The sequence below is a fragment of the Xenia sp. Carnegie-2017 genome, unplaced genomic scaffold (assembly GCF_021976095.1).
Source record: "Xenia sp. Carnegie-2017 unplaced genomic scaffold, XeniaSp_v1 HiC_scaffold_23, whole genome shotgun sequence".
Lineage (NCBI taxonomy): Eukaryota > Metazoa > Cnidaria > Anthozoa > Malacalcyonacea > Xeniidae > Xenia > Xenia sp. Carnegie-2017.
The window spans coordinates 8,299,730-8,371,818 of NW_025813486.1; the positions used below are offsets into that span (position 1 = coordinate 8,299,730).

Genomic DNA, 72,089 nt, shown 5'->3' on the forward strand with positions numbered 1-72,089 from the left:
AGAAATAGAAATATGTGGAATATCGGAAAGGTAACGATGTTGATCCGTGGAAGGGATGGAGTTGTGAGAGGAGTCAAGCTTCAGTGGGGAAAAATATCTCTTGAGAGGCCAATCCAACTGATCTATCCTTTAGAATTACAATGTGACGTCAGCAACCATCAAAAGAAGTTGCGAGTGAACGCCAAAGAATTCAGACCAAGACGACAAGCTGCTGTGGTTGCGGAGGCGATAAATCAGGAGCTAATGGAACAGGAATGAAATAAACTTCGAGACAAAGTGATATAACATGTGACTCATTCGTAGTCACATGTAGGGGAGGGTGTTGCAAATTATGTTAAAGTTGTGTTGGTTTTCAATTGTACATTGGAGTACGTCGGGTACGATGGGGAACAATGCGGACAACATGAGTGGAACGGAAGTAGAGAGAGCAGAGAACGGAACTGAGAGGGGAGAGACAAGCGAGAGAAGCGAGATACTTTTAGGAGTAGGAATAAAATTGTTTAAGAAACATAGGTTGTTATTGGGATTATTCTACGTGTTCCAAAGACATTGGGACGGATGTCAATTTTCGGAATATGCTTGCCATAGATTCATCTTGATTATAAACCTTCATATCCATAATGTAGTAGAGTGGGCTTTAAAAGAATCGTGCATGAACCTTTTGAACTCCGAGAGAAAACGATTTTTGGTCAACCCGTTTTACATTTCCTACATGACTGTAAGAGCATAATTTACTTTATATCCATTTCTCATGTTGTGTTAAACATTTGCATGCATGCATAATAACCTATGTAAAAATGAGAAATGCTCTAAATATATTGATATGTACATTACATGGTCGCGCATCGCTAATCGAATTTGAAGCCGGAAGAGCGCCATTTGGAACCGTACCACTTCACGAGGTTGACGTACAAAGTATATTAGTTTATGCTAAGAAAATTTGCCAGAAGCGTCCCTTATGATGTTTTGATAATAATGCTACTTATTGGCTTTAACAAGATTAAGTGCAGGAAGCGCTTGTATTTAAAACCTCGTGTATATAAATTAACTCAAATAATCTGAAGATGTCTTAAGTTAAAGACGAAACGTTATTAATAAATCTTTCTCTATTTTATTATTGTGATGGCTTTTTAAAAGTCTTATGTTGGACTATTATGTTCATATTGTAAATTCGCTTTCCGCCTGGCAAATCTCTGGCCACGATTCTAGATAGATACCACATATATCACCGTATACTATAAGTAGATATCAAATAAATCACTGTATACTATAGATAGATATCACATATACCACCAGATCTTACTATCAAACCGTCCACTGACTCCCAAAGTGAAGCAAAGGCGACAAGGTAGTTTTGAGCACGGCTATCCAGCGGTCAGACTTTGCAATATTGAGTGATGTTCTTGAAAAACATCCATTGCGGAAGGCGATTCGTATTGGGTCGTGGGTAAAATGATTTATTGGTAATACTCGACAAAACAGCAATGAGATAAGGCACGGGCCACTGACATCTGAAGAAGTGGAAGAGCAACACATGTCATGGATGAAAATGGTACAAGCCGGAGTGGAAGAAAACCCAAAGTCTCACACGGATCTGATTCAGTTAAATGTACGACCCGACGATGACAAGATTTTAAGATGTCACGGTCGGATACAAGGAGAGTTACCTATTTACTTGCCTGATTTACTTGCCTGATTCACCGTGAAGTTAGTGGGAGATGCACACTTGGAAACACTCCATGGAGGAGTTATACTTACGATGGCAAAGGTCCGTGAAAGGTATTGGGTTCCTCGGCTTTGTCGACTAGTCAAAAAGCAAAGGAAAATGTACAGTTTTGAGAGACTTTGTCGATAAATTTTTTCAAGCTTCAGTAAAATGTTCCTTGACGTACCAAAGAATCGAATAAAAGAATAATACCGCATGAATATCATTGTGTGTAAATCTCGCCGTGTACACCAAGAGAAATGTCCAATATATAATTAACAAACAGTGTTTTAACTGACTTATCTGTTCATTTCTCTTTGCACAAAATAAAATTTTCCCCAGAGTCTATCTTGAATTGTTGAAAACAGTCATATAGACATCTTCGTTCCTGATTTTCTTTGAAATCAATTGTTGTTAATGACTGTCAAATATCTTCCTCTTCAAATATCGACTTTCGAGATTCTCTGCTTGTGGCAATCAATGCAAAATTGATAAACATTTTTATCTAACACGCAAGAGTGGAAATTCATAACAACTACAAAATGAAAACTAATAAAACGAAAACTGTACCTCAAAAAACCATCAATTAAGATTTCTTACATTTGACGGCGAGTAACGCATCCATCCGGGAAGTCTTAAAAATCTGTTTTCTAACGTTATTGCCATAATCATTTTTGTTTTTGAGGTAAATGAGAACAAAAAATTTGCCATAGGAGAGAAAAACTACTTAGATATGCTTATTTGCTATGTTTAAGGCGAATTTACCGAGATATGTTAATACATTTCGACAATAACACACAAACAACTACATTAATTGAAGAAAACCGTATTTGAACACCATACAGACCTTTATAAGAAAAATCAATACATTTTTGACAACCGCATTGAGCTTCTTTTTTCATTAACTCTTGTTGTAGCTAAACGAAAATTAGTAATTTGTACGGCAATGTTTAATACTGTGCATTTGACACATACCTATGGCCTTGACATGGGATGTGTGCAATGTTGCGTCCAACCATTTCCTGCAAATGTTGTTGAACTCCATTAAAAGTCCCAGACATTGAAGCTATGTAGTCGTAAGACTGATACACTAACTCATCGTGACAAATAGGTAATCGTGATTTAATTGAATCAAGAATCTCTTTTGCGTGGCCTTCACCTGTTTTATTCCTTGTTTCTTTCATCTCCAGTATTCTATCATTGGGCAGGTTGTTTTCTTTAACGTAGCGCACTGCCACTACGAGGCGTCCGTATTTAAAGTATAAGGAGACGTGTCAGCCATGAGTGAGTATATTTCAGATGAAACGATATCTTTTACGATGCGATTCTTTACATCTTCAGTCAAAAGGCTAATAAACTCATTTTGTGAAATAGGTGATAGGTATTTTACTGAATAAGGTTTCATGTTCTTGTCTGACAGCCATGACTGAAGTCTAGGGTTATGCCTTGTAACAAGGTTTGTTAGTTGGATAAAGTTTCACTCGTGCTTTTCATCATGCCCTCTGAAAACTAGCTGTTGTCGTGCCAATGTTATTGTGATGTATAAAAGGATCTTTATGGCTTCTTGGTTTCGCAAATTGTTTTCTTCTTCTTGTATTCTTACTTCTCTTAACTTCTTTTCCAACATTACATCGACGTTTTTCATATTGCAGGCAAAATGTGCCAAATCACTCAAAGCAATTTTGTGGGACTCGGAAAAGAAATGCTGTTGCATCTTTCCTTTTTTATTTTTACTCACGCTTCTCATCTTATCCCATGATCGAACTCCAGTAACCCAGGCATCTGACGCTTTCTTTCTTCCTGGTCCACTCGGAAAAAGAGCACAAACAAAACAATATGCATAGTCGACCTTAATACTGCACTCTAAATGGGGATATTCTTTGTACCAAATTGATGAAAACATACGTTGTTTGTGTTGCGCAATGGTACTGTTCTCAGGGTAACGATTGAGCTTTGGTTGGTATGGGCCATTCTCAATTATTTTTTTCTTCTGAAAATCAGTCGACAGTTTTGGACGGTAGGCGGGATCAAGCAGCAGGCCAAGATCATTTTCTTCTTCCAAAACACCAATTTGCGATTTCTCAGTGCAAATAGCTTGGAGAATATCCCCACAATTGCTTTGTAAACGTATGGCCATGTTACTAATCTTCTTTACGTATTCAAGGACATGCATTACAATTTCTTGAGTAAACACTATTTCTGAGGACAACGTTTCAGTGACAGTTTTTTTGCAGTGGTTAACATTTTCAGCCAATATGTTTAATTCAGCTACGCAGGTTTCCCATGACAGGTGAGATTTCTCTCCCTCTTCTTGTTCGTTAACAGATTCTTCCTCATCAATCTAAAATAGACTAAAATTTAATTATTTTAGAAATAACATTTTAAAAAATTAATTTAATTATTTCAACGCCATACTCAGATATTACAAACCACATCCATATTTTCCTCTTCTTCTGAATCATCTTCATTTATATTTTTATCTATTTCAAATCATTCCTGGCATACATTTTGTACTTCTAATGCTACTTCAAGGTTTTCCTGCAAGGTAGCATTTTTAACAAACAGTATTTAAAGTTAGAAAAGGTTACATTGCCTGAAGATTGCTTTGGCATGAAACCAAAACTCTCCGAGTAGCAACATTTTAAGAAATGTAATTTATTAAATTATACATATATATATATATATAAAATAGACAATAGCTGTAATTTTTTAGGAGTTTCACGCAGTAGGGCGGTCTTCAGGCAACTGACAGATTATTTATTATTCACTGTGTATACAATTCGTTACGAGGAGTTAAATTAACGAAGGCATGCACTAAAAAGTTCAGAGCGTTTATTTAAATTTTCTTTTTATGTCCTTTTAGGATTAGTAGTCTTTTTTCAAAAAAAATATAGCAGGTTTTTCGGTTTTTGTTAGGAGGTGGAATTTGTTTGATGAGGTCCCTCTAGATGCTGTAGTTTTGTTTGTTTTTTATCTGTATCCACGTGTTCTTTTAAATCATATATGAACAAGTTATGTACTGTTAAGTACCGCTGTTAAGTACCGCTGTGTTATATGTCGTAAAAGACAAGCAAAAACCGAAGAGCAATATATGGCCGATATTCCTATTAAACGTCTGAAGACACATTCACCACCATTTTACCACACGTCGTGTGACTGTTTTGGTCCTTATCACGTCAAGTCTAGTGCAAACAAGAAGTCAAAGATTTACGGAGTTTTCTTCACTTGCTTAAACACCCGAAACACCCAGAAATGGCACTTACTATTCTACAATGGAATTTTTAAAAACGTTGCAACGATTTTTCTCCCTTCGTGGGCAACCCAGTCTTATAATGAGTGATAATGGTTCTCAACTCGTCGGTGCTGAATTAAAGGCAATGATTGAAGGGCGAGATCAGATAAAATTAGAAGAATATGGTGCAGAGAAGGGTATGACCTGGAAATTCACCACACCAACAGCACCTCATCACAACGGCTGCGTGGAGTCGTTAGTCAAAAGTGCAAAAAGAGCGCTGAAGTTAGCAATCGGTGAACCGCGTTCGAGTTCTATACGTGTTTGTTGGAGTCAGCAAATTCATTGAATTCACGACCCATCGGAAGACTCCCAAATGATCCCGACGACGGAGCGTATTTGGGTCCAAATGACATCCTTCTCGGTAGATCATCGTCATCAATACCACAGGGTCCGTTCTTAGAAACTAAAAACCCTCGACATAGAGTGGAATTTGTCCAGAAGATTATAGATAGTTTCTGGAAAGGTTCGTCAAGGGATGTCTTTCCGTCACTGATACCTAGAAAAAAATGGACTACGGAGAAAAGAAACGTTTGGGTAGACGATATAGTTATTGTGCAAGAAATAAATGCTGTTCGTGGAAAATGGGTCATTGGACGGATAGTGAACGTTTTTCCAGGAAAAGATGGCAGAATTCGCAATGTCAAAATCAAAATGAATTCTTCAACATACGAAAGGCCTATCACGAAGATGGTGGTACTTTTACCATCAGAGGGTTACGAGGAAAATTAAAGATTACCTTTCAAACATTTAAAGGAACACAAACTTGGTGGTGGGGGAGGGTATTTACATAGCTTCACGTAATATTACGTAACATATCTATTTGACAGATGTATTTTAGTTGATGTTATGTTTTTGGCGCAAAAGCCACATTAAGGAAAGTTTTTATGAGTGATATTATTGTTTTTCGATGTAAATTACAAAGCTCGCCACAGAAGTAAGTAAATTAAGCGTATTTCGCTTAAAGTTTGTTGTTAACTTATTATGTAATCAAGTTTAATTACAGATCAAATAAAATTACTTTGAATTATACGATTTGCGAGCTTCATGAATCTGATTGATAAAACAGTTAGTGGAAGGAAGACAGAAATGTAACACGCACAATAACAACACACACAGCTGCATTAATTAAAGCGATATTTACTTGAACACTATACAGACCTTTATAAGAAAATTCAGTACAATTCTGACAATCGCATTCACTCTTTTTTTTCATCAACTCTTGTCATAGTAAAATGGATACATTCTTTATCTTTAAATCGTCCACCATTTTCAATAACTTTATCACATTGCTCCTGTCATCCTCAACACTCCAAGAACGAAGAACGGTTAGAAGTTTTTGATGCCTGTTGAAAACAAGCCATTCCTAAGGTTTTAGAGTTCGCTACTCCAGCGAAGTTCATATATGCCATTTTAACATGTACTTCGTTGTTGCCTATGATTTTTTATCGTATGTAATGGAAGCTAGATACATGCTTTCATATCAACAAACATTGGCTTATCTAACAGACAGTCTAACATATTAATGAGAACTGTCTGCAATGAAAAGATCTAACATTAATCTAACATAAAACGACATTGAGCGTAGCAGACATTGACAAATTTGATTTTTTGACCATTTTAAAAGAAAACTAATAAAAAATTTTCAATGAACATTTGTAGTGTATTTTTGGAAAAAATGTTAATATTGATGTAATATTGCAGATATTGTAAGTTTTTTTTATTTGAGAATTCAAATTTTGAAGCAAGAAATTTGAGCTAGTTCCAATCTTTATAAGCATGGCCCAAAACGTTTTTCTACAACAGTAAATCAAAAGACGTTATTTTACCCACAGAGAAGCGGTTAAAATCTGGCTTCATGCAGGTTCAAGCATGTTTATCCAAAAGTAACCCTTCCAGTTACATATTTAATTTAATGGTGCTAATGCACAATAGAGAAACTTGCTACACCGCCGATATCAACATCAATATTAACGATAACAGTGTAAGAAACACGTACATTTCTTATGGAGATGCCTCTGGCAACTACGTTGTCAATCTGCGCGGACACATAAATCTCAATTAAAAGCATGGATTTATATAAACAGAATCCATATACACCAGCAAAAATTTCCCATAATTACTACAATTTGACATCACAATTTAATTAGAAAAACACCTACGTCAAGTGTCATAGCCAAACAACAATTTCTGTTCCACTTTCTCCATTTTGTCCTATTGTATCTACTGTATGTGCAAATTTATTTTCAACTCTCAATTTTTAATTGTTTTCTCAGGCATTGCAATTCTATTGAATGATGTCGTGTGTACAAATTATGGTATTTGCAACTTTTTTGAAACACCCCGTATATTACTTTGAATTCTGATCTCAAATTATGGTTGAATATGGACATGACATCAGATAATACGTTATGATTTTATAAAGCAGTATATTATTGCAATTAACGAATATTATATTATCGAATACGTTATGATTTTATAAAGCAGTATATTATTGCAATTAACGAATATTATATTATATTATATTATATTATCGAATATTATTGCAAATAACAAGAGTTATAGTCATGTATGACAAAATTTAGGTTTAATATGTCTCATGCATGCATTGATTATAAAAGACTATATGAACGAGGCATGTAAATTTGATATTCATTATGTATAAAGCTCATACTAAACGCACCGTGGTTAGTCATGCAAGCCCACAATAAATAAAAAATGTACTCGTTTACAATGTTTTCAAGCCATTTATATCATATCACTAAAACGAAGAAACATGAATAGATTAAATTATGCTTCTTGTTTTATAATAACTGGATTATTTGTCGAGTTATTTCATTGCAAGCACAAACCTATGCACTCGAAATTCATAAATGATTATCAACCTCATGAGGTTGTCCGAAAAGAGCCCAAATGTTGCTAGTGAACGGCAGAAATTTGTTCTTCAGACATAAGTTTTATCGTAGGATTAAATGGTTTGTGGTAGCTTGAACACGAGATCATTAATTATAATCTGATCTACATTACGTCATTACAAACTTCATGTTAATTGTATTAAATGTTTTAGATGAAATTGCCTTTGCGTTCGTTCCAAACTACGCAGTAGTTTTATGTGTTAGCGATATACAATGGTTAAAATATTTCCGAGTATATTAGAGAGTATACAAACACACCACCGGAAATCATTTTGAACGTCACATTTACAGCCCAGACGCAAAAGAAGAGATTCGTCTTTTCGTTATACATGATTGAAAAAACAAGAAAGAAATTTAGACTTACGGGAGTAAAGTTAGAAAACAGGAATCGATGACTAAATACACAGAAAAGGTAAACATATCGATCGAAGACGACAAAGACAAAGCAACGTAAATTGTACACAGCGGTGGTCTAAACTCAAAATACAAGGTGTATGAAAATGGAAGACCTTTAGAAATTGACGTATTGTGATAATTTTAATTACTATATGTTAAGCCCACGGATGCATAAAGTATTGTCAGCTACATGCATATATTACATACATATCTTATTACAGACGCAAAAGCTTTTCTGCTCCCAGAGTCGTAGTAAATAAAAATAATATCTAACAGCGAAATCTGCAAAATAATACATTCTTGGGCTTAGGTTAGCATAGTGATCAGGGATTGACATTTTAACTAACGACCAATTTCTGCTTTTATTAGCATATTTCTACAGAATTTATAAAGACTGCAATCGCTTGAAATCAACCAACGTTACAATTTACATGTTTGTAAATGTAGATCTTCCATGTACAAACGATACTCCCGGTTTCAAACCATTTACTTTGTTACAATTTACGTGAATTAGCAGTAATTGATCCGCAAAGAACCGTCAGCGCAAATAAATACAATAATACATATATAAAAGAAATACATACAATACATACATACGTATTGTGCCCGCTGCAAATTCCAAATCCAAGGCAGCTACGACTTTATTTATCAATGATAATATCAATGACTTGGTAATACTAATTTGTTGAGAATGTATAGAGACTCTATGAGACTCATCAGAGAAAATTTTTATTATTTTACATTTTATGTGCTATATATTTTTGCATTTTTATTGTTGGTTTACACTTCGAAAAATTGTTTCTTCAAAGTCAAAGATGATTACTGAAGATGACTACCGCTAAGGTTGTCGAAACGTCAGTCAACAACAACAAAAACAGTCTTTCTCAGGACTATACCAACCTCGACGATCTACATTTACAAACATGTAACGATACTCCCGGATTCAAACCATTTACTTTATTACGAAGACAACTATCTCAAACGTGTTTTTGACAAAAACAGCTATAACTCTGAATTTATCAAATGCAACATTTACAAACACAATAATCCCAACGAAACGAACAACTTAACGACAAGGGCAACGGCATCTTATATCAAAGGAACGTCTGAGACTATCTCGGATATCTTACGACCATACAACATACGTGTCGCACATAAACCAATCACAAAATAAACTGCTCCGACTGCCACGCCTCCAATATCGGGGAAACTGGCAGGAACTTAAACATAAGACTTACTGAACACAAACGAGCTTAAAAGAAACAAGACAAAACTAATCACATTGCCAAACATCACCGAATGACAAAACGCAACATTTACTGCGACTCGGCAAAATGTATTACTTACAGCACTGACTATAGACGACGGCTTACATTAGAAAGTTGGTAAACCAACTTGGAACAACCCCCCCAAAAGTCTTATTCACAATACAAAAAAACGAGCAACTAAAAACATTACACTTCACACTTATCCACGATAACAATACACAATTGACATCCACACAATTCCTGTACACACAATACAATGACGTAAGAATCGTTTACTCCTCATTTGACTTTGAAGATGACTACCGCTAAGGTTGTCGAAACGTCAGTCAGAAACAACAAAAACAGTCCTTCTCAGGACTCTACTAACCTAGAAAATCTACATCTACAAACATGTAACGGTACTACAGAGTTCAAAGCATTTACTTTATCAATAACATTATTGTCTTCTCTTTCATCTCAGATATCGAGCTAAGATACATATTATATTCGGAATTTATTTTACTTTACATATCAAATTGTCGGCTGGAAGTGGATACTGTCTTATTAAAATCCTTTGAAATCAATTGTTGTATGCAAATTATAGTAAAGTACGTATGACTTTCTCCCCTCGCCATTATCGAAGCTAGCTTAGCTACACCACTCTTACAACGTATCGAACTTGGAAGTAAAGTTTTTAATTTACATTCATACAAATACTGTTCATTGTCTTTCCTTCAAACAGGTTCTTTTCTCTTTAAACTGTTCATTAACGTGGTTCGCTTTCATTAAAAAAGTTCTTGAGTTCTGCATTGTTTTTAAATTCTTCATTTGACCTCACAGCAGCATGAACCCAAACAGGGAGATTGGGGAATGTCTTGAGAAAAAAAGCCTTGTGATTGCCAAATTTATAAAATAGCTCTGGTTGAGGTAGAGGTCCATCGCACCAATGTTGGCCAATATTTCGAATTAGTCTAAGGCATTCTGTCAATGAAGGCCCATACTCATACATTTTTCCATTTACCTTGTCTGTTCTAAAAAAATCATATACATCAGTGGCCATAAAACTTTTCCAATTTGAATACTTGCTATTTAATTTTTTGACTACACTTGACTCGGTGTCGCTCGTCTTTATTGGCTGTTGGTTTCCAACTTTACATAAAAAGTCAAACTTATCGTCATCCGACATAAGAAATGGGTGTTTCAACGCCTCAATGGCAGATGGCCGATCTTCAGGTTTTAGATTTAACATCCAAGATAGAAGATCTTTCAGTGTCTCATCCTTGATTTCGTCCAAGCCAACAGGGCTTCCATTCAACATGTTGTTCAATCTATGCCGTTTAGTTCCAAAAGGATGTTTTCCTTTTCTTGCAGTATAATAAGCCACCATTCCTGCATTCTAAGATAATAAAAAATGTAGCGTTAACAGCAAAATTAAAATCTCACAAAATTAAATTTCGCTGTGAGTTTTGTAAATGTTAACATTTTTACACTTACATATACATCAGACTCTTTTTTGTAACGTCCTTCATTTAATTCTTCATTACGTGCTTCATTTGATTCTTCGTCTTCACAATATGATTCAGGAGGAATCCAATATTCAGTTCCCCTATTAAACTTGCTTTTGTATGCTTTAGATCCATTCTTCAACATTCGACTAATGCCAAAGTCAGCTATCAGAAATTTGCCGTATACGTCACGGAGAACATTGGAAGGCTTCAAATCCCGATGAAGAATAGGATCTGGGCCACTATGAAGATCAGCTAATCCATTCAAAATATTTCTAAGAAGATCTGGAAGAGCTTTTTGAAGATCACTTAAAGAAGAATATTTCACAAACTTCTCCAGTGATTCCTCACATAAGTCTGTAATTAAATAAACATAATCTGTTCCAGTATCTCTCTCAAAGAAGTAATAATTCACAACATAATTCGACTTTTTTGCATTGAATTCATTTAAAATTTTCTTTTCATGCTGTACAGGCTGGAGGTAGTTATCTCTACGCATTTGTTTCACTGCTTTACCGTAACCATCGTTTGTCAGTCCAAGATAAACACGGGTTTCATTACTTCCTTCGCCGAGACTAAACATCTCCGAGAAAATTACACGAACATTGCCCACATGTTTAAGGTCGGCTACGGGATAACACAATTTTGACAACAGACTTCTATGCTGAACTGAATGACCAACATATTCCAACTCTTGTAACTGCCATTCTTCAAATGACATAAAAGTATTACATTCAGAGGTGAGTGCAACAAAACTAATCAAATTCATAAGAATAGATAGCTCAAATTTACTCAAATACGACTAAAATTTGGATAACGACTTTAAATTTTTGTAAAATCTTAGCACCAATCATTAAAGTTGTCAAAATTTAATCAATCATGCAAACATATATGTGTTAAGATTAAAGGCAAGCGATACAGAAAAATGTTGTTTTTAATTTAATGTAGCACTTTCGTTTAAACAGCGCAATGCTTACAAAGTTATTTTTAGTGTAGAAAAATTAAAGTTTTTGAAGCATGTAGCTATTTCTTATACTTAAGTTTATATTTTATAGTGGAAGATATAAAAAACGGCTTTGTTTCAACAAACGATTTTTTCACTCTTTTGCCTTTTAGATAAAGTCTCTAATCTTTGCTACTAAACTTTTAATGAAATGACCGATTAAAGAGTTTTTACTTGATCAACCTCCATGCTCCGCCATCTGTCTTATTCCCATTGCCACTATCTCAAAACCATACAACAATGTTGGATTTGTACTGTCTTAAAGACCTTTCTTTTCATATTAGTTTAAATTATTTTGTCCTTTAACACAAAGGACTCTTTTCTCCACCCCCTCCACATACACTCTACATCAATCTGAACTTCTCCTTCGTGTAACCTCATTACTCATTCCTCTACATTCTATAGCATGATTCCTCTTCTCCGTTGCATGGAAACGTTTGGCTTATGGTTAATTTACAATAACAAAAACCGTATGAATAGATAATGTTTGTAAGAAAATTGCTAAAAATGAGCACTTTCCTAACTAAAGCTAAGCTTCGTCATTCATGATGATAATAAAGTAGAGGTTCCCTTGTCTTCCTTCAGTGTATTCATACACCTCCTATTCGTTGGTTTTTCTCTACGCTTCTTACTGTGTACATAACTGATAGTTGCCTTCACCCTATCTACGTAGACCCTCTTTACATGAGACCGGGACGAAGTCAAACCGGAATAAAAATCAGAATTTGTTGCATGTTTACATGGGACCGGCACGAAATCACGAAAAATCCTCATTCACGAAATGCCTCCTTTGCAGGCTACTTTTACGCTAGCCAGCCATTTTGCTTTTGTAATTTGCTTTTGTGCTCGTTCGTTGATGCCATTTCAGACCGGTCTGAACAGTAATTTAAGTTTACATTGATGCCGGTTCCCTTCATACCGTTCTGAACTCAGTCGGATCGGTTCAGAAGGCGGTACGACTTCAGTTCGCTTTGAGTCATTTTCGCAACGGTCCGATGGAAACATGTACTGTAAATAATATTATGACCGACACAAGCTGGTAGCGCGGTTTGACTTCGTTCCGGTCTCATGTAAACACGGCCATACTCTACTCTATGTCTACCTCTTATTCTTGAAACTTGCTCAACAACATGTAAGACAATCTTGCTGCAAGGAAGTTCTGCTTAGAAAATTGAGTAATATTTCGCATGTCAGCTGGTACCTAGAAACTCTGAACATTGCGTACATAGTCACACCCACAGTGTAGTGAATATACAGTAGAGCCACTCCATTGACTTTTTTCGTGCAACGCATATCTTATTATGCTTGTGATTACCGTACTGGCAGCCACTCAATTGCATTTTTAGACCAATAGGAATGATAAAATAGCTAACGGAAGCCAATAATCTAATTATAAATACAGCAGCGAGTTGCACACGATATGGACCTACTGTATATTCCCTATACTGTTCACAGTTCTATCATATATTTTCATACGGCAATGTCTGTTTTCAATTCAGAAATTTTCAAATATTCATGTGTTCTTAGGGCAGTTTCGTCACACAACTATCTTTTTAACAGACAATAGGTAAATGATTAAAGTTGCTTCTGGTTAATGATCTTGGGGTCACATAAAAAGAATTGGGTTAGCTATGTGACGAGGTAGCTAATTTAAATCAGACATAAAGTTAAATATGGTGCAAAATTTCACTTTTATGGTGCATAACTTTAAAAAATATACTTTCTTACCAGTTATATTATTTTTCATCAATTTTGTATGGCGAGAATCGTTGTTAGAAATACACAAAGGACATAACATTCTAAAGATCGTTTCCATCCACACTATTCAGTATTCACATTTTCTAAAGTCGATTATGATTGACTATAGAAGCTAGCAGCCATACAACTAACAGAACCACTGCCATTTATAACAAAATTAAAAAAGATATTTGTATCACAAAATTGCCAAAAGAATACTTGAAATTTTTAAAGCAAAAACAGTCAACGCTATATAAGAATATGTGATAGAGCTGTGACAATGTACGCAATGTTTACAATTTGTACCACGTGACATACGAAATTATAAGTGGCGAAAGTGGTGGATTCCAATCAAACCCATAAAAACCATGTAATATAGATTGCAAAAATACGCTTTGACTTATTTCTCGATTGTGATTAGTCGATTGCAGTGCAGTTTATCTGTAAAAATAAAATAACAGATAGGATTTTTAGATTTGTCTACATGTAAATAATACTACACATCGATCAATTTGTGATCAAGCTGAGACGACACACAGAAAATTGTAGTTTTGTAGATCAATTTTCAGAGCATAGTCGAGACCAAGTAATTCATAAATGTCAGTCGTCTGAATTAAGAATAAAGTTGCTCGAAAGGAGTTAGATTCAAAACTAGAGGATGTAAAACAGATCGCTACATGTAATGGAAGCTACCGACTTTTAAGATAAAACCAATAAAAAGCCTTTTAATTACATCACATTCCCATTCAGTGTAAACAATTTATTCATATCGTATCTTCCTATACTTTATCATATTTCGTAGCACTAATCATTTCGTACAGAAGATGGCATTTTCTTAATGTTGAAACATGTTTGCTTATAAAAAATCATCCTTTTTTAAATATTTTTTAAACTTGCTGCTACTCAGAAACTATGGTAAAAGTTTCATACTTATGCCATTGCATACATTTCGTACACAAACAGTTTAAAATTCGATATTTCATTATTGACATTATTGTCTGACATCTGGGTGATGTTTGCTCATTACTCACGTCATTTTCAAATTTGAAAACTACGTGTAAAATGTATATAATATGAAACGAAATTTCTTTCTAGTGTTGAAACATTGCTTCTATAACAAGCAATAAATACAAATACTTTATTTCTCAAATCATGCATTTTTTTAGTCCGATTATTCATAAGCCTATCGTCATATAGCCATATCTATATTTTATAAAAATGCAGGACTTATGACTTCCTCGCACACAAGCGTAAATTTCAACAGTAAATGATTACATGTTTCTCTTTCTGTTGCTTTGCCATATATCATCTAGAGAAAACAGGCAATAACAAATCAAAGCATTAAGGTTCCACTTGTCCTCTTTCAGTGCACCTCCTTGGTTTTCCTCTGTACACATCACTCTCTGACACCTCCCTCTGCCCTCAATTAATATACTCTGCTTTACCTTTACCTATGCATCGGTATATTGTGTTTTGTCATATCACTTAAACACTAGTCATTTTGCTGATGTTGACTAGTTTACCCGAGGTTTCCATTCAATTAATTGTGATTGAAGAGTAACAAGGCATGAGTTTTACTTGCCGTCAATACAAGGGTTGCAAAGCTTTCTCTTGGCTTCACTTGTGTGCAAGTTATTTCAACAAAGATTAAACAAGCTAAAACATAAAGCTTCCACTAGTCCATGCCGATCGTCAACTTGTTTTCCTATTTACCTTAAAACATGTGTATGTTGTTTTTATATATCAAAACAAGACAAGAAGTGAACTGTAAATTTTCGACGTATTTCAAAGTCATCCTCACACAGAATGACAAATTTTTCGGAATTTGCTTTATATTATATTTCTTTAAATTGTCGGCTGGTCATGGCTTTTGGTCTAAACTCCGAAACACCGACTCTGATTTACACAAACTATGCATACGCTATCAAAGATCACAACAACTTTATGAGAAAGCTCTGCTTGATTTGAAATTCTTAATCAATTGTAAGAATAATCAAGTCTAACCTAAATTTGTTTTTATATTATTTCCTAAAGTTGAGATTTGCTACGTATATCAATTTCGCGAAATTTCTAACGCTCAAAGCTTCAAAAAACTCCAAAACAGTCTTAAAATGCTAAAATCACTACATTAGATTATGTTTACACCAGTGAACTCTATTTTGAATAATGGTTTGCAGAAGTTTTACTTTAAAATTGTAGGCAAACGCCGCCGTGGACGCCCGTATGACATGGACTTTTGAAATCAGAGCCTCCAAATCGACTAAAATAAGTTGGTCTCATAAATTTCCCTGTTGGGTTATCTTTACCCTCTTCTCCTCCAGGTCTACATGTAACTTAGCTCATTTGTTTGCACTGACGACGGCATAAATTTGCCGAATCACGTTTGCAACAAAAAAGTTTGTTTTATACATTCAGTATAAAATCAGTAAATCTGTAAATTAAATATCATTTTTGGGGTTGGGATAAAATGCAGATGCAAACAGACGGACGGACGCGCAAAAAAATACAGACTACCGACAAAAATAATAAAATGCAAATTGAGGACAAAAAGAATAAAATACAGATTGTGCGACAAAAAGAACAATCCAACACTTCGCCAAAAGGAAGCAAGTGTAGTAATTTCGCATGTCACGTGGTAGAAAATGTAAACGTTGCGTACATTGTCACAGCTCTATTATATATTCTTATACGGCCGTTGAATGTTTTAACTTGAAAAATTTCGAGAACTAACGTGCTCTTTTGGCTGTTTTATGATGCAAATATGATTTTCAATTATTTATAAACAACAACTGTTCTGCTAGCAATATGGGTAGCTCTTACAGTCAATTATAATTAATAGACGCAGGAAAATGTGAATATCGAATCAGTAGTGTCACTAATGAGGACTAGTAGAAAACAAAGGCATAAATGTGATGCGCTTGTTGAGCTTGTAACAACGATTGTCGCTATCCAAACTAGATGAAAAAGAATGAAAATGGTGATCAAGTTTATTTCCATCGGTTCTCAGCGCCAAAAAATATTTGCGATGGATTATAGTGTGTGCGTGTTATTATGGGATAAATTTATATGCTGAAGACAGCTATATTCGCCATTTGCATTTGGAGTCAATTTATTACAAACTTTCTTTGGCAAGCTCTTTGTCGTTGTAAAATAATATAAATATACTGAATCAATATTTTAATAGTATTTCTTAAAGTTTGGATAGCAAGAATAATTTTTAAAAATACCCCAAGCGCATTGCTTTTTTGTCACCCTTTCGCCAGTTTATTATTTGATTCATGTGAGGCGGGCTTGCCCGACAAGTACAAAAATATTTAATCACGCACGCAGCATAAAAATATAAATCCCGATATTTCATGTTTCTTTTATAATATAAGCTGAAAGAAACTCAATGATGTCATGCACTAGTTTATGGTCCACCGAAAGTTGTTCTTTTGCTTGCCCTCTATTTTGCATCAAATTGAATTTCATGAGCATGCGCACTAGTATAAATCTTGGCCCAGCATGCCGGGCTAGCCCGCCTAGTGCATTCACATGAGCCCGTTTATGCCGAGGTCTCGCCTCGCTCAAGCGAGATCCCGGCAAGACGGGCCGGCCTGCCTCTCATATGAATCAAATTTGAAATAATATGTTAATACTAAAAGAGGCGAGATCTCGCTACAGCGGGCCAGCCCGGCTCATATGAACAGGCCCTAAGTTGCCCTTCAACTTGAGTATCATATTTATAATACAGATAACTATTTTCCTAACCCTCTTCAATAACATAACTTCCGACGAGCCAGAAGAGTATCATATTTATAATACAGATAACTATTTTCCATGCGTCAAAATACGTATGATAAATCCTAGACATTACAGTCATGATGTTAGACGAAGTGAAAGAATAAACTGCTAACCATCCAATTCTACCCCTACTAGCTAACTATCCTGCTTTACGATATACTGCACGCAACTGGCATTTAGATGCGTGCAAAATTTAACCAACTATATTTGTATTATAACTAGTGAAGCATAAGATGAACTCCTAAACCTGTTCATAAAAAGTTAACATTCTCATATTGCTATATAGTTACTGATTATTATTATTATCTGAAACAACACTAAAGTAAAAACTTTAAAAACTAAAATGAAAAGTTCGAATGCAAGCTACCGTGAGTTTCCTCAGCTTCCATAAAAAACAAAGTATATGATCAAGCACTACAAATATAGCTAAACTATGGAACTGGACAGGGTTATAAACATGTCAACTAACATGGTTAGATCATGCGCACCAGTGGGAACATTTGTTGCTCAGTCTCAAAATACGCCCTGGCTTTAAACAGAATGTCATTGGTTTCCGAAGAAAATGCGAGTGTTTTGTTTTTAGCTAGTTTGACGCGAAAAGGTGAAATTTACGTTTTCCTGAAAAGGTTTGTCAAATTCTAAAATTTTCACATGCAAGAAATCATTAGGCATATCAATCTAAGAAAAAACTTTACCTGGCAGATCCAGTTCAGGTTTTGTTTGCAAGTCTTTCAACATTCCTCTGTAATAGGCCTCATGAGTAGTGAGTGGAGCATACTTTAATTCAATGATTTCAATTTTTTGAATACCCAGACCAACCAATGCTTCTGATATTTCTTGCCACATATGTTCAAACTTGCTGTCATCAAGACTAGTTGTAATTATGTGACCCATCACTTTGTTTCTGTAATACCTTATTCTTGCAATATTTGATGAGATTGAAGAATCTGAAGGGGGAGGAAGACCATACCATCCATTAGCTGGTTGATTCAGACCACATATGTTTTGTAATAAGGTAAACAATAATGTGATAGAAAAGTTTTCAACGTCCGGAAAACTAAATGCTGGGTAAAGAAGATCCCAATTCTCTTCAGAGATGATTTTCAACGTTTTTAGTGTTTGCAATTTAGTAATGGTAAAAGGATTATTAAGTTTAGCAGCTAAATTTGATGGTTTTATAAGAGATTGCAATGTTTCTCTGAAGGCTTGTGTTCCTTTATCTATTAAAAGCTTTCTCAAACGAGATCCATTTTCCTCCATTTTTAAAGCGTATAGGTGTGAAGCCATTTTCAAACTAAAAATAAAGAACAAAATTTTGGCAAAAGTAAGTTGAAAGTTAAAACCTCATACGTACGACGAAGTTCATTAGTCTTGTATACTCTAGCGACTCTAAGTACACTTTGTTTTCCTCCTCGTGTTTATTCGTGTACACATTTTACTTTTATTCCAGAAGATTAAGTAAACTGATATTGCCAAAAGTCAATCAAATTATGTAGATGGGGTCTCAGATATACAAGACTACAGACTAGCGTTGAGAGAAGAAATACCATGATCAAAACTCAATTTTAATAACATGACGCCAAATCATGGTAACGCTATATGATATAAACGCCGACCAAAAATGAGGAATGCAAAAGACAAGTATGGAAAAAACCCGAATCTCTGAAACAAGAAACGGAAACAACGAATATTCCACGAAAAATTCATGCGACGGTGTAATATGTATTTTAAAAACTTTTGCTAAACCTTTGAAGTCTCGAACCTCGTTGATTCTACGTTGTAGACGTATTTAACTTAAAACTCTACCCTCTTGTTATTACTTTATTAAGCAATCACTTAATGGTTTCCATACTTGGGTGAATGGTGTGATCCAAACACGAGGAAAAAAGCAAGAGTTGAGAAAAGCACACAAAACACGAACCGAAGGCAAGTCAATTTACAATTTTTCAAACCTTGGACAGATTCTCTCTGGAGGAGGGGGTGTCCAGGATGATGCCACAACCCAATTATTAAATTTCAACCCCCTCCCACAAGCCTAACTAAACTGTTTAAACTCTGAAGTTATATTTTAACACATCCACAATTTCTAGCAAAACCAATCAGTATTACAGTTAAACTTAACTTTTCTGGGTATTGTTTCAAAAATTAGAGAAAAGAGAAAGTTTTGTGCGGTACTTAAGTTTTAATTAAGGAGTTTAAATAGCCACTTGACAATAGATATTTTAAATATAATTAAATATAAGTTCCGGCACCATAATGTAGCTTACATTTCAAAAACGAGACATTTTGTCTTTTTAGTTTTCCTTCGAATGCGCAGCATTAAAACTAACCATACGAAATGAAAACAGCAGCAATGGTCTATGCAAAAACTTAAACACGTGCATTAACGTTTGAGAAGTTGGCAGTTGCAATAACAAATCAAAACAGCAAAACGTACTCCAAAAAAAAATATATCTGAGTAAGCCTCACATTTCTCTTTGGCAACGAATTTTTTTTTTCATACGTTTATCATAGATAGCTATGGAATACTTAATTTCGTGTTTTCGTGTCTCTTTTGAATTTTGCTGTTGAGAAAATTTGACATAAAGTTGAATCCTTATCCGCCATTTTGGAAAAAAAGCCTTATGCTAAATTATGCCGGAATACATTACTGACGTCATTGGCTGGTATCCACTGAATGACACAATATAAAATAATAGCATTATAATAATATATAGCACATTTGTTCACTGGAATTTTAAAACAAAAACAACAGTCGGCGGTTGTTAAGATTAACAAAAGTTGTGTAGTTTATCACGCTTATATACTTTTCCAATATTTAGTCGTTATAAGACGTAGAAACGTTTATTTTAGCAGATCTTACAACTAGGCTTTGCCGACATAGCTACCAAGTGTAAGCCCAGACAACAACAAGCGCGTTTTATACACTGCACATTTCGTGCAATAGAAATATTTCATTTTCCCATATTACAAACCTGTGACCAATAAATGAGTTATACGTTTAATTTATTATTTGTATACATAAGAGTCTTTGAAAGATTATGTAGTTTTATATAGGTGATAAGCTTTAAGCCGCTATGTTTTGTTCTTGACTGTAGAGTTTCGTTTATCCAGAATGTTTTACTTCGTGTTTGCGTGCACAATGTACAAGTAAACTTTTCGATTAACTTTATAACTTATGAATGAATACAAGTTTTGGATGGATCACTCATGCATTTTGCTTTGGCGCAGTTCGTGACAATCCTTTGACAATGATATAGCATCGCAATTGCAGATCATAACAAAGAACATCAAAGAGCGTCTGTCTAAGACTAAATTTACGGTCTTTCGTGATAACATGCGTATTTAAAATGTGTACAAAGTCCGTCTGGTGACGCAAAGCGTTTTCGTATGCTAGCATAAACACAAGCAGGAAATGGTCTTCGATGTTTCCTCTCCAAAATTTGAAAAATCCACCTAGAACATCTTTGATAGGCAACTAATCGATACAGCTCGTGTATTCTCTCTAGATCCTCATCAGACAGGGGCCAGTTTTCTTCAAGATGCCGACACACGTCTATCTTTAACACACTTTCTGAGAGCATATTGTCCCTAAATTCTTGGTGTGTTGTCAAGCAATTTACTCCTTGAGTTTGTGTTTGGCCTAGCAAAGCCTCATACTCATCGTATTCAAGCGCTTTTTCGTGGCAACAAAGACACTCGATTGCCTTTTTCGACAAAGTACAATGTCCACACTTACACCAACTAAGAGTTTGAAGGCGCCAAGCATTTGCTTTCTCAAATTCAGCATGTATTTCATCCTCCGACGAGGACAAGTCGCTCTGCTCACTCTCTTGTTCGGAACCGCTTTCTTCACTAGTTTCGGCCTTCACTTCAGGTTCATATTGATAGGGCAGAACCTCACCTGGTTGATTTTCGTGTATGTCATCCATTACAGCAAAAAAAACCGTAAAATACGCTTTAAATGTGTTGTAATGCAGTCAATCACAAAGTATATTGTATTATTGTTTTGACTGCTCACCAGCCAATGACGTCACTACCGCTCGAGATAATTTTATCAAAATTTTATCAAAATAAGATGGCGCAATTTATAAAACTTTTGCTGCAAATATTTCAGCAACAAAATATTTTTGAGAAAAATTTTTTCTATTTTAGTTGTTAGACATCACAAAGGTTCAAAAATATGCCATAAAAATTTTCGTTGCCAATGTCCTTTAAAGTATACAGTTGCATGTATTTTTTCCAATTCACTAACATGTTTGCGAAATTTAGACTTTATCCTCAAGATTAGGCACTTGTCTTGTTAACTTAAGCAAAAGATTTGAAACTTTTAATTTTATTACTTATGCACAGGTCCAAAGCGCAATTTGGGGTGTGGAGGGTGGGTGGATGAATATTTATATATTTAGCTCTGCGCGCAATGTTAGTTTTTTGTAATTTCAAAAGAAATTAGTTGGACAATGTTGAATATATGCTTTTGCCCTTACACTGTACAGTTACCATTCAATAGTTCATACTTAAAATGCCGATGTCAGGGAAATAACTTTTTCAAATAATTAAATAGAATTTACAACATTTACAACATATTTCATGGGACGAAGATTTCATTTTCATGAGCTTTTTAAGGCTAGAAGTAGTTGACTCCTCACCTGATGTGACGTAAAAAGGAGAATATGGGAATTCAGTTATTGCAAATCTTCTCAAAAAAAAGCACTGCAAATTTAAGATGCCGCATTGTTGTATAGTTTGACTACATCGTTTGAGAGATTAATCAAAGAAAAAAGTAGAAATGCGTTTTCTCCTTTTTACGTCACTTTCGGCGAAGAGTCACCTTCTACGCCAAAAAAAAACACCATGAAGATAAAATTTCCGAATCATCAAATGTTCTTAAAATTGATATAATTATCAAATGAAGTCCTTTTCCAGACCCTGATATGGGCATTTAAAATAAATAATTTTTTTTTTATACTTTATTCATACTACACTGAATGACAACGTAGCTATGCAATAAAAACGAAACAAGCGTAATGTTTGTTCGTAAAATTTTTTTGCGTGAACTGTGTCGTGATAGCTTGTTTTCAACTCTCTACACTACCTTCGCTGACTGCACTATTCGAATGTCACGTCCCTGAAATCTAGACTCTTTGTCTTACGTCACTTCCTTACCAACTCACCCCTAAATTTGTCAGCACCAATGCTATAAAAAAATATGAAAATCCGTCCATGTTTCACATTATCCAAAGTGACAAGAACAAAAGAACATGATTACACTAAAACAGACTTGATCTTCAGCCTACCATATACTGAAATAGTATTGGTTTGCGATATTTTGACGTGTTAAAATGGCCAATAATTTAAGACCCCAAGACTAATCCATTCGGTGACTACTCATGCACAAGTACAACCAACATTCATTTCCATTCACAGAAAGTGATGTAAGCTGAAATTGAACTAATGCAACAGCATAAAGGTGAATATCTTTGTTTCAAGAAGTTGAAATTAAAGATAGCCTTTTTGCCAAACTTGTTAGTCAGGGGACATATGTAATAACCATGGACATGTAACTAAGGTGATTTGCCATAGGTGGCATTGAATATTCTGAAAACCTGCTCTGAAGTTGAAAGCAGGCATAATATTCTCAAAGATAGAATCAATACATCAAAGACAGCAGTCAAATCAGGTAACATGTATGACGCACATTCATGTTCATCAAGCACACATTTTCTCAACATGCAAAGTATTCAACATAACAAAGTCAACCAGACTAACTAGAAATGGTAGCAATCAATAGAAACTCCAAGCTGATTGACTTGTGTCCAAAAGCCTCTGAAATGAAATGATCTGCTTTAGCAGGAAAACTCAATTAATGTATTACTGCCTTGATATTCACCATTTCTATTGTTGTACTGGTAGGTTTCGGCTTGCATAATTTCCCATGCAAAAATACAGTCATCGGGCAAATTAATTTTGCACAAATACTCAGGATCTAATGATTATTTGTCATTTCAACCCCAAGTTGAAATAATTCAAACAATTGAATACAATAGATTGAAAATAAACTCTGCATGTTTTAAGACACCAACTACTTTTGTTCTACTTTGGATAGTATAGCAAAATGAGATTTCTGGTCCTTCAGGATTTTACATTTACCGGAATAGAAACAATTCTGAAAAACATTGATTTTTACAACACAACATTTATGCATTTTTAAGGAAGATAATTAAATTTAAAACTGATGATTTGCATATCCCAAGGCTAGAGTACAAGAAACATTATATATACTGTCTATAATTCTATAGCTCTAAATCCTACGGTTTTACAGTTCTTGAGCTCTATGTTCTAAAGTTCTACAATTTCTAGTTCAATGTTGGTTCCATAGTTCTAAGAGTACAAACAAACAAAACAAACAACATTTGTATACCGGCCAGTATTAATCCCCGCCAGGGGGGTTGACCGGTCCATGAACTTTTCTACGCCATAGTTCTAAGAGTACTGTTTAATATTCCAAGGTTCTATAGTTCTACAATTTCATAGCTTTAGCTCCTGTAGTTCTACAGTTTTAAGTTCTATGTTTTAGAGTTCGACAAAGTTTCTACTTCTTATTTCTATGTAGGTCTGGGTTCTAAGTTCTAGGTTTACTATAGTTTCACACTCTACAGTAGTACAAGTCCAAATTCTGTCGTTCTATAGCTCTAAGTTCGTTTGTTTTACAGTTCTGTTCTTTTGCCTGCTTAAGTTTTAATGCTACGATAAAATTAAAAGAATCATAACACAATAAAAGTCATATAAACCATAAATAACGTAAAATAAACATTAATTACATAACGAAATAACTACAGAATAAATAACGATTGCCGTAGTTTGAGATGCACGAAAGAATTACGCCATAAACGTATCGTTTGATAACTAACATATTATAGTTACGTAGTAATTTTTTGTATGGCTTACCTTAATCAGAGAAATTCAATAAATTCGTATTTTATAATTTAGTAATTTAGCAAACACTACATTTCGTCAAGTTTTCGTGAAAATGGCGTGGCAATTTGACCTCCACACCGGTGCTGCCATTCTGTGTAAGCACATTTCACCTACCAAAACTTTATTTTCCCCTTACCTCCCACAACGATGATTTTTCTTGTTTTCCCCAAATTTTCCCCTACACAACAACATATCCCCCTATTATATACCTACGTCGGGTCAGACCATTGAATTTTTAGTCTGTTTCAAAAAATGCATACAAAAAAAGGTTTATCGAAAACTAAGAATATCTAGACGTCAAAGTTAGAATTTCGCGTAGGAAGTAATGGCATGCAGGTGGCGCAAATGACACACTGAGTTTTTGCTAAGTTGCTGATCTTCTATTGCCATATATGGTCACAAATTTTGCCAAAAGTAAGATTCTGTTACAATCACTTGCTAAATGGTGAGAACACTGAAAGAAAAGAGTATTTTGAGCAAAAATGAGGCTCATGTTTAAATGATTTTCTTTTCTCCCTACAACCCCCTTTCAATTTATAGTTTTCCCCGTAGGTTTCCCCTACCACGTACAAGCCACAAAATTCCCCAACTACGCGTTCTGGAGGTTAAAATTCTCAATCATAACAATCGATCATATAAAGAGAATTTGCAAATCGATCATGAACACATTTTTGCAAAAAAATTAAAATGTTTGCCTGTTTCGCATCGCTGTTATTTTATTAAAAAAATAAAAGATGTTTTTCGTGTTTGCAATGTCTTATGCAAGCCTCGGAGACTTTTGTGAGAACTCTCGAGAAGGTGCAACCCTCGACAGTTGGTATCGGGCTTGCACTAGTCTGTTCTCGATTTTTTTCAAAGATCTCCTCGGTTTGCATAAACCCGTGCTCAGTAAACATCTTTTATTTCTTAAACAACCAAAAGAATGTGAGCATTTTCATTGGTCCAGAGCCGTGATCTATAAGAGGACATACACACATAATTGACGTCACAGAAAATTTCATGTTTATAAAAACAGACAAACGTCGGATATATTTGAAAATTTATCGCAATACCTCTCTGAATGGGAAAAGAAAGATATTTACAAAGACCTAGTTGAGGTAGTTAACGCATTTGAACAAAAAGAAAAGAAAAAACCCGGTTTTCAAACAATGATTTGTACTGCGTCCTCGATAACAAAATTTCACCAAAATTGATAACCCATTGCTTGTTTATTTTGTTAGCGAATCACATTTTATCACGTGATTAAGCTAGCCAATAGCGATTCTTCAATCCTATATACACGTAAGCGTGATATTTGCAAAATCAAGACTTTTCTATGTTCCAAGTGTTGGGGAACAAAGAAAACAAACAACAAACTGTTTGACCGTTTGATTTGAGATTTTTTTAAATCTAATGGCGGCTCGTGGCAACTTTTTTAGTTTTTATCACAATTGACGTCATACCTGTGTATCTATAATTGTATAGTCAACGTTTAAATTTTATTTATTTGTTAATCATATAATAACCAGAAGAATTTTAGCAATTTCATTGGTCAAAAGCTATGATCTATATAAGGACAGACGCACAGAATTGACGTCCCAGAAAATTTCTTGTTTTAAATGGCAACCGAACGCGAATTTATTTGTTTATTTACATGAATTCATCGCTGAATGGGGAAATAAAGAAATTAAGAAACTTAGTTGAAGCAGTGCATGGACGTATTTAAGCAAAAAGAAACGGATAAATCCGGTTTTTAAACAGTGATTTGTACTTCGTCTTCGATAACAAAATTTCAACAAAATAGATTAGCCATTGCTTGTTTATTTTGTTAGCCAATCACATTTTATCACGTGAACAAGCCAGCCAATAGCATTTCTTCAATCCTATAGATACTCACAAGCAAGTGCAATCCTCGGTTTTCCGTCTCGGGTTCGCACTGATCTGCTCTTGAGTTGTCCCAAATGAAAGGTCTCTAATCTTTGCACAAAGCTAAATTGACAGAAATTTATAAAATGGGTAAAATTATTCGATACCTATTATATGAAAAGATTGATGATGCTTTCCTTTGCTAGTGAATCAATTGTATGTAACATGTGACGGGTATTATCTAATTTATCTTTTAAAACAAATATCATCTAAGTTTTAAATAAAAATAGTGTTTTTGAGTAAATTTGTACGTCCACAGGAGGTACACTAAGAGTAATTGCTTTGGGTAAAAATACATTTCCAACATTAATGTTTATTGAAAACTTTGAGCAAACAAAAATTAAAGCTTTCAAAATATATTTTTAGCGTATAAAATTCATCTTTTGTAAGGCAAGATATAACTGACCGACTTTATTTCAACAACAGAACTTTTTTTCACTCTGTGACCCTTTATCACCAAATATTGATATGTGACTTTAGTTGTCCTTTGTTGAAATGGGACTGTTGATAAAACACCATGCACATGATGAAAAATAACATAATGTCAATTTTACAGAATCGGAACAAAAATAATGTTCAAGTTAAAAATCAGATAGTTTCTGCAGTTTAATTTTGTTGCCCAATAATAACTAAGTACTAAATTGTATTTCTGGAATCTTCACTTTTTCCAGCTTGTTTATAGCTGATTTGCAAATTTGCTAAGGTTTAATATTAAAAAATATTCATTAGTAAAACATAAGGTAAAAAGAATATAATGTCACAAATTTGACTATATGTATAATATGCAAATGTTAACATTCCTACACCTACATATACATCAGATTCTTTTTTGTAGCGTGCTGTATCAATTGAATCGTTACCTTCACAATATGTCCCGGGTGCAACCCAATACTCAGTTCCTCAGTCGAAACGTCAGTCAAGAACAACAAAAACAGTCCTTCTCAGGACAATTTGCAACTGCAATTAATTATAAAAATCAATACTTTGTATGTTCAACATATAATTATCAATACTTTGTATGAAAATTCAAACTCCAACATGAGGGGGCAAACTTTTGCAAATTCATGGTGCAAAAAAAATGCGTTATAGTTTATACATAAATAATGTATGTTACAGGTAGAATTCAGAAATACATTTTTAATAATATTATTCTACGAGAATTCCAAAGTTTCCAGATCATTATTTCAAAACAAACACAGGCTCTTCATGATTCCTTGACTTTTTGTCCGAATGGCTATTAAAATATTGTAGAACCGTAAAGTTGTAAGAACTAGTTTTTTTCGTTAATCGTCTTTTTTTTGCTATTGAGAACGAAGGTGTTTTAAGTAAAATTAACAGCAAATATGATTAATAAAACAATTTTCTAATGCTTCAGTGATAAAATTTTTCAATGTAATAAAGTTGTCTTTTTATAACTGCGATTTAAATTTCGCTTTCAAAAGATCTTGTCCTTCGTGACATAAAAGCTGCGTCGAGCCACATTCTGATGTCATTCAAACTAGGTGGCGTATATGGGTTTCTTGAATGACGTAACAAAAATAACTCGTTTCACTCTTTCTTGAGACAGAAAAGGTCTATCAAAAAAGGCATTTTCAGTCACTTTTAAACCACAATAAACATGAAAAAATTTGACCATACTGAAAATTTTTTTCCATGGATATGCTAAAAATTACACCTACTTTTATGAACTCCTTAAATTCATTCCGAACTCTGGAAATTCTCGCAGCAGAACCGAAAAGAATAGGGATCAAGTAAGGATACTCATCTCCATCATAACAGCTACTATGATTTCTCCCTCAATATTTTTCAGCGTCAAGCGTTTCTGATGTAATGTTTTTTGATTAAGCCGTGTGACATGGGAATTGGAGAGATATAAGGATGTCCAAGAAGCTGCTGTGCTAAGCATTGGTTACCGTTCTCCAGATATAGACATCTATCTATAGAAACTACATGACATTAAAAAACATAAGCTATAAATTTTTCGTCACTTTAATGCTTGTTTTTTTTCACGATCTTTATTTTTTCAAGTGAAAGCTTTGAGTGGAAATGTTCAAGCATGGCTATCATTGTATTGACAAATACTTATTCCGAGAAAGGTAACTTTCTTTACGAAACTACGATTCAATAAAAAGGTACTTACAAGTCAAAATCGAGCTTTTCAATGTATCTAAAGACCAAACTCTTTTTCCTTATATATTTCTTTATATTTACTGAGCTAAAAGAAAATTGTACACATGTTTTTCTACTATGAATGAAAGTGAACTAATCCTTCAACAATCTCACGAAGAAGCCTCCACATTCTCTGTTGGTCCTTGTACTATTCCTCCTCGATAGCATTCCCTAGAGTACTCTTTTCACAACACTCCATCTGTGTATACAAAGTTTGCAGAATACACTTTAAATCAGATTTCTCGTCCTAAAGGAAAGACACTTCTAGTTATTTTTACACATTTTCAACAACGTCATGAACAATTATCACTAATATATACCACGTGAGACAACAAGCTTCCAAACTGTATATGTGATACTGCAATATTTCTTTTCAAAATGTCTTCAGTAGACTCGGTGTGATAATTGAATTGTTTCTGTGTTGGAACCTCGTCCTCGCTAGAGCTTGTATCGTCGTTAAGATTGTGTTTGAATCATTCGTGTTTCCATTGGTCGATTAGCCCTCATCCAAAACTTTCGAGCGTACGCTGGGAGCTTTATTGTCAAATGTGGTTCTAGGAACAAGACGCCATGCTGAGTAGAATCATTTGGTCATCAATGTTCTGTGACAAAATTCGTGAGCGTGCTCTGTGGTACAATTCTATACCTGCGCACAAATCGAATTCATCATAGAAAAATTAGATCAAAAGTAGTCTCTCGAATTACAATTCCCACAAAAAGAACTTATTGATAACATTACTTTATTAGTTATTTTTGGCTAAATAAAACACTTTCTCAGTTATTTTTGGCTAACTAGATAACAAAAAAATTAGAGCTCTATCGTAAAAAACGCAATGCTTTGTCGCTCTTTGATTCTTATTTTTAAGTCATACACAGAGTTGTCAAAAAAATACATTTTTTGTCAGAAAAATGTATTAAGTGTGGAGTGACACAATTAAGATTCTATTTTTAGGGCCATTGACTTTTTGCCATACATGAACGATTTGTCTCAATGCCTATTAAAAACAAAAATTCGATTTTTTTGCAGATATTGGTACTGACGACTCCATACTCGTCTGGCAATTTCCGTGCAATCTGATTTCGAAAACCTTAGAAAATGGCTGATTTCTCATAAGCTTAGTCTTAACGTCACTTAAGATGAGTTTATTTAATTGACTGAAAAGAAATGTAATAATATATTTCGAATCTTAAAGTAAATGTTAAATTATTGAACACCATCGTGTCAAAAGAATACGTGAGTCTAAAACTTTGGGGTTTCCACTTGACAAAAATTTATTGTGGAAATGCATAACACTGACAATATTTGCAAAAAAGTCACATCAACGATTTTTGTTATAAAGAGGTTACAAGGTTTTGATGATAAACAATTCTGTCTAAACTCTATAAACAATTCAGTCTATACAACGCTATAGTTTGCCCTTACTTTTGATTGCTGTAAAGAATTATGGGATGTGTTCATTAAAACACAATCGTCCAGACTTAAAAAATTAAAAAATAAATGTGTCGAATTATCATGAATATGAGCAAGGCTAAATTTATGTACAAGTTGCTGAATTATACGGCACTCAGCCACTCTAATTTTTTACTTTTAAAGATGAGACAACTACCTATATAATCTATGGAATATTGCAGCTGTCTTTGTCTACCACAAGTACGATATAAAAAAGTCCTATGTATGATGATCTCTACTCAATAAAGTCAGAGAGAGAAATCTCTTACTTTCTGTGGCTAATAATGGATTTCTTTCTAACGTAAAGTTGTCCGGATAAATTTTGTAGTGGTAGCTTCTCCCATCTTCTCGTATTACTCTTGTAATCCTATGACCCTAAACCTTGGCTGGATGCATTTTTTGTAATTACAAGAGAAACCTTGCTCCCTTACCAATTTACTTTCTTGCAAGAAAATCGTGTCTATTTATCAATACCTTGCTTATATTAGAATTCACACAGTACTGGAATTCGCAAACTACTAAAGGCACCGTATTTAATACAGCACCAAATAATTTCCTGGCAAAAAGGTTTCAGTGTAATGATTTACGATAATGTGCTGTAATATGCTACTACAAATGATGCGCATACTTTAATTGTTATGTTAGTTTTTCTGTATTGATAAACGTAGTACTTTTCTTTATCTCAAACACAGGAAACTTAAATGTATACGTAAACACCTTTATTAATTAATCTTTATTCTAAGGTATAACTAAGAATTAAAAATTAAATAATCAGTTTATTGCAATATTAATTAAATTCACCATAAAAGTGAGTATGTATAATACAACTGGATCAGGAAAAATATTTTTAATTGCATTCAAATAAAAGAAGATTTTTAAAAACGATAGCTTTGATTTCTTCCGGGCTACTAACATTTTACTGACTGTTTTTGCAGTTAAAAACTGTTTATTGATTTGGCTTTCTTTCACTGAAATTGAAGAAGCTCTTGAGTTTGGGAATGTTTTTATTTCGTCATTTGATCTGACAGCAGCATTCACCCGAACAGGGAGATTGTGGAATGTTTTGAGGAAATACGCCTTGTGATCACCAATCTTATAAAATGGTTCTGGTTGTCGCCTTGGCCGTGGTTGATCGTACCAATGTTGGCCAATATTTCGAGTAAGCCTCAAGCATTCTGTCCATGAAGGCTTATAACTATAAACCTTTTCATTTACCAAATAATCATATATATCACTATCCATTTGACTTTTCCAATCTGAGGAATAACAATTTAATTGTTCAACGACATTTGAATGGAATCATTTATCTTAATCGACTGACAGTTACCTACTTTACAAAACATTTTAAACTTCTCATCATTCGACATAAGAAACGGTTGTTTCATCGTCTCTTTGGCATATGGTCCATCTAAGGGTCGTAGATTTGAAATCCACGACAAAAGCTCCTTCAATGCCTCATTTTTGATGTCGTTCAAGCCTACAGGTTTTCCATTCAACGTGTTGATTTGTCTATGTAGTGTAGTTCGAAAGGGATGTTTCCTTTTGTTGCAACATAATACATTACCATTCCTGAATTCTAAAAAACAAACGTGATAACAACAACATAATTTCATATGTCTTAGAACCATTCTTCAATTTTCGACTAATGCCAAAGTCATCAATCAGAAATTTGCCTTGGTAACCTCTGTGCAATATTTCTCTGTAAAGACCTCACTCTCGGTTATTAAGATCTTGATAATTTAGTTATTACGTGTTTACGTATTTCAGTGTTTTATAAATTACTTTAATGTACTTTATACTTTTTCTGCAAATTTTATTTCACATGCCCTTGGTGAAAATTAACATAACTCGATGTGGTAAACGTGTTCAATGAATATTTCATTCTATGTAAATTTACAGAATTTAAAGAAAAGAAGTCCAGTATTCCAAGCCAACCGCGTGGTATAATTATAATGAATCAACCAAAAATGCTCTGGTATACGAATAATTGTCAATTGAAGCTAGTTATCGAATTTACTCAAGTGTTATGAATTAGCCAACATAGATTCAAGTGCACATGTTTACGAGATATAACCAATAGAAGTCCAGTTTTTAAACATTACTGCTGTGATAGAACGCCCAACGGACGATAGTTATTAAATGTCTTTCTCAAGTACAGTAAGAATAAATATACTTCAACTCTTTTTTTAAACAAGAAGGTATGTTGAGTTTCTCAACGTTATTATAAGAGACAAACGCTTTGATTTTGAGTAAGCACAATGTTTGTAAATCGTAGACAACAGGTAACTTCCAGAAAAAAACGCGAGAATGAACACCTGTGACTGAAGCAACTTGACACAAATTACCAAAGAACGAGGTCAGACATTCAACGTTCGGACACTGTCGATCAGGTTCATCAACGCAATCCAACGTATAACAAATTTCACCAGAACGTGAGCCAATAATGAATGTCTTAACAATGTAATCAATCGGACAAGCTATGGTAACAGCAATACGTTTTCCGTCAGGAGAATAACTGATATCATTAAGCAAAGCAAAGTAATTGTGATGTTTTGGGTGAACAGCCAACCTTTTTCGGTGGGCTAATTGGAAATTTTCAGAATTGTCAGAAAGATTTAAAACGCGCCACACACAAAACAGCCCGTAACGATCACATATTGCAAATTCCCAACGGCCAAATGCAGGATTGTAGCAGCATTTTTTAACTGCTGTATAATAATCGTAAACACGAACGCGTTGTAGTAGTTTTAAACTGTCCGCATCAAAATAGAACAGTTCACCATCAGTGCTTCCTGCCAAAAGACGGCTGCCATCAGGAGACAGAGCCAAGCAATTAAAGCCATCAGCACGATACTGCGCCCGCAAATCTAAATAATCTTCAACACCACTTTCATTCCCACTTTCACGTCTTTCTTTTGACACTTGCTCGTCACGCTCATTTGCCTCAAGATCCGCATTAAGAATAGGGCAACCTATTTGAATGCAATCAACTCCATTAATTTCAACTTTAAGATCAATCCATTGGTCGGGTCCGTCTTTTATAGATTCTTCTAAGTTCCACAAACCGTCTGGCAGTTTATAAACACGGCACCAAAAACGATCCAAGTCATGGGGAAAACCAGGATTCAAAAGAATAGTGACGGCAATTCTCTTTCCATCTGGGAAGAACTTAATTTGAGAAGTGTGAGCATGAAAACAGTTTATGCAATATACCGGTTTAGGTAACTTGCCGACCTCAATATCTGGGATGGCAAAAATAATCAAAACAAAATTGATAATATTATATCTGTGACGATGATTGAGTGTTGCACTTGCAGCGATTAAAGAACCGTCCCAAGATACGGCCCATTTTGTATCTGGGTTAAAAGCCAACAAACAATTTTTCGAGTTCTTTTCAAATTTTATATCCATGAATTTCTTCACATCAGATTTAAAATCTTCACTTATAAGTCCTAGTGCATCGCTCCTGTAACTGTACAAGAAACTTTTCAAGGATGAAAAATAACACAAACAGCGTATAGCCATATTTGTTTCAATGTTGACGACATGCGATGGCAAAATACCGTCTAATTTCTAAATAAAAAAAGAGATTTTTTAATCTTAATGGGAAAAGCTCACCAGAAGATCAATATTTCAAATATTTCATAGTTTATACCTCGCTCATACATATCTCATATTCAGGAAAGTTCGGAGCTGACGAACGTTCAGATTCATCATCAGTGGAATCGGAAGACATCTAACAACTCTCTTTGCTTCCTCGAACAAGCCCTTTTATAAGAAAACCTAAAAAAATCGATTATATTTCGAAGTTGCTTTCATTCGCCTCTGGGAAGCATGATTTTGTTTGTATCCCTTGTATTGCTTGTAAAATAACATCTTTAGGGGTAATGCATTCATGTGTATCTCGACTCTATAGATTCGATCTGCATAAGATATTCCTATAGACTAACATACGAAAGAGTTGTGGCAGAGGAAGTATAATTGCCTAGTGTCCACTATTTTTGTTTTGAAACCAGCAAATGTCTGGCAAATATAGAGAATTGAATGGTGAAAAAACAAATTTTCCGTTTTGTTTTCTTATTCATGAATAAACGGCAATATGGCTTACTTCAAACTCGGAAAATCATCAAGCAATGTTCTTAGATATCTGACGCTCGACATTTTAATCTCAACCATTTAACTGAAGCTAATTTTCTAGTGTTGTGGAGATGAAAGAAATCTATAAGCGAAAACTTTTATTGCAAATTGTTCCTCCGTTCAACGATACGCAAGTCGGTCATTACACATTAAAATAAAAGCGTTTGAAATGGCAAATACTTTAAAATCCCATTGGTAAAATATTCTATGGAAATTTCCAACGAAGAAGCGTTGTTTTTAAGTTATCCTGAAAATAAATAAGCTATTGTGATGTATTGATTGTTTTGGCTTTGCTACTTCCCTTTAACATGATAAAAACAGCTAAAATTCACACTTACCGGAACAAAAATTGTCAGAACACATTTCAGTGAAGACGACATTAAACCACAATAACAGACTTTAACGACCATGAGGTGGAAAAGGTCTGACGTCTGAGTTTGTTCTATCCACTTACATGTATCCTAGAAGTAAGCATTAATATTTAACAAGTCAATTTCCGGTGTAATCAAAGAAAATACTTTGTTATAATTTCAGTATTTTCTTATATTTCTTTAAAATACGCAGTAAGATTTAAAATATATCTTATTTTTAGTAAAACCTCTCTGTATTATCTTCTCAAAATAAATCTAAATGAAACCATATTACTGTAAACGCATGTCCATTTCCGCAGAAACAAATTTTAAAAAGTTAGGGGGGTGGACGGTGTATTCAACGATAAGTTGACCCATTGTTTACATAATTTATGCAGGCTGTCACGTGTAGTAAAACAGACTTGTTGTTACTTGGTATGCAATAAAATTCAAGTGTCTTTGTTAGTCCTGAATTACACCCATTTCCCCCTCACTTTCTACGCCTATGTGAACGTTAACACTTCAATGACTTTGTCAGCTGTAACGTCAGTGACAATCTTCAGCAGAGTGACACATTTCCATTGTTTTTTTACTGGAATATGCCAAAGTCAAGACATTTTTTGTTGCTTAAAGTAAAAGTTCTCGTAAACTGCAATGGACTTTCTTTTCATTATCAATGTTTACATGCTTACTTCTGGAACTGATATGTAAATTAGGGTGCGTATGTTTCTTTGTTTCCTAATTAACATATCTTAGCAGCCTGTTTTATTTCGTTAATCCACTACAAACAGCTTGGGTTTTGTCATAACGTTTTATTGTTATGTGGACTGATGAACAGTGGCGTGTTTGCAGGGGCCATGGCCCTCCCAGGAAGGATTATATAGGGGCGACAAACGGCAAATTGGGCGCAAAATGTTTGGTTTATCCTGCATTTATAAACAGCAAAAAATAATAGAATTACGTGGAACAGACCAAACGACCATTCCGCAAATCATAGTGAACGCATCTTTTATGTAATCATGTAGTGAAGTACATAACGTTCGTATATTATTTATCTAGATTTATGTAATAGCATTAGAGAAAATAGCAAATCCTACTTTTACACAAACCAGCTACTTAAACTTAAACTCCAACTCTTGGATACTAATTTTTTTCTTCTATATACTGCCTTTTTCCATCTCTTCAGATTTTTAAAAGGCGAGATTGCTTACCAAACAATACACTTTAGTGCTATATTTTTGCATGCAATTCCCTTTGTCATTTAAGACTTCTATTGACTAAGGCGTGATGAGTTACAATTTGAGCATTGTTTGAACATAAAAAAAGTCTGCAATCAAGTGAAGTTTCTTTTAAACATATCCGGTGAATTACAATGCACTTATTTTGGCAAAAAATTGGTTCAGGATCCTCTGTTCTGACTTTATCAGTGCGCGAGCTTTAATTATGGAAATCTGTTTTACTGCAAGCGAGATCTGTTCATTTCACGGTTTTTAATCCAATAAATGAAAATTGACATTAGCATTTTTTTTAATTATGTAGTTGCTGCAATTATTATGCATAATAAAGTATTTAGCATTCACAAAAGCTTAATAAACCAGACAGTTCTACACTTCTGGGACTTTATAGTGTTTAAAGGTTTCGACAGTTTTAAAGCAAAGCAAATTAAAAGTATTATCATTCACTGATTTATATCTCAAATTTATTCCGTCACTGCTCTGTAAAGAAGTCAACATTAAATAAATTATAACAGCCGTAAAAACGTTAATATATTTTTCATAACTTGCCAATAAAGATAGACAAGCACGTGCAACTTTAACCAGGCGGAACAAATAGCTAAAGAAGGCTAAATCATTTCATGCAGATTTCATTTGATGCACACATAATCATTTGTGCGAAATCTGTTTTCTTTGGAACACACTGCATAATTCTGCTTTTCCAATAATGTTAATACCATCAATGAAACATATTCCTATGGTTTATGGTAGAAGCTGGCTCATAATTTTGCTCGGCCGCAGAATATAAACATCTGTATACCTAACCGCCTGCTCTATGTACACAGTGTATATTTCATAAACGTTCACAATGTAGCATTACGAAAAGTTAGTTTACTCCAGAAAAGGAAAATTACAAACAGACAATTAAGCAACAATCTTTTATGCGTGATACTTGACTTTTACCCTCGACACTCGACCATTACATCTGAAGATAATTTCTCAGCGTTGTAAAGTTGAAATAAGTCGAGAAGCGGAAACTTTGTGCAAAATATTCCACTATTCAACGCAAATAACTCATTATACACATTAAAGTGCCAAGTACAAATCCTATTGAAATATCTTCTTTAAAATTTCTGACGAGCAAACCGATTTTTTAAGGTGTCTCGAATATGAAATAAGCTGGTGTTATTTAGTGATTATTTAGGCTTCTCCATTTCTCTTTAAAATGATAAACTGAACAAAAAAATTCACACTTACCCGAAAAAATGTTGTCAGAGCACGTTTCAATGAAGGCGACATTCAACCAGAATGGCTCAAACGCAACTGAATTTAAAGTTTAATCGACGACCACGAGGGTGAAGAACAGAGGAAGTGATCTGAGTCTATTCCATCCCATAATTCTTTGCTTTTCAGGAAAAATATTCTTATATTTCCTGTTATCAGTTAATGGATTTCTTTTACAACCATTTGCAAGATACGGTCCTCTCACGACTTCGCAACTGCGCATTTTAACCAATGTTTTAAAAAGTTAAATTAGAACGGATGTTTATCATTCAAAATTTATTACTTTGAGCTGACAGCTTTGAGTTTGACAAACTTGTCTTTAGGAAGGCAATACTTGTAGTTTCATCGCCGAAACCGGGACGCAAAAGAGAGGTGTCTTGTTTTTAAATTATCAAATTTTTGAGATCATTTCAAATTGCAACCCCTAATTGATACATTCAGGCACGTTTGCATGCTATGTTTATAATCAATAACTATGCATCTTCCATTCGTTTGATGTACATCACGATAAGCTTTTTCGTCAGACAACGAATTATAACGTCAAAACTTTAAGTTACGCAGAACTTGGACTTGTAACATGCAGTTGTGTAACCATCGAAATAAAAATTACAGCCACAGAGTAAAAATAAAAAATTTCCATTTTCTTGTCTACAAGACTTATTGTTAGAAGAAGGCCTGTTACGATGTCAAAAATGGAAAGAGAAATATAGGATACATAGACATTTGTAGAGGAAAATTGATTTTTCTTTTTTTTGTTTTTTTTTATAAGGCTTTGACTATTAGAAATGTTTAAAGCAAGACATTTTTAAGTTTTTCCTGATACACTCTTTATAACTTAATAACATCGTAATAAAGTGAAAGTTTTGAGCCATGTTTTGACAAACAACGTTAACACCAACAGTCCTTCTCTGATCTTCATATACACGGACGATCTAAAACTACAATTATTTATAAACATCAATACTTTGTATTTTTGTATTGTCAAGATAGCTTTACGATTGGTGATCGATGTTTTGTGACGAATCTTGGTGATGAGATAACTATCTAAAATCTACGTATATTGCAAGTTATCTTTGTCTACTGCACTCACGTTCTAAAAGTCTTATAATGAAGCATTCCTTTCGAACTAATGTTAGAGAGAGCAGATCCCTTTTCTTCCTTTAAAACAAAAATTGCAGCTCAAAACGATTGATAAAGAAAATTAAACATTAGTAAAGGAATATTACATTTCTGCTAATGAATTAAACTTATATACACTATGTCTAGTCATAAAAGAGTATCTTTCATTTGTATTTTAGTGCTTTTGTTTATCAAAATATTTAATTTTAATATATAAATATTTGTCACTTCATGGCAAGCGTTTCCGGCTAAATGGTACGATTTGATAAGCTTAGAAACATTTTTTCCATTATATTCCTGTATCCAAGCATCACTTCCGTCTAAATGGTGCGATTTGATTAGCTTAGAAACATTTCTACCTATCCATTATTTTCCTGTAATCAACCACGGTCCAAAAACGCATAATTTTACAGTCAAGTGTAAACAAACTTCGTAATGCAAACAGCAAAATGCAAACCAAACGAAATAAACAACCATTTACGAATGTGATTCGAAGGAAAACCCTTGGAAAACGGTTTAACCATCCAGACGATAAAATTTGAAACGATTTATTTTTTATGGACGAAAACTAGAAAAGTGAAAGCCAACCAGTAAAAAAACAGCAAATACGAGAAAAAAGCAATCTTCGTTTCAAGTTAAATAATGCCATAACCTCACTTTCAATAACCTCACTTTCTCGGACCTTACTGAGAAAAATCAGACCTCTGTCGTTTAGTACAAGCCTCGTCCTACGGGCTCGGTCTGTAAAAAAGACGTCGGTCCGATATTTCTCTGTAAAGACGTCTATAGTTATTAAGTGCTTACGTATTTAAGTGTTTTATAAATTACTTTTATGTAGCTTATATCATTTTAAAAATTTCTACTTCATATGCCCCTGGTGGAAATTAACGTAATTTGATGAGGTAATTAAACGTGTTTGAATAAATATTTCATTTATCTATCCAAATTTTCATAATTTTTACAAAAGAAGTCCAGTTTTCAAAAGCAACCACGTGGTAGTTATAATGATTCTACCACAAAATACTCAGATCTACAAACAATTGTCAATAGAAGTTTTGGAATTCACTCAAATCTTATGAATTAGCCAACATAGATTCAAGTGCACATGTTTACGAGTTATAACCAATAGAAGTCCAGGTTTTAAACATCACTGCTGTGATAGAACGCCCAACGGACGATAGCTCTTAAATGACTTTCTCAAGTACAGTAAGAATAAATATACTTTAACTCATTTTTTAAACAAAAAGGTATGTTAAGTTTTTCAACGTTATTATAAGAGATAAACGCTTTGATTGTGAGTAAACACAATGTTTTTAAATCGTAGACAACAGGTAACTTCCAGAAAAAAACGCGAGGATGAACACTTGTAACTGAAGCAACTTGACACAAATTACCAAAGAACGAGGTCAGACACTCAGTTTTCGAACACTGTTGATCAGGTTCATCCACGCAATCCAACGTATAACAAATTTCACCAGAACGCGAGCCAATAATGAACGTCTTAACAATGTAATCAATCGGACAAGCTATGGTAACAGCAATAAGTTTTCCGTCAGGAGAATAACTGATATCATTAAGCAAATTGAAGTAATTGTGATGTTTTGGGTGAACAGCCAACCTTTTCGATGGGCTAGTTGGAAATTCTCAGAATTGTCAGAAAGATTTAAAACGCGCCACACACAAAACAGCCCGTAACGATCACATATTGCAAGTTCCTCATGACCAAATGCAGGATTGTAGCAGCATTTTTAACTGCTGTATAATAATCGTAAACACGAACGCGTTGTAGTAGTTTTAAACTGTCCGCATCAAAATAGAACAGTTCACCATCAGTGCTTCCTGCCAAAAGACGGCTGCCATCAGGAGATAGAGCCAAACAACTAAAGCCATCAGTACGATACTCCGCCCGCAAATCTAAATAATCTTCAACACCACTTTCATTCCCACTTTCACGTCTTTCTTTTGACACTTGCTCGTCACGCTCATTTGCCTCAAGATCCGCATTAAGAATAGGGCAACCTATTTGAATGCAATCAACTCCATTAATTTCAACTTTAAGATCAATCCATTGGTCGGGTCCGTCTTTATAGATTCTTCTACGTTCCACAAACCGTCTGGTAGTTTATACACACGACACCAAAACGATCCAAGTCATGGGAAAATCAGGATCCAAACAAATAGTGACGGCAATTCTCTTTCCATCTGGGAAGAACTTAAGTTGAGAAGTGCGAGCATGAAGACAGTTTATGCAATATACCGGTTTAGGTAACTTTCCGACCTGATTATCTCAGGTGGCAAAACAATCAAAACAAAATTGATAATATTTGTCTAAGACGACGATAGAGTGCTGCACTTGCAGCTATTAAAGAACCGTCCCAGGAAACGGCCCATTTTGTATCAGGGTAAAACCAACACATATTTTTCGAGTTCTTTTCAAATTTTATATCAAGAATTTCTTGACATCAGATTTAAAATCTTCACTTATAAGTCCTAGTGCATCGCTCTTGTAGCTGTACAAGAAACTTTTCATTGATGGTAAATAACACAAACAACGTATCGCCATATTTGTTTCAATGTTGACAACATGCGATGGTGGAATACCGTCTAGTTTCTAAATAAAAAGAGATGTTTTAATCTTAATGTGAAAAGCTCACCAGAAGATCAATACTTTAAATATTTTATTATTTATACCTCGCTCATACATATCTCATATTCAGGAAAGCTGGGAGATGACGAACGTTCAGATTCATCATCAGATGAATTGGAAGACATCGCGCAACTCTTTTCAAAACCTAGAAAAATCGATTCTATTTCGAAATCGCTACCATTCTCCTCTCGAAGCATGATTTTGCGAAAGAGTTTGGACACAGGAAGTAAAATTTCCTGGTGTCCGCCATTTTGTTTTAAAATAAGCAAATATCTGGCAAATATAGAGAATTGAATGGTGAAAAGACAAATTTTCCGTTTTGTTTTCTTATTCACGAATAGACAGCGATATGGTTTACTTTAAAATCGGAAAATCGTCAAGCTACGTTCTTAGATACCTGGCGCTCGACGTTTTACCCTCAACTATTTAACTGAAGCTAATTTTCCAGAGTTTTGGAGATAAAACAAGTCAATAAGCGGAAACTTTTAGTGCAAAATATTCCCCCGTTCAACGTTACGCAAGTCACCCATTCCACATTAAAATAAAAGCATTTGAAATGGTGAATAGTTTAAAATCCAATTGGTAAAATATTCTCTAGAAATTTGTCAACGAACAAGCGTCATTTTAAGTTATCTCGAAAATAAAATAGGCTGTTGTGTTGTATTGATTGTTTTAGCTTTGCTATACTTCCCTTTAACACGATGAAAACAGCTAAAATTCACACTTACCAGAATAAATATTGTCAGAGCACGTTTCAATGAAGACGACATGAAACTAAATGAATTTAACGACCACGAGGTAGAAAAGGTCTGACGTCTGAATCTATTCTTTCCACTAACATGTATCCCAGAAGTCAGCATTATTATTTAAAATTCAATTACCAGTGTGATTATGGAAAATACCCATATACTTCCTGATATAAGTTTTAGTATCCCTTATATATCGTTGAAATATGCAGTAAGATTTTAGTTTATTATATTTTATACAAAACCACTCTATATCACGGTCAAAACGAAGTTAAGTGAAACTTCATTAATGTAAACCCAAGTCCATTGCTGTAGAAACGGATTATTGGGGACAATGGACGTTCCGTATAGGCCGATGTCATTAGCACTTAAGGGTATAAAAATTTGATATTGGCAAACTTTGATAATTCTTGTAAAATCCGTAGTTAAGTCTTGATCTTAGCTTATATCTGCTCGTTGACGGTCTTATAACTATATCTAACTGCATTGATATTTGTGCTTCTAGTCAATTTCTGGTCCATTCATGTTCTGTGCGTTGCGTGCATTCATTCTTATCAATTAATATATTATCTGAATTACACACTTTCTACGCCTAATTAAACAATTCAATGACCTTGTCAGCAGTAAAGATTGACAAAACATTAAACTGAATCTATCTCAATCTTCATCGGAGTGAGCACATACAGTGGCACTAAGGTCAAACTCAATGCATTCTACAGCTGTTTTGCGAGTTCGTTCCCTGGTCAAAATAAAATTAGCTTGCGAATGTGAGATGAGTTTGTGAGCTTTTGCTTGCATTTTTTCTCCGGCTGCTCCAGTTTTCTGCCTCTGGGAAATTTTGTAAAAGGATTGATATTTACAGAAAGTATGGCGTTCAGGGAGAACCGTTATAAAAGGTTCTTCTGAGGTTAAAACAGCGTAGACGAGGTTAATATGAATTCATTATTCGTATACCGAAGTATTTAAATTTATTATTCCTTAAAAAATAACGTTTTGGCTGCGTTTACACTATACCGGATTTGCTCATCACGACATCTTCATTTGCTTTAAAAGGGATAACTGTTCGGAGTAAAAGCTTATTAAGCGGATAGATTTAGTCTATTTGATCGTGTTTCTGACGCTGAACAATTTTACTGCCTTTTAATATAAAGAATATTCAACCTCCTACGATAGCAATCCGGTATATTGTAAACGGAGCCTTAATGAAGACGTGTTAAAAAAAAACATGGAAAAATGTCGTCGTTTTATATTCGCGTATTGGGTAATGATAGGTATTACCATTATATGCCAAGTAAGGACCAAATTCATTTCCTTATCACAATTCTGCGTCCATGTTCTCGATCATAAATCTTGTTATCAACTTGAGCTAAGTCAGATTAGCACTAGCCTCCTAACCCCTCCCGTCAGCAATTAAAGTATTTCTCAAGGGCTGCACTGAAATAGTTCATTTTCATTTAAAAAACATTGTTTGTATGGAAGCTTTTTATATTGGCAAAAATCATCCATTATATTGCTGTCTCTCTCAAGGCATGAATTCCATGCTTCTTTCTTGCAACAAGAATCTTTTGCTCTTTAACAAACAAAACAAAATTTTGCTGGTTTTACTTTCCTTTCATAAATAAGAATGTATTATACATTTTATATTTTACGCATATCTCTCTATTGCTCTCAATAAGCCGATAAAATGTCGAGTTTTTAAATTGACGGGTCATGGCCTAAAGCGCACCAGCCTTCGACTTTATATTGTTTTGCCAAGATTCTGTAATAAGGACGTCTCTCTATATCAAAACCTTCCATAAAGCAACATCCGAAAAACCAACGGAAAACAGTTTATCTCCGGTCGGAGAAAATATCACATGGCTAATGGAGTCACAATGCATATCGAAATCTTGAAAGCTACCTTTATCATAATCAATTACTTTCACTAGTCGATCTAAAACAAAAAGAAAATTACAGACAGCAAAAATACCTAATTAAGTGATTGTAAACTAAAGCATTCGGTGTTATTAATTCTCGAGGAAATAAAAGGACTGAAAAGAAATAAAAAACTTTTTAATTAGAATTTCACCTAGTGCTATTTTGATTCATATTTCCAACGTAGCTACGTCGATTTGGGAGGTTTTTTTAGACTTAAACTATGTGGGATACGTAACCCTAAATTGTGATCTTAATTTTCTTCTCAGAAAACCATCGATAATCCAGTTTTACTAATGGAAGAAAACTAGATGAGAAAAATTGACATAAGTTGGAGTAGATAAAGAAACTTTAACGATTTCAAACTATTATCTTTCAAGATATAGAAACGATTTTCAAATCATTCAGTGTTGTTTTGCAGAACGTTGTAAAAAACTTCTTAATTTATACCTTTGGTTCCAACAGCAATTAAATGACCCTTAGGCGATATTTCCAAGCAAGAAGCCCATTGTGTCAACAAAATAGTTCGAAAAACCTGACAATGAACACATTTCCATCAATGATGGACATTTTGTCTGCTCCAAGCACAGAACTCTTACAAATACTGACCTTTCTCTGGGACAAGCTGTAGAATTGTATCAGTTTTCTCAGACCATAACCACTATACACAATAACATCGGGCTCTGTTGGCGAGAATCTTGCCAAACTTGGCGGTAGATGCAAATACGCACACTTCAAAGGGAGAAAACATGCTTATTTCAAACTTATTAAAACAGTTTTCCATAATAATTTATTTATCTTTCATTATCTTGAGCAACTACAACAAGACAAGAAACAAACTACAATTTCTCACCGCATCGTCTTTTTTCAAAGCAATTCCTTCAGGTGTTATATTTGGAGCGGGAAAAGTTAACCAATCAACAAGCTCGCAGAAATCCTTCGACCAATCGGCCTTCCATACGCTAACCCTACGATCAGCGCTCGCAATAAGCCACAATCTGGGCGAATTGAATGATGGATGATCATTCTAAAAACAAGGTTTTGATTATTAAAAAGCCCTTAATGACCGAGCGCGACGTGTTTACAGAGAAACAATGGACCGACGTTTTTTGTACAGACCGATCCCGTAGGGCGAGGTTGTACAAAAAAGACAGAGGTCTGATATTTCTCAGTAAAGACCGAGAAAGCGAGGTTATTAAATAGATTATTAGATGGCATTATTTGACCTGAAACGAAGCTTGCCTTCTCGTCCTTGCGGTTTTTACGAGTTGATTTTCACTTTTCTAGTTTTCGTCCATAAAAAGTAAACTCGTTTCATAATTGTATCGTCTAGATTGTTTTCCAAGTGTTTTTCTTTCGAATTACATTCGTAAATGGTTTTTTGCTTCGTTTATTTCGCGTTTTGCTGTTTGCTTTAAGATGTTTGTTTACATTTGACAGTAAAATTACGCGTTTTGGACCGTGGTCGATTACGGGAAAATAATGGACAGGCAAAAATGTTTCTGAGCCAATCAAAGCGCCTCATTTAGCCGGAAGTGACGCTTGCCATATAATATTCATCATCAATAACCAGTAAGATGTTAAGTTTGGTAAATATTGCGAAAGTGCTTCAAAAAACATTTTGAAATAGGTTAAGATTTTTTATTCATAAAACAACATAAATAAACGTTTCCACTGATTGGTCCATAGCTGAGTTTGCATTAGTTTTTGTGAACTGATCTTAACTCAATTAATTAATCAATCAAAGAGAATTTGCTTATCAATCATGAATACGTGTTAAAGCAAAAATAAAAACATTTCTCTGAAACTTTCGCATTATTGCTATTTTAGATAAGAAATAAAAGATGTTTTTGTGTTGGCACAGGCTTATGCAAACCTTGGAGAGGCTCATGACAACTCTAAAAACAGGTGCACTAATCTGCTCTCAAGTTCTCCCAAAGACCTCTTCCGTTTGCATAAGCCCGTACAAGCACAGTGAAAATCTTTTATTTCTTACTCAGTTCTATTTTTTGCAGAGTGTTTTTCATTGTACCTTATGTGAAGCAATGTCCATATCAGTGATTGGTGCTCCCTTATGATCTTGGATTAAACGGACAGTGAGGCCAGTAGCAGGACTACTTATGGCTACCACACCATCTGTACTATCACTCATAAAACACGACATATACAACAAATTCATTTCTAAGGTACGTCCAAATTGTCAATGCTCAGTTTGACCATTAGAGTTGAACTACAATTCGACTCGATGATTTTCATTCGACCGAATGCCTTATACACGGAGAATGTACTAAACGCGTTAAATGATCTGAGAAATGACAACAACATAGTCATCCTGAAACCGGATAAAGGCAACGGAGTTGTTATTCTGAATAAAACGACTACCCCAATAAGTGATGGAAATTCTAGCGGACACATCGAAATTCGAACTTCTAAATGATGATGCCATCAAAATTACACTGAAACGCGAGAATCAAGTAAAGACGTTGCTGAGAAAACTAAAGGCAGAAAAATGCATAAATGAAAAAACATACAACGAACTTTATCCCACTGGTACACGTATCGGCATACTATATGGACTCCCTAAAATTCATAAATCCTCCATCCCTCTAAGACCAGTCTTATCTAGTATTGACCACTACTCCTACAAGCTAGCCAAATTCTTTATTCCTTTCCTTACACCAATCTCCGCCAGCTCCCATGTTATCAAGGACTCTTTCTCTTTTGTCCAAGATCTTTTACAAAGTGACATTAACGCCAATAACGTTATGATGGCGAGCTTTAATGTTAAATCATTGTTCACCAACATCCCAGTTGATGAAACAATCGCCATAATAACTAATCACATCTTCTCCAATAACACGTCCTTTCAAGGCCTTGACAGTTCACAATTCACTCAACTTCTCTCCTTCTCCGTCAAAAACTGTCATTTCTTCTTTAACGGCCAAGTTTTTCAACAGATTGATGGTGTGGCTATGGGCAGCCCCCTAGGCCCAGTATTTGCGAACATATTTATGGCCAGCCATGAGAATTCATGGCTTCACAACTGTTCCTCCACCTTCAAACCCCTTCTTTACCAACGTTACGTTGATGATTGCTTTCTACTCTTCCGATCATTGGATCACATACCTCTTTTCCTTACCTATCTCAACCACCAACATCTTAACATCTCCTTTACATCTGACCTGGAAAAAGACAACACGCTCCATTTTCTTGACGTAAAAATAACACGCTCAAACGGCAAGTTTTCCACCTCCGTGTATCGTAAACCCACTTTCACTGGTCTCTTCACCAATTTCCATAGTTTCATTCCCATTCAATACAAACGCTCCTTGATCTCCTCTTTACTTCACATAATTTTCAACCTCTGTCCAGCTATGAACACTTTCATACCGAACTAGAATTTGTTAGAAAATTGTTCACCTTAAACAACTTCCCTTCATACATATTTAACAATCATGTTCACCGCTTCCTCAACATTACATTTGAACCCAAATATCTTATTCACACTGCTATTAAGAAAATCATGGACTTCTGTCTCCCTTTCACTGGCCTACACTCTCTTCAGATTTGCACTCAAATCACTCGACTCTGCAATGCTGCCTTTCCTCATATCAACGTTCGCTTTGTTTTTCTTTCTTTCAGGCGTCTCTCCTCATTCTTTCCTTTTAAAGATAGGGTTCCCAAGTTCCTGAGATCAGGTGTTGTATACTCATTTAAGTGTCGATGCTGCTCTGCATTGTATGTGGGCCAAACCACGCGTCACTTACACACCAGAATATCAGAACACTTAGGAATCTCTCCCTTAACAGGGAAGCCTTCCTTATGTCCACCACCTTCTGCAGTTCTTTCTCATATAAGAAATATATCTCACTCTGCCGATTTTAATGATTTCTCAATTCTCTCTTCCTCCTCCGACAATTACGACCTTATGATTCATGAAAGCCTTCTTATATCCAAACTTAAACCTTCTCTTAACACCTAAGGCAACTCGATCCCCCTTCACCTTCTTTAATACACCGCCATTCTCACTTAATTCCGTCATCTAAACTTCCTACTCCCCTCACATGTAATTTAACACCCTTTAATATATGCTTGTATTTAAAACCTCGTGTATATAAATTAACTCAAATAATCTGAAGATGTCTTATTTAAGTTAAAGACGAAACGTTATTAATAAATCCTTCTCTATTTTATTATTGTGATGGCTTTTAAAAGTCTTATGTTGGGCTATTATGTTCATATTAAAATTACCTAAAATCTACGGAATATTGAAAGTTATCTTTGTCTACTAGACTCACGTTCTAAAAGTCTTATAATGAAGCATTCCTTTCGAACTAATGTTAGAGAGCAAATCCTTTTCTTCCTTTAAAACAAAATTGCAGCTCAAAATGATTGATAAAGAAAATTAAACATTAGTAAAGGAATATTACATTTCTGTTAATGAATTAAACTTATATACACTATGTCTAGTCATAAAAGAGTATCTTTCATTTGTATTTTAGTGCTTTTGTTTATCAAAAATATTTAATTTTTAATATATAAATATTTGTCACTTCATGGCAAGCGTGACTTCCGGCTAAATGGTACGATTTGATAAGCTTAGAAACATTTTTGGAGATCCATTATACTCCTGTAATAGACCTCGGTCCAAAACGCAGAATTTTACACTCAAATGTGAAGAAACTTTGTAATGAAAACAGCAAAACGCAAACCAAACGCAAATAAAAAACTATTTACGAATGTGACTCGAAGAAAAAACACTTAAAAAACTGTTTAACTAAATATCCAGACGATACAATTTGAAACGATTTATTTTTTATGGACAAAAACATGAAAATTGAAAGCCAACCGGTAAAAATACAACAAAGACGAGAAAAAAGCAAGCTTCGTTTCAAGTTAAATAATGCCATATAATAAAGCTTTTAATAACCTCACTTTCTCGGACTTTACTGAGAAATATCAGACCTGATACAAAAGACCTCGCATTCGGATATTAAGCGCTTAATAATTTAGTTATTAAGTGTTTACGTATTTAAGTGTTTTATAAATTACTTTTGTGTACTTTATCATTTTGAAAATTTCTACTTCATATGCCCCTGGTGGAAATTAACGTAATTTGATGAGGTAGCTAAACGTCTTTGAATAAATATTTCATTTATCTATCCAAATTTGCATAATTTTAACAAAAGAAGTCCAGTTTTCGAATACACTCACGTGTTATGAATTAGCCAACATAGATTCAAATGCACATGTTTACAAGTTATAACCAATAGAAGTCCAGGTTTTAAGCATCACTGTTGTGATAGAACGCCCAACGGGCGATAGTTATTAAATGACATTCTCAAGTACAGTAAGAATAAATATACTTCAACTCTTTTTAAACAAAAGGTATGTTGAGTTTTCAACATTATTATAAGAGATAAGTGCTTTGATTGTGAGTAAACACAATGTCTGTAAATCGTAGACAACAGGTAACTTCCAGAAAAAACGCGAGGATGAACACTTGTAACTGAAGCAACTTGACACAAATTACCAAAGAACGAGGTCAGACACTCAGATTTCGGACACTGTCGATCAGGATCATCAACGCAATCCAACGTATAACAAATTTGACCAGAACGCGAGCCAATAATGAACGTCTTAACAATGTAATCAAACGGACAAGCTATGGTAACAGCAATAAGTTTTCCGTCAGGAGAATAACTGATATCACTAAGCAAATCAAAGTAATTGTGATGTTTTGGGTGAACAGCTAACCTTTTTAGATAGGCAAATTGGAAATTTTCAGAATTGTCAGAAAGATTTAAAACGCGCCACACACAAAGCAGCCCGTAACGATCACATATTGCAAATTCCCCACGGCCAAATGCAGGATTATAGCAGCATTTTTTAACTGCTGTATAATAATCGTAAACAAGAACACGTTGTAGTAGTTTTAAACTGTCAGCGTCAAAATAGAACAGTTCACCATCAGTGCTTCCTGCCAAAAGACGGCTGACATCAGGAGATAGAGCCAAACAACTAAAGCCATCAGCACGATACTCCGCCCGCAAATGTAAATAATCTTCAACATCACTTTCATTCCCACTTTCACGTCTTTCTTTTAACACTTGCTCGTCACGCTCATTAAACTCAAGATGCGTATTAAGTATAGGACAACCTAACTGAATGCAATCAACTCCACTATATTCAACATTAAGATCAATCAATTGGTCGGGTCCGTCTTTTATAGAATCTTCTACGTTCCACAAACCGTCCGGTAGTTTATACACACGACACCAAAAGCGGTACAAGTAATGGGGAAATTCAGGATCCAAACAAATAGTTACTGCAATTCTCCTTCCATCTGGGAAGAATATAAGTTGAGAAATGCGAGCATCAACACAGTTTATGCAATATAACGGTTTAGGTAACTTGCCGACCTCATTATCTGGGATGGCAAAAATAATCAAAACAAAATTGATAATATTATATCTGTGACGATGATTGAGTGCTGCACTTGCAGCTATTAAAGAACCGTCCCAAGAGACGGCCCATTTTGTATCAGGGTTAAAACCTAACACTTTTTTTTTCGAGCTCTTTTCAAATTTTATATCAATGAAATTCTTGACATCAGATTTGAAATCTTCACTTATAAGTCCTAGTGTATCGCTCTTGTAGCTGTACAAGAAACTTTTCATTGATGGTAAATAACACAAACAACGTATCGCCATATTTCTTTCAATGTTGACAACATGCGATGGTGGAATACCGTCTAGTTTCTAAATAAAAAAAGGAATGTTTTAATCATAATGTGAAAAGCTCACCAGAAGATCAATACTTGAAATATTTTATTATCTATACCTCGCTCATGCATATCTCATATTCAGGAAAGCTGGGAGATGACGAACGTTCAGATTCATCATCAGATGAATTGGAAGACATCGCGCAACTCTTTTTCAAAACCTAGAAAAAATCGATTTTATTTCGAATTCGCTACCATTCTCCTCTCGTAAGCATGATTTTGCGAAAGAGTTTGGACACGGGAAGTAAAATTTCCTGGTGTCCGCCATTTTTGTTTTAAAAATAAGCAAATATCTGGCAAATATAGGGAATTGAATGATGAAAAGACAAATTTTCCGTTTTGTTTTCTTTTTCATGAATAGACAGCGATATGGTTTACTTTAAAATCGGAAAATCGTCAAGCTACGTTCTTAGATACCTGGCGCTCGACGTTTTACCCTCAACTATTTAACTGAAGCTAATTTTCCAGAGTTTTGGAGATAAAACAAGTCAATAAGCGGAAACTTTTATTGCAAAATATTCCCCCGTTCAACGTTACGCAAGTCACCCATTCCACATTAAAATAAAAGCATTTGAAATGGTGAATACTTTAAAATCCAATTGGTAAAATATTCTCTAGAAATTTGTCAACGAACAAGCGTCATTTTTAAGTTATCTCGAAAATAAAATAGGCTGTTGTGTTGTATTGATTGTTTTAGCTTTGCTATACTTCCCTTTAACACGATGAAAACAGCTAAAATTCACACTTACCAGAATAAATATTGTCAGAGCACGTTTCAATGAAGACGACATGAAACTAAATGAATTTAACGACCACGAGGTAGAAAAGGTCTGACGTCTGAATCTATTCTTTCCACTAACATGTATCCCAGAAGTCAGCATTAATATTTAAAATTCAATTACCAGTGTGATTATGGAAAATACCCATATACTTCATGATATAAGTTTTAGTATTCCCTTATATATCCTTGAAATATGCAGTAAGATTTTAGTTTATTATATTTTATACAAAACCACTCTATATCACGGTCAAAACGAAGTTAAGTGAAACTTCATTAATGTAAACCCAAGTCCATTGCTGTAGAAACGGATTATTGGGGACAATGGACGTTCCGTATAGGCCGATGTCATTAGCACTTAAGGGTATAAAAATTTGATATTGGCAAACTTTGATAATTCTTGTAAAATCCGTAGTTAAGTCTTGATCTTAGCTTATATCTGCTCGTTGACGGTCTTATAACTATATCTAACTGCATTGATATTTGTGCTTCTAGTCAATTTCTGGTCCATTCATGTTCTGTGCGTTGCGTGCATTCATTCTTATCAATTAATATATTATCTGAATTACACACCCACCCCATTCACTTTCTACGCCTAATTAAACAATTCAATGACCTTGTCAGCAGTAAAGATTGACAAAACAATAAACTGAATCTATCTCAACTTCATCGGAGTGAGCACCAACAGTGGCACTAAGGTCAAACTCAATGCATTCTACAGCTGTTTTGCGAGTTCATTCGCTGGTCAAAATAAAACTAGCTTGCGAATGTGAGATGAGTTTGTGAGCTTTTGCTTGCATTTTTTCTCCGGCTGCTCCAGTTTTCTTCCTCAGGAAAATTTTGTAAAGGGTTGATATTTACAGAAAGTATGGCGTTCAGGGAGAACCGTTATAAAAGGTTCAGCGTAGACGAGGTTAATATGAATTCATTGTTCGTATACCGGAGTATTTAAATTTATTACTCCTTAAAAATAACGTTTTGGCTGCGTTTACACTATACCGGATTTGCTCATCATCTTCATTTGCTTTAAAGGGGTAACTGTTCGGAGTAAAAGCTTATTAAGCGGATAGATTTAGTCTATTTGATCGTGTTTCTGACGCTGAACAATTTTACTGCCTTTTAATACAAAGAATATTCAACCTGCTGCGATAGCAATCCGGTATATTGTAAACGTGGCCTTAATGAAGACGTGTTAAAAAAAAATCATGGAAAAATGTCGTCGTTTTATATTCGCGTATTGCGTAATGATGGGTATTACCATTATATGCCAAGTAAGGACCAAATTCATTTCCTTATCACAATTCTGCGTCCATGTTCTCGATCATAAATCTTGTTATCAACTTGAGCTAAGTCAGATTAGCACTAGCCTCCCACCCCCTTCCGCCAGCAATTAAAGTATTTTTCAAGGGCTGCACTGAAATAGTTCATTTTCATTTAAAAAACATTGTTTGTATGGAAGCTTTTTATATTGGCAAAAATCATCCATTATATTGCTTTCTCTCTCAAGTCATGAATTCCATGCTTCTTTCTTGCAACAAGAATCTTTTGCTCTTTAACAAACAAAACAAAATTTTGCTGGTTTTACTTTCCTTTCATAAATAAGAATGTATTATACATTTTACGCATATCTCTCTATTGCTCTCAATAAGCCGATAAAATGTCGAGTTTTTAAATTGACGGGTTATAGAATATAGCGCACCAGCTTTCGACTTTATATTGTTTTGCCAGGATTGTGTAATAAGGACGTCTCTCTATATCAACACCTTCCACAAAGCAACAACCGAAAAACCAACGGAAAACAGTTTATCTCCGGTCGGAGAAAATGTCACATGGCTAATAGAGTCACAATGCATATCGAAATCTTGAAAGCTACCTTTATCATAATCAATTACTTTCACTAGTCGATCTAAAACAAAAAGAAAATTACAGACAGCAAAAATACCTAATTAAGTGATTGTAAACTAAAGCATTCGGTGTCATTAATTCTCGAGGAAATAAAAGAAGCGCTGAAAAGAAATAAAAAACTTTTTAATGAGAATTTCACCTAGTGCTTTTTTGATTCATATTTCCGACGTAGCTACGTCGATTTGGGACGTTTTTTTAGACTTAAACTATGTGGGATACGTAACCCTAAATTGTGATCTTAATTTTCTTCTCAGAAAACCATCGATAATCCAGTTTTACTAATGGAAGAAAACTAGATGAGAAAAATTGACATAAGTTGGAGTAGATAAAAAAACTTTAACGATTTCAAACTATTATCTTTCAAGATATAGAAAGGATTTTCAAATCATTCAGTGTTGTTTTGCAGAACGTTGTAAAAAACTTCTTAATTTATACCTTTGGTTCCAACAGCAATTAAATGACCCTTAGGCGATATTTCCAAGCAAGAAGCCCATTGTGTCAACAAAATAGTTCGAAAACCTGACAATGAACACATTTCCATCAATGATGGACATTTTGTCTGCTCCAAGCACAGACCTCTTACAAATACTGACCTTTCTCTGGGACAAGCTGTAGAATTGTATCAGTTTTCTCAGACCATAACCACTGTACACAATAACATCGGGCTCTGTTGGCGAGAATCTTGCCAAACTTGGCGGTAGATGCAAATACGCAGACTTCAAAGGGAGAAAACATGCTTATTTCAAACTTATTAAAACAGTTTTCCATAATAATTTATTTATCTTTCATTATCTTGAGCAACTACAATCAAGACAAGAAACAAACTACAATTTCTCACCGCATCGTCTTTTTTCAAAGCAATTCCTTCAGGTGTTATATTTGGAGCGGGAAAAGTTAACCAATCAACAAGCTCGCAGAAATCCTTCGACCAATCGGCCTTCCATACGCTAACCCTACGATCAGCGCTCGCAATAAGCCACAATCTGGGCGAATTGAATGATGGATGATCGTTCTAAAAACAAGGTTTTGATTATTAATAAGCCCTTAATGACCGAGCGCGAGGTCTTTACAGAGAAATAATGGACCGAAGTTTTTTTGTACAGACCGAGCCCTTAGGGCGAGGTTGTACAAAAAAGACAGAGGTCTGATATTTCTCAGTAAAGACCGAGAAAGCCAGGTTATTAAATAGATTATTAGATGGCATTATTTGACCTGAAACGAAGCTTGCTTTCTCGTCCTTTCGATTTTTACGGGTTGCTTTTCATTTTTCTAGTTTTCGTCCATAAAAAATAAACTCGTTTCATAATTGTATCGTCTAGATAGTTTTTCAAGTGTTTTTCCTTCGAATTACATTCGTAAATGGTTTTTTTCCGTTTATTTCGAGTTTTGGACCGTGGTCGATTACGAGAAAATAATGGACCGGCAAAAATGTTTCTGAGCCAATCAAAGCGCATCATTTAGCCGGAAGTGACACTTGCCATATAATAACCATCATCAATAACCAGTAAGATGTTAAGTTTGGTAAATATTGCGAAAGTGCTTCAAAAACATTTTGAAGTAGGTTAAGACTTTTTATTCATAAAACAACATAAAGAAACGTTTGCACTGATTGGTCCATAGCTGAGTTTGTATTAGTTTGTGTGAACTGATCTGAGCTCAATTAATTAATCAATCAAAGAGAATTTGCATATCAATCATGAATACATGTTAAAGGAAAAATAAAAACAATTATCTGAAACTTTCGCATTATTGCTATTTTAGATAAGAAATAAAAGATGTTTTTGTGTTGGCACAGGCTTATGCAAACCTTGGAGAGGCTTATGAGAACTCTCAAACAGGTGCACTGATCTGCTCTCAAGTTCTCCCAAAGGACTCTTCCGTTTGCATAAGCTCGTAAAAACACAATAAAAATTTTTTATTTCTTATTCAGTTCTATTTGTTGCAGAGTGTTTTTCATTGTACCTTATGTGAAGCAATGTCCATATCAGTGATTGGTGCTCCCTTATGATCTTGGATTAAACGGACAGTGAGGCCAGTAGCAGGACTACTTATGGCTACCACACCATCTGTACTACCACTCATAAAAACACGACCTATACAACAAATTCATTTGTAAGTTACGTCAAAATTGTCAATGTTCAGTTTGACCACTAGAGTTGAACTACAATTGTACTCGATGATTTTCCTAACCAAATAATCAAATAATCTGTCATACCAAGTTGTACTTAACAATCCCAAGTGGTAAAACAACCCAAGTCAACATCCAATATTCTTAACCACACCAAGTTATCCTCAGCCATAACATTTTAAACTTAAAAATCCCATGTTATTCATAAGCTCCAAAGTTATCCTTAACAAGAGGACAATAAGGGGGAGATGAAGAACCAACTATAAGGTAGATACCACACATACCACTGTATACTAAACCACTCATATCACTGTCCTCCAAAGTAGATATCGCATACATCACAGTATACTATAGTTAGATACTAAAAATATCACTGTATGTTATAGGTGGATACCACATATAACATTGTATACTATAGGTAAATACAACATACAGTATATCAGTGTATACTATAGATAGATACCACATATATCACTGTATACTATAGATAGATATCACATATATTACTGTATACTATAGATAGATACCACATATATCACTGTATACTATAGGTAGATATCACATATATCACTGTATACTACAGATAGATACCACATATATCACTGTATACTATAGGTAGATATCACATATATCACTGTATACTATAGATAGATACCACATATATCACCATATACTATAGGTAGATACCACATATATCACTGTATACTATAGGTAGATACAACATACACCACGCATATTATAGGTAGATACCACATGAATTACTACATACTATAGGTAGATTCTGCATGTATCAAGCAGCGACTGATCCTTACCACAGGCAGAAAAATTGATAACAGTAACGGCCCCAGAATGAGGATGTATTTTCATAATCATTTCAACTCTTCCAAGATCAAAGAGTCTTACGGTTCCATCATCAAAACCAGCCACGCAATGTGATGGTCTTAATGGTTTCTCCACTGGTTCCATGTTAGGATGTACTGTGGCTATCACTTCACCATCTTGTAAGACATTATGTGTTGGTTCACGTGGAGGAGTTGGACAGAATGAAACACAATTACAGCGCTATGGAGGAAAAGAATTTTTAAACAACTGATAGTCAACATCGACGAAATTTTTAGAGATGAGTTAAGTTTTGGTCCCGTGTAAGTGAAAGCTTTTATTTATAACATATACAAGCGCGCAAAAGATCTCTTTATCTGTGACATATGAAGATGCTGAGCAGGTTTAGATAGATCCCTTTATCTGTGACGTATAAAGAGCCTAAGCAGGTTCAAAGAGATCTCTTTATCTGTGACATATGAAGAACCTGAGGAGGTTCAGAGAGGTCTCATTATCTGTGACATATGAAGAGCCTGAGCAGGTTCAAAGAGATCTCTTTATCTGTGACATATGAATAGCCTGAGGAGGTTTAGAGAGATCTCTTTATCTGTGACATATGAAGATCCTGAGCAAGTTCAAATAGATCTCTTTATCTGTGACACATGAAAAGTCTGAGCAGGTTTAGAGACATCTCTTTATCTGTGACGTAAAAAGATCCTGAGCAGGTTCAAAGAAATCTCTTTATCTGTGACATATGAATAGCCTGAGGAGGTTCAGAGAGGTCTCTCTATCTGTGATATATGAAGAGCCTGAGCAGGTTCAAAGAGATCTCTCTATCTGTGACATATGAATAGCCTGAGGAGGTTCAGAGAGGTCTCTCTATCTGTGACATATGAAGAGCCTGAGCAGGTTCAAAGAGATCTCTCTATCTGTGACGTATGAAGAACCTGAGGAGGTTCAAAGAGATCTCTCTATCTGTGACATATGAAGAACATGAGGAGGTTCAGAGAGATCTCTTTATCTGTAACATATGAAGAGCCTGAGCAGGTTCAAAGAGACGCTCAAAATGATAGTTTGGTGGTGAACACAACTCTGTAAATTATATTATTTCAAAGCCTTGAGATCATAGCAAAATATCATGATTTAGCTAAGCGTTTATGGATAGCTGCATTTCAATATTGTTTCTAACTTACCAATAACAATAATAATAACAATGATAATATATTCAACTTATATAACTCAAGAGCACTAACTGGGTCATTTGCACGAAAAGTAAAACTGTTTAAAAATTTTTCCTGACTATTTAAAAATCTCTTGAAAGAGAAGAATATAAGATTTGTAGTGAGAAATCACTGAAATAAAATATTGCTTCCAAGATTACAAAATTTACTATCCAATGGATTACGCTATACGGGCTTCGTACAACCGGCCCCAGTTTTGAAAGTTGTGTCAACTCTCACCTTATTAATTACTGGCGGAAACTCGCCTTGAATTCTTAACTATGCTTAAGACCTTACAGTGTAAGGCTTACACTAACATAAAAATATCAGAATTTATTTTGTAAAACAGAGCGTTTTAAGAGCTCGTATTTCCCGACAATAGTTTTATATTAATAGCATATTTAATTTTGAATGACGACGAGAAACATGCTTCAATTCACCTGATCGACAACTTGAAATTGCAGCGTTTGTTCGAGGTCATCAGAAGTCCAGACTCTCAAGCTACCATCATCGGAGCAAGTCGCAAAGAATTTGTCATCAGGACCGCTGGCCACCAGTGAATTTATCTAAAGCAATCACGTGGTTAAAGATGGTTTAAAATCCAATATTTTCACAGGGAGATTAATACAGTAAGTTACCTTCTCTGTATGACTGCTGACAAGACGAATAGACGTCCTCTCTGTCCAGTTAATGTACCATAACGTACCTCCAACTGTACCAACAATACCCTAAAGTACACACCACACACCTCGAGACAAGCAATTCACAGGGAAAAAATATTTTAGAAAATATCGAAAACCTAGTTTTCAAAAGGAAAACAGATCAATTTCTTCCCTTTTATTCACCATTCTTTAATTTTCTCACTGACGACGTCTTACCATTTCCAAGGATGTGTCGAATGAAGCAGAAATCACTCCGGCGTCCAAAGAAATTTCGTCTTCGATAACCAAACCACTTTGATTCAATCTGATAAAATATGGGATCAGCTTTCGCAAAAAATAAATCTAGAACACGCTTTCTCGTGAGATCAAAAACTTCATTAACCCGCTAACGCAAAGTTATCACAACACAATTGAAATATTTCAGCAATCCTAAGTTGAAAACTTTCCCCTTAGTGTCTGGATGATAATCATCTTGAAAAAAAATAACTGAAAAGAAACATACACATCATTCTCTCCGGGCAATCTCATCTCTCCAACGCCTACAACAGACCAAAGACGAAGATGCCCCGATGAGCTTCCGGTAATCAGCGAGCCAAGATGACAAACAATTACATCTACGAAGAAAGCAAATAACGACTGTAGAACATAAATTCAAAATGAATTTCATAAAATTTATATCAGCATGACAAACTGAGTTGAAACCATGAATAATACGACAAAGAAAACAGATAATATAATTACATTTTATTACCGATTTCAGAATCGTCAGAAAGCCAGTGCATAAAACACTTGTTTTGTCTTGTATCCCAAGCGGATATAATTCCTAGAAAATCAAAAAAAATCAGAAAAAAAAATTTTCAAGAAAGAGACACGTAAAGTCAACAAATATTCTCAATCATTAAAAACATGATCGTTTACTTCATGTAATATTAATGAATGTGAGTAGAATTAGGCGTGAGTTTTGACAAGGACTGGTGCGAGTTGCCACACAATACACAATCAAAAAGAAAGAAAACCTCCTGTGACTTTGTATTAACATTTAAGTCAAGCTAAAAGAGCAAAGAAAATCTTTGGTAGCTACAGACTTTTATAGTCTCCTTAAGAACAAAACATCAAAACCTAAGGATAAGCCATTGATCTTTAACGCTTGAAAACAAATTTATTGGGTCCATAGAAGATGAAGTGGACTGGAAATTTGCAATAAACCAAACTTTTATTGTTTCAAACATACCAGCATTATTGCCTATATATAGCACATTATCACCAGCATAGCGGACACTTGTAAAATGTACCATGGAGTCATTCTGTCGACGAAAAAACAGCAAAATATCACAAAGACAGAGAAATTATAACGAAGCAGCTTTCAGATAAAAAGCGAAGAAAACCTGCTTTGAAGTGTATAACAAATCATCGGGAACTTTCCCTTCGCAAACCTAAAAAACGAAGGGTCATCCTTCATAAATATGAATGAAAAACGTGGAGTCCTAAATCTGGAGATCAAATTATGAAATCATTAAAGAAGTTTCAAAAATCTGGAATCTTGGAATTTAGTACTACAATCCTAAATCTTAAAACTGGAATGTAGAAAACGCATATCAAAAATTAGAATCATTCAAACTTTTATAAATTGAAACATCAATTGATAAAATATATATCAATATACGCACCAAGACATACACTATCCACCCTATGTTACCTCATGAGTACTTACATTCAAGTTGAAAGATCCAAGAGATTCTTCCAGTAGCCAAAACAGCACGTGACCATCTTGTCCGACCGACACAAACTCGTTCATCGTATAAGGATCCCATGCGATGTCATGGATTGGAGTTTTAGTATAGGACGATGTGAGTACATTGTAGTCCTTAGTACCCCATATTACCACGGAACACTCCCTGTAATCTCCGACTGAGATCAGAAAACGATCGTCTCTTGAGAAATGAAGGCCAACAATCTCATAGGAGTGATATGTCAGCATCTGAATATAAATATAAATGCTCTAATTTATGTCTCAATGTAAAGATTGAGACCAACAGATCGTTTAAAAGAAAGCCATAAGTGGTTTGATTTATGATAGTCCGAAGAAATCTGAAGATGTGTCTGATTTCGTTAATCTCTGCAATTAGTCTGAACTCAGATTATGTGTTGAGTCAAGAAGAAAGGTTTCTTTAATGAGTATTATAAAATCAAACCGCTAATGGTTTTCTTTAAAACGACCTGTTGAGCTCTGATCTTTATCTTGAGAATAGGATTCCCGTCTGGCATCCTCGCTGGCAACAGTATTCATGCTCAGATTAACATATCATAAAAGTTTTCGATAAATCAAGAAAAACTCAAATATTACAGAATTACAAGATCTTTTATCTACGACAGTAAAAAATTTGTGTCATAGACACCATAAAACGTTGAAATATCCATCTACCCATTAGGGAAGACAGACCAGGAATTTAGGTCGAGCTATAAAAATTTCAGATCATTGGCATTATTGTTTTTTACAGCGAGTGAACACCTAAATAATTACATAGCATGAACAAGTTTGCGGGCTGGCTACGCCACTGCCTCTATACCTAAGTAATTACATAGCATGAACAAGCTTGCGAGCTGCCTACGCCCCTGCCTCTACACCTAAATAATTACATAGCATGAACAAGCTTGCGAGCTGTCTACGCCACTGCCTCTACCTTTTTACAATCACCAGTTGCAATATCCCAGATACAAATGCATGACGCCACCGTCTTCGAAGACCCGGATGCCGAGGCAAGAACCTGAACATCGTGTTGAAGAGCTATTGTGGAAATCTCTTCAAAATGTTGCATGAGATGTTTTTGTTTTCCATCATGAAGATCTTCGATGATAACGATGCAGCCACTGGTGTAAACGAACAAACCTGAATAGGGACAATTGTAACTGATCTCAATATATTAACATTCTGGTTTGTTGTTTAATACAGAAGCGTATCAAACTCGATAGTTGGAGAGCACCAATTCGTAAACGCAATTTCTGTGTTCCTGAATCGAACACTGATTGAAACAAGTGTATTCGCCAGGATTTTGGGTTTAAAAGCCAATCCTTTCAAAATTTAATTTGGGAAGAGGGATTTCGCATTTTAAAGCCAGTCCGTTCAAAATTTAAACAAAGGGGAAGACGTGAAACCAACCCCTCTTCTACTAAGCAAAGCCATTGTTTGAATCCGTATTTCAACAAAGTGCATCGTACTTCCACTTTTTACTAAGTAACAAATACATAAGAGATCCTGAGTATTTCATTTTATGTAGAAAAAATCTTTTCCGCCAACGTTTAAAGGAATATGGTGATCAGTGATGTTTCTTACTTTCTAAAGTAACAAATCAGAATGCAGATTGAGCCCGCTAACCTGTTTCAGGATGCCAACACATATTGTTCCGGCCATCTCCGTTGTAATCAAGAACAGCCAGCAAAGCAAGTCCAGCCTGACTTCTGGGTGCCGTGTATTTTCTTTCAGGCAACGCAGTGGAACTCTTACGTTTCTTGTAATGTTTTAGCACACCAGGGAATGGGTGACCTGTATCTGAGGGAAGCGAATTGCGGATCGGGGTCTGGGTCTTGATCTGAAAATTTTTAAAATGTTATTTAGATGGTGACAGACAGGATACCAGAACTAAAAGACGCCTGATGAAATCGATCGATTCGTTAAAGAGTACTACTCACAATACTATCGTGTTCAAACATTTCACTTTATTATGTCTTTCTATATATTCTCACCAATATTGTCTATTTCGAGCCCGGGAGTATAGCTGCAAGTTTGTAGATGTAGATCGTCCAGGTTAGTAAAGTCTTGAGAAGGACTGTTGTTGTTGATGTTGATGTTGACTGATGTTTCAACAATCTTGTCTCTGAAGATGACTACCACTAAGGTTGACGAAACGTCAATCAACATTAACGTCAACAGTCCTTCTCAGTACTCAACAAACCTGGACGATCTACATCTGCAACCATGTTACTATCTATTTCATACTGTTTGACGCCTTCAAAATTTTGTCATCCTTTTCTGACAAATATGAACAATCCATCTACGAAAGTCTTCTCATCTCTAACCTTAGCCCCAATTTTAACATCCAGGGCAGTTCAACCCCACTAAATCTAATTTCACTCGATCCCACTTTATCACCTAATGCACACAACTCCACCACATTGTTATCATCACATTTTGTAATCGAACACACTGTAAATATCTTACAATTAATGTTTATCTTTCTAAACTTCCTATATAATTCACAACTAGCCTGATGTCTCAAGTTAAAGATGAAATGCTATAATCAACAGATATTTCATCGATGCCCAGATAAAAAGTTATTTGTTGGGAAATTATAGTTACACTGAAACTTCATTTTTCGCCAGGCATATCAATAGTTACACAACATATTTTTTTAAAAAAAATGATGACACGTATAAATCGTTTGGACAGAATCTTTTTCGAATGAGTGAAAACGAAACGTCGCGATCTTTAAAACAAATATCCTATTCCTAAAGTACAGAGGACTTATAAAAACAAATATCCTATTCCTAAAGTACAGAGGACTTATAAAAACAAATATCCTATTCCTAAAGTACAGAGGACTTATAAAACAAATATCCTATTCCTAAAGTACAGAGGACTTATAAAACAAATATCCTATTCCTAAAGTACAGAGAACTTATAAAACAAATATCCTATTCCTAAAGTACAGAGGACTTATAAAACAAATATCCTATTCCTAAAGTACAGAGGACTTATAAAAACAAATATCCTATTCCTAAAGTACAGAGGACTTATAAAAACAAATATCCTATTCCTAAAGTACAGAGGACTTATAAAAACAAATATCCTATTCCTAAAGTACAGAGGACTTATAAAACAAATATCCTATTCCTAAAGTACAGAGGACTTATAAAACAAATATCCTATTCCTAAAGTACAGAGGACTTATAAAAACAAATATCCTATTCCTAACGTACAGAGGACTTATAAAAACAGTTTATCGAACACAAATATTCATTCCGAGAAATCACTTCCCGATAGACTGAGCAAAATATGTTCAATGAAACAAAAAGACTTCGTCATCTTTAAACGAGACCCACCGACTTCGATATCTCTGGAGTGTTGTTCGGAACTTTTAAATTTCTAGTCACAATAGGATTGAAACTATCGATGACTTTCATATCTTTCTTAGACGGAGAGTTTACGACAATCTCGTCCTCTTTGTCGGGAGAACTGGGGAGAGGCTGCAGAGGTAATTCGGTCGCCATAATTGGAGGTCTGGGTTTGAGATCAGATTCTCCAATGTCATCTTGTGTTGGTGAACCAGCTCCATCAAAAACATGTGCAGTTTTATCTGAATTGAAAACGCAAGATTTATTCGAAATGTTGCAACTTGATATCCTTAAGGATCTGCTGGATGAATAGTGAAAATCGAGGAAAGAATTTTTCAGCAAGAACGCCATGGAATAGGGCATGGAAGTAGTACAAGCTGAGCTGGAAAGAGAATTTCTCACAGGCAACCTTAAAATCGTTATAGAAAGTTCTACAAGACGCAGTAAACTTAAGGCATTATGTGGAATCACGAGCTTTCGTGACATAAAGACTGTTGGTTACAGCTAGATGTAAGATTGCGAAAGTTGATGAAAATATTTAACATATAATTTTATATATATGAAAGCATAAAACACACCCGATTCATCTTTGTTGTAATCAATCGCTTCTTCTCTTCCACTAAGAAAAATGGCGAAGAAGTGAAGAAAAATTATAGCAAGTCGTAATCACTGATCTCGAAATAAGATTGGATCAAGCATCTAGCACAAAAGTTGAAGACAAAAAATAAGGAGCGCCGCCATTAATAAGGAACCAACTTTCGAAAATAAGGAACAAATGTATTGTGGATTTATACGAGAATAATGAAGAATTTTCAACATATAACTACATGAAAATAACTAAGAGATAAATCAGTTTATAGAAGAGCTAAAAATACGATGAAATATGATGAAACATGATCAAAATGCAGCGATTTTTGTCATCGGTAACTCTCTGTGATATGGAAAAACAATGGAAAATAGCCCACAACTGCACGGAAATACCTAAAATTGTTGGAATCGTAGTTTAGAAGTACAAACTGATTAAATAATGTAATTTACTATCATAAACTGATCAGTCCTTAAAAATAGCCTTTTTTGCGAGTGATTCGGAGTGAAACGTGTATGCGTTTTGTTTTATACGGCCGATTATTCTTTCTGACTCGCTTTACTATCACCATAAAGGTTGTTTTCATCTTCTGCGTTATGTTAAAGTATAATTTGGCTATGTGTTGCTATGTTTTCCATAGTTTTGTTAAAAATCTTTCGATGTGTCGGTCATTAGTAATGGCGACGGTGGCTTCAAAATTTGTTTACCACAAATATACAGTAGCTTGATCCAGTCTTTTTTCGAGATCAGTGGTCGTAATATGGTCGTAATGAACGTTTTTACAATCTGGAGATGAGTGGTGATTGGATGAAATCCCGAGATTACCGAAGGCCAAATAACTGGTTATACCACTTAACTAACCAGTTGAATCGTAGGCTTCAAATTTTAAGGGAGCGTTTGGGTAATATTCATGTCATGTTTGTGGATGTTGATCGTACAGATTAGTAGAGTCCTGAGAAGAACTATTGTTGTTGATGTTGACTGACGTTTTGACTTCCTTAGCGGTAGTCATCTTCAAAGTAAAGTGATCTATGACATCAATGATCTATGTGATCTATGACTTCAATGATCTATGTGATCTATGTCTTCAATGATCTATGTGATCTATGTCTTCAATGATCTATGTGATCTATGACTTCAATGATCTATGTGATCTATGACTTCAATGATCTATGTGATCTATGACTTCATTGATCTATGTGATCTATGACTTCAATGATCTATGACTTCAATGATCTATGTGATCTATGACTTTAATGATCTATGTGATCTATGACTTCAATGATCTATGTGATCTATGACTTGAATGATCTATGTATGACTTCAATGATCTATGTGATCTATGACTTCAATGATCTATGTGATCTATGACTTCAATGATCTATGTGATCTATGACTTCAATGATCTATGTGATCTATGACTTCAATGATCTATGTGATCTATGACTTCAATGATCTATGTGATCTATGACTTCAATGATCTATGTGATCTATGACTTCAATGATCTATGTGATCTATGACTTCAATGATCTATGTGATCTATGACTTCAATGATCTATGATCTATGACTTTAATGATCTATGTGATCTATGACTTCAATGATCTATGTAATCTATGATTTCAATGATCTATGTGATCTATGACTTCAATGATCTATGTGATCTATGACTGATCTATGTGATCTATGACTTCAATGATGTGATCTATGACTTCAATGATCTATGTGATCTATGATTTCAATGATCTATGTGATCTATGACTTCAATGATCTATGTGATCTATGACTTTAATGATCTATGTGATCTATGACTTCAATGATCTATGTGATCTATGACTTCAATGATCTATGTGATCTATGATTTCAATGATCTATGTGATCTATGACTTTAATGATCTATGTGATCTATGACTTCAATGATCTATGTGATCTATGACTTCAATGATCTATGTGATCTATGACTTCAATGATCTACGCCATAAAGACACTCACTGAATAACATCAGTCAAAAAAATGTTATCCTACATAAAAAATGTTTATACCAGCAGTTTTGGAAGTGCATAAATATCGTGAAATCTCTGTTGCGAATGTTAGTAAATAAAAAAACAAACAATATAAAAAAAGTGTGTTTACGTACCCAGGCTCCAAAGGAACGCGGCCATCTGCAAGAAAATCCCAAATAAATATCGCCTCTCCAATACTGACCAAAGCTTGGAGGTCTGGAGTAAAACGAACTTTGGAGACATTATTTGAATGGCCAATAAACACCTGTATAGAAACGGTTAAGATGTATCATAAAATAAAACAATACAACGCGCGCGCTGATTGGTGTAGAGTTGTGCTTGCTTTAGCCTGTAAACATATTTCCTTTCTTATTTAATAAAGAATAAGTAAATATATTTTTTAGATCTCAACTCTTCCTAAATTTAAATGTAATGTAAGATATGAAAGGTTTTGTATACTTTAGGAATTTTGAGATAAGCCTTTTGCATGCATAACTATACAGAATAATTCATTGATAAGACAGTTTTTCGTAAGAAATAAAGAGTATTTCTAATTAACACACACTAGCAGTATATATATATATCATTGATAGTAAAGTCAGTCATGAAAAGTATTCGTGGTGGTTTCGACACAAGTATAAATAAAAATTATAAATTAAAATTTACAACGCGCGTTGTTAGATGCTGAAGAAGTTGGAGCGTAGTAAATGTCTTCATTATGAAGATTATCGTACCTGGAAATTCAAGTCCATTTTCATGTGATAGTCCCATATCTTGATAAGTTTATCACCAGCAGTTGCAAGAAATTGCCCAGCTTGGAAAGGATCAAGACTTGAACAGCTAGATCGATGAACGTTGGAAACCTAAGCAATAAAACATACTTCTACATAAAACTTCATATAATTCCTGTCGGTGTGAAATTTTCATCATAACAAACTCTCTCTATGTCGCGTCATCCCCCCTCCCTCTCAATCTTAATTATCTACTTCGCTCAATAACTGTCCAATAACTACATCAAGTTTAAACAACCTACATCAAGCAGTAACTGCAAACAAATTCTTTAAATGTAGCATGAAAATCCCCAACTCCCTCTTAATTATTATTAATTACTTCGCTCAATAATTGTCCATTAAGTTAAATCAGGTTTTAACAACCTAAATCCATCAGTAACTATCAACAGACTCTTTCTAGGTATCATAAAACCATCTCCTCCATCGTTATTATCTACCTCGCTCAATAACTGCCCACTATGTGCATCAAATTTCAACAGCCTACAACCAGCAGTAACCACCAAAAGTTGATTTAACGCCATAGGAGAGTAGCACAATCTGAGGGCAGTATCGTCAGTAGTGGAAACATTTCCTGCATGTATTGTTGTTATATCTATACGTAGAACCTAGATAAGATAAACATTGTTTAAGATGAATTAATCTCAGTTTTAGCATTTTAAAGACTTATAGATAATCTGTACCTATAGACTGTTTAACATAAGATAACCTAAGCTTAAATATGTTGGAGATTACATAATCCCTACTTAAAAACTGTTTAACACCATATAATCTCAGCTAACACGTGTTGAAAATCATAAAAACTCTACTTAAAGACTGTTCAACGTCAACAACCTTAGCTTGAATATGCGGAAAATGATATAATCACCATTGAAGACTGTGCACCATTAGAAAATCTCAGTCTAAAGCCTTAAACATATTAAAGATTAAAAAATCTCCAATGATAATCAATATTTAAAGAATGTTTGACATTCAATAATTACAGCTTGACATGTTGAAGATTAAATAACCTTCACTTAAAGACAGGTTAAGATTAGATAAGAACGTCACCTACAATAAACGTGAATGCCGTGACACGAGTATAATATAAGTACATAGTCCAGTAAATGTATAATGAAATAGCTACCTATTCTTTACTAACCTCGTCCAAAGTGCGGCAGTCCATTACAGTAATCACGTATTCGAATGGACCAATAACAGCAAGCCGCTGACCATCATCACTGACGGACAACACATCGGGAGCGAAATGATCCCCAGGTGCCACTGTATTGATAAGAATTCTTTGTACATTGAGCTCCTCTGTGGAACCTTGGTATAGCACTAAAATTCCTTGCGATCCAGCACTGTACATGTGTTCACCGTTCGGAGAAAAAGCCAATCCTGTAATCATTCCTTTGTGTTCCTTATGCTCTGCTAGCATTGAAGAACTTGCTAAAACAAATATGTGGTTTTCATTAGATTATGCAGACATCTACATTTTATTGATTAAAGCGTATATGACACGAAATTTCTTGTTGTCCTAAATAAAAGTTTTCTAAAAACTTTAATGGATTTTCTGTTAAAAATCATTTTTTGCATGTTTACTTGTGGATGTATACAAAAAGTAAACATGGTATTTGAATTTTTAAAACAATAAAATAGTTTTGACAAAACACAAGCAGGTTTGTAGATAAAAAAACGACAGAATATTAATTTTGGAACTTACATGTCACAAAAACTTTAATGATTTCAGAAGTAAGCTTGTAAAGGTGTTACAAAAATATCCATTAAAATTTAGGAGATCTTTTATTTAAGACAATAAAAAACGTGATGTATGCTCATTGCTCCACGTCATTTTCAAATTTGAAAACTATGCGTAAAATGTATATAATATGAAACAAAATGTCTTTCTAGTGTGGAAAGATTGCTTCTATTACGAACTTTTGTGTTAGATGCTTGATCCAGTCTTATTTCGAGATCAGTGCATGAAACCAACACATGGAATATTACAGTAACCTAGTGGTTAGCCGCACATGCGCAGTGGCTACCCACAAACCATTTGCATTCTGAGTCACAGACATTACACAGCATGCAGGATAAGCACAAACATTTATGTTGCCACGCAATATAACTATGATTTTATTTAAATCAAAACTGTAAATAATGCAATTATTGTAATGAAACTAACATTGATACTAATAAAGAAAGACTTAGAAAGGATCATACTGTTATTGACATGCAATGATATTCGTTGTTTTCTTACCCTTATATAAAGGTTCAGGTGACTTTAATTTTGAAAAAGGTGAATTTCACGATTAAACTAAAACATTATTGAAATGTACATTCTACTATCGATAAAGAAATTAATATTATCACAAGTACAAGTTGACTCTGAAGATGTCTACCGCTAAGGTTGTCGAAACGTCAGTCGACAACAACAAAAAAGTCCTTCTTAGGACTCTACTAACCTAGACGATCTACATCTACAAACATGTGACGATATTCCCGCTGGTTCATACCATTTACTTTATCAATAATATTATTGTCTTCTCTATTTCATCTCAAATATCGAGTTAAGATACATATTATATTTGGAATTTATTTTACTTTACATATCAAATTGTCGGCTGGAAGTGGATACTGTCTTATTAAAATCCTTTGAAATCAATTGTTGTTTGCAAATTATGATAAAGTATGCATGACTTTCTCTCTTCGTCATTATCGAAGCTAGCTTAGCTACACCACTCTTACAACGTATGGAACTTGGAAGTAAAAACGTTTTTAATGTACATTCATACAAATACTGATCATTGCCTTTCCTTCAAACAGGTTCTTTTCTCTTTAAACTGTTCATTCACTGGATTCGCTTTCATTGAAATTGAAAAAGTTTTTGAGATCTGAACAATGTTTCAATTCGTCATTTGACCTAATCGCTGCATGCACCAGAACAGGGAGATTGGGGAATGTTTGGAGAAAATACGCCTTGTGATTGCCAATTTTATAAAATGGCTCTGGTTGAGGTAGAGGTCCATCGTACCAATGTTGGCCAATATTTCGAATTAGTCTCAGGCATTCTGTCAATGAAGGCCCATACTTATACATTTTTCCATTTACCTTGTCTGTTCTAAAAAAATCATATACATCAGTGTCCATAAAACTTTTCCAATTTGAATACTTGCTATTTAATTGTTTGACGACACTTGAATCGGTGTCGCTCGTCTTTATTGGCTGTTGGTTTCCAACTTTACATAAAAAATCAAACTTCTCGTCATCCGACATAAGAAATGGGTGTTTCAACGCTTCGTTAGCAGATGGCCGATCTTCAGGTCGTAGATTTAACATCCAGAACAAAAGGTCTTTCAATGCTTCATCCTTGATTTGATCTAAGCCAACAGGGTTTCCATTTAACATATTGTCCAGTATATGCCGTTTAGTTCCAAAAGGATGTTTACCTTTCGTGGCAACATAATAAGCCACCATTCCAGCATTCTAAAATGATAAACAATGTAAAAATGCCAAAAAGTAAATTTATTTGTACTTTGTAAATAGTCATATTCCTATACCAACCATTACATCAGACTCTTTCTTGTAACGTCCTTTATCAACTGTATCTTCATCTTCGCAATATGATTCAGGTGCAATCCAATACTCAGTTCCCCTGTTAGCCCTGCTTTCATATGTCCTCAAGCCATTCTTTAATATTCGACTAATCCCAAAATCAGCTATCAGAAACTTACCTTGTGAATCTCGGAGAACATTGGAAGGCTTCAAATCCCGATGAAGAATAGGATTTGGGCCGCTGTGAAGATCAGCTAATCCTTTTAAAATTTGTGTAAGAATTTCTGGAAGAGCTTTTTGAAGATCAGGCAAAGTAGAAAACTTCACAAAACTCTCCAATGATTCTTCGCATAAGTCTAATATTAAATAGACATATTCCGTTCCAGTATCCTCATCTAAGTAGGAATAATTCACAACATATTTTGACTTCTTTGCGTTGAATTCATTCAAAATTTTCTTTTCTTGTTGCGCACTCTTAATACAGTTATCTCTAAGTATTCGTTTTACTGCTTTGCAGTAACCATCCTTTCTCAGTCCCAGAAAAACACGGGTTTCGTTGCTTCCTTTGCCAATGCAAAACTCGTCGGAAAAAATCACACGTACATCACCAACAAGTTTAACCTCGGTATTCCGATTGCGTCCATATTGAATCAACTTTAACAACAAATTTCTATGTTTTGTAGATTTATCGATGCATTTCCACTCACAAAACTGCAATTCTTAAAATGACATAAAAGTATTACTTTTAGAGGTGAGTGAAACGAAAATAATCTTAAGCATCAGTGTTGCCCACTTTAACCAATGCAATACATACATGCAGTGCACTTTTTGGGAAAACAATGGGCAACATAACAACAATTAAACATAACATTAATTACTCAGTTATGCAATCAAATGATTCAAATATAATGACATTGGGTGAGATAAAAATTTAAATCACAAAAAGACCTTTTCGTTGTAACTTTTCTGTTGTGCATAACGTATTGCTTTTCAATATATTTTGAGAGCTTTAAAATAAAATTTTGAGAGCATTTTTCTTGTATCTAAGGTTATTTATTTTGTGGGAGAAGATATAACAAATGGTCTATCTTTCAAAAACAAATTTTTTTCAGTAATTTTTACTACAAAACTTTGATTGTTGGCTAATAATAAAGATTGTAACTGGTGCGTAAGACAATCGCAAAACAACATTTTTAAACTAAAATCACCACAATTTTCCATCTTTTCACAAGCCATGCACTTAGAAAAGTTTCTTATTTTACAACAAAATATGGACACTATTATTCAAACATAAACTTTACCTTCAGTTGGTACTGGACAATGTTTCGTTAGTACAGTCGGAAAACCGATCTAGAGAAAACGAAATTTGATATACTTCTATAGTGAAAATAATTTGACTTGTAATCCAACAGTTTAAAGGCATAGAGCCAATTTAAAGTGGAGTAGAAAGCTCAAGCTTACAATGTGCTAAAAAATGAACACACGACGAGAAATGAAAAAAAATTCATTTTGCCTTTTTGATTATTTTCAAATGACAATTTGAAACGTAAACAAAATGTAAACTTAAATGCAACATAACAAGTATCTCTCATTTCCAGTCAAATGTTACAACTCTTCAATTTGCACTATCTCAAGTTAACCTTATCCATGTCATTAATCTCAATTAATCAACTTTGTCCAGCGACAAATAGGCTAAGTGCATGCACAAAAACGTGTTTGTCTCTACAAAAACATGTCTTGCCACGAACACAAACGTGTCATGCCATATCATAGAAATACACCGTTCTTCCATGCAAACAAAACAAACCTGTTCAGTCTTATAAAACTCCACAAGTTTTACCATACTGTCAAACACGGGCCCATCCTTTAGGCAGTACTTGCCATTGTCGACTAATATTTCGTAATTCTTTACTTCATTGCCGTGAATGAGTGATAGGATATAACTGTCAAAATGTTTGGGACTTTGGCGTAGCATATAAACGCCAGATGGATTGCTGTTTTCTGTTGTTACCGCCTTTAAGAGATTGTCAACCTTCTTTTGCCTGTGAAAAATATTTTCGTAAATGGTAGAGCAATGCAAAAAAATAATGATGATAAGTGAGGTAAATGCTGGATATTAGCACAATTCAGAAAAAAATTGAGATGACAAGGAATGTTGACGAGTGATACTGAGGTGGAGAACATAACACGGACTTACTATGCGAGAACAATGTTCATGAAAAACGTCTACTATACCAGGCTTTGGCTAAGCCAGCATAGATAATGGGGGGGGGTA

The 72,089-nt window shown here is 34.6% G+C and overlaps 5 protein-coding genes and 1 long non-coding RNA gene across 10 annotated transcripts in view; all 6 read right to left on the reverse strand.

Annotated features, from left to right (window-relative positions):
• Nucleotides 1-4,441: 4,441 nt before the first annotated feature.
• On the reverse strand, nt 4,442-5,527 carry LOC124447990. The gene is made up of 2 exons (XR_006948901.1): nt 4,969-5,527; nt 4,442-4,887 (listed from the first exon to the last, which is right to left on the reverse strand). It is a non-coding gene; the product is annotated as an uncharacterized LOC124447990 (long non-coding RNA).
• Nucleotides 5,528-9,980: 4,453 nt separating this feature from the next.
• On the reverse strand, nt 9,981-24,610 carry LOC124447989 (serine/threonine-protein kinase/endoribonuclease IRE1-like). Its single transcript, XM_046998999.1, has 4 exons — nt 24,532-24,610; nt 18,279-18,877; nt 11,050-11,768; nt 9,981-10,951 (listed from the first exon to the last, which is right to left on the reverse strand). Exons 2-4 carry the CDS (start codon nt 18,868-18,870, stop codon nt 10,322-10,324), a joined length of 1,941 nt encoding a protein of 646 aa, XP_046854955.1. The 5' UTR covers nt 18,871-18,877; nt 24,532-24,610; the 3' UTR covers nt 9,981-10,321.
• LOC124449037 (P2X purinoceptor 7-like) lies at nt 20,901-21,515 on the reverse strand. Its single transcript, XM_046999980.1, has one exon. The coding sequence runs from the start codon at nt 21,513-21,515 to the stop codon at nt 20,901-20,903; it is 615 nt and encodes a 204-aa protein (XP_046855936.1).
• Nucleotides 24,230-33,821, reverse strand: LOC124449038. Its single transcript, XM_046999981.1, has 5 exons — nt 33,741-33,821; nt 32,431-33,658; nt 31,413-31,661; nt 31,006-31,341; nt 24,230-24,327 (listed from the first exon to the last, which is right to left on the reverse strand). The coding sequence occupies exons 1-5, from the start codon at nt 33,819-33,821 to the stop codon at nt 24,230-24,232; spliced, it is 1,992 nt and encodes a 663-aa protein (XP_046855937.1).
• An 18,780-nt stretch (nt 33,822-52,601) lies between these two features.
• Nucleotides 52,602-67,702, reverse strand: LOC124447987 (WD repeat-containing protein 90-like). The gene is made up of 21 exons (XM_046998993.1): nt 67,419-67,702; nt 66,718-66,885; nt 66,224-66,352; nt 65,624-65,754; nt 63,480-63,520; nt 62,890-63,143; nt 61,166-61,379; nt 60,474-60,679; nt 59,504-59,770; nt 59,178-59,225; nt 59,024-59,096; nt 58,544-58,615; nt 58,295-58,406; nt 58,009-58,096; nt 57,769-57,858; nt 57,571-57,696; nt 55,904-56,153; nt 54,926-55,056; nt 53,802-53,975; nt 53,557-53,679; nt 52,602-52,964 (listed from the first exon to the last, which is right to left on the reverse strand). The coding sequence occupies exons 1-21, from the start codon at nt 67,695-67,697 to the stop codon at nt 52,956-52,958; spliced, it is 2,985 nt and encodes a 994-aa protein (XP_046854949.1). The 5' UTR covers nt 67,698-67,702; the 3' UTR covers nt 52,602-52,955.
• A 1,075-nt stretch (nt 67,703-68,777) lies between these two features.
• The window catches only part of LOC124447988 (tyrosine-protein kinase JAK2-like), a 7,604-nt gene continuing 4,292 nt past the window's right edge, over nt 68,778-72,089 (reverse strand). For 4 of the 5 annotated variants that reach the window (XM_046998997.1, XM_046998996.1, XM_046998995.1 and 1 more), the window contains 4 exons: nt 71,622-71,856; nt 71,116-71,164; nt 69,824-70,533; nt 68,778-69,745 (listed from right to left, as the gene is read on the reverse strand). In XM_046998997.1, the coding sequence (XP_046854953.1) occupies nt 69,107-69,745; nt 69,824-70,533; nt 71,116-71,164; nt 71,622-71,856 (1,633 nt within the window). In that variant the 3' untranslated portion in view covers nt 68,778-69,106. The remainder of the gene's footprint in view (nt 69,746-69,823; nt 70,534-71,115; nt 71,165-71,621; nt 71,857-72,089) is intronic. The other variant, XM_046998998.1, reaches the window with a different exon arrangement.

Coding starts and splice junctions, on each gene's coding strand:
- LOC124449038 (XM_046999981.1), bottom strand. CDS start 33,821: ATGTCTTCCGATTCCACTGATGATGAATCTGAACGTTCGTCAGCTCCG. Junction 33,659..33,740: donor ATGAGATATGTATGAGCGAG/GTATAAACTATG, acceptor TTTTTTATTTAG/AAATTAGACGGTATTTTGCC. Junction 31,342..31,412: donor TAAAATGTTTTGTAAAGTAG/GTAACTGTCAGT, acceptor GTTATTCCTCAG/ATTGGAAAAGTCAAATGGAT.
- LOC124447987 (XM_046998993.1), bottom strand. CDS start 67,697: ATGCTAGCAGAGCATAAGGAACACAAAGGAATGATTACAGGATTGGCT. Junction 58,616..59,023: donor ATATATAGGCAATAATGCTG/GTATGTTTGAAA, acceptor TTGATTTTCTAG/GAATTATATCCGCTTGGGAT. Junction 53,680..53,801: donor CTTTGAAAAAAGACGATGCG/GTGAGAAATTGT, acceptor CTCCCTTTGAAG/TCTGCGTATTTGCATCTACC.
- LOC124447989 (XM_046998999.1), bottom strand. CDS start 18,870: ATGGCTTCACACCTATACGCTTTAAAAATGGAGGAAAATGGATCTCGT. Junction 11,769..18,278: donor ACCTGAACTGGATCTGCCAG/GTAAAGTTTTTT, acceptor TGTCATTTGAAG/AATGGCAGTTACAAGAGTTG. Junction 10,952..11,049: donor AAAAAGAGTCTGATGTATAT/GTAAGTGTAAAA, acceptor TTATTATCTTAG/AATGCAGGAATGGTGGCTTA.
- LOC124449037 (XM_046999980.1), bottom strand. CDS start 21,515: ATGGATGACATACACGAAAATCAACCAGGTGAGGTTCTGCCCTATCAA.